The 72,089-nt window shown below is 37.3% G+C and overlaps 3 protein-coding genes, 1 long non-coding RNA gene and 1 pseudogene across 6 annotated transcripts in view; all 5 read right to left on the bottom strand.

Moving 5' to 3' along the window:
* The window catches only part of LOC132641680 (uncharacterized), a 6,997-nt gene extending 180 nt beyond the window's left edge, over positions 1-6,817 (bottom strand). For 2 of the 3 annotated variants that reach the window (XM_060358748.1, XM_060358767.1), the window contains exons 1-4: positions 6,616-6,817; positions 1,424-6,325; positions 1,189-1,358; positions 1-1,113 (exon numbers count right to left, since the gene is read on the bottom strand). The exon at positions 1-1,113 is cut by the window's left edge and continues 180 nt beyond it. In XM_060358748.1, coding sequence (XP_060214731.1) covers positions 1-837 — 837 coding nt within the window. In that variant the 5' untranslated portion in view covers positions 838-1,113; positions 1,189-1,358; positions 1,424-6,325; positions 6,616-6,817. Of the gene's footprint in view, positions 1,114-1,188; positions 1,359-1,423; positions 6,357-6,615 lie in introns of all 3 variants that reach the window. The other variant, XM_060358757.1, reaches the window with a different exon arrangement.
* A 14,558-nt stretch (positions 6,818-21,375) lies between these two features.
* LOC132615600 (acetolactate synthase 2, chloroplastic-like) lies at positions 21,376-24,452 on the bottom strand. The gene is made up of 4 exons (XM_060330215.1): positions 24,189-24,452; positions 23,934-24,078; positions 22,785-23,249; positions 21,376-22,617 (listed from the first exon to the last, which is right to left on the bottom strand). Exons 1-4 carry the CDS (start codon positions 24,450-24,452, stop codon positions 21,578-21,580), a joined length of 1,914 nt encoding a protein of 637 aa, XP_060186198.1. The 3' UTR covers positions 21,376-21,577.
* Positions 24,453-38,378: 13,926 nt separating this feature from the next.
* Positions 38,379-40,633, bottom strand: LOC132612285 (uncharacterized). The gene is made up of 3 exons (XR_009571714.1): positions 40,429-40,633; positions 39,462-39,527; positions 38,379-38,521 (listed from the first exon to the last, which is right to left on the bottom strand). It is a non-coding gene; the product is annotated as an uncharacterized LOC132612285 (long non-coding RNA).
* Positions 40,634-42,684: 2,051 nt separating this feature from the next.
* LOC132615593 (cytochrome P450 71D7-like) lies at positions 42,685-44,521 on the bottom strand (annotated as a pseudogene).
* A 10,014-nt stretch (positions 44,522-54,535) lies between these two features.
* LOC132615584 (protein MAIN-LIKE 2-like) lies at positions 54,536-55,054 on the bottom strand. The gene has a single exon (XM_060330198.1). The coding sequence runs from the start codon at positions 55,052-55,054 to the stop codon at positions 54,536-54,538; it is 519 nt and encodes a 172-aa protein (XP_060186181.1).
* Positions 55,055-72,089: the final 17,035 nt, after the last annotated feature.

Below are 72,089 nucleotides of genomic sequence, written 5' to 3'. Positions count from 1 at the left end.
AGTGCTACCGGGAACATCCCCGACATTTGGATCTTCTCCGATTACGGTACCCTCAGAAAGGGTATCTTTGGCAATATGCACAGGAGTGCTCCCGGAAACATCCCCGACCTTTGGATCTTCTCCGATTACGGTACCTTCATACGCAAGAATTGATGCGTCTCCGGATACAAGGTCCACCTCACCTGAGGTACTAACATCATCTTCCTCTTCACTCATTTCTTCTTTAGCCATAGATTCATCCTCATCATATCCAAGGATTTCTTTGGTTTCTTTCATGTTCTGCTCAACAACGGTGAGAGCTTGAACATTATCAAAAGGTGTAGGGTTGAAAGTTTTCAAAAAATCATGACGAACTTTGATAACAACCCAACTAAGAATCTTTTGTTTTTCATCCTCAAAATCTTTCTCCATACTTTCGATCTGTCGCTTGTACATATCTTTCCGTTCCAGAAGTTGATTTGAGTGATCACACAATTTTTTGGAATGACCCATAAACTCTGAGAATTTTTTATGATTCCCCGCCAAGGCAATACTTTTCTTATTGAGCTCCCGATCTTTATCTGCCAACTCTTTCCGAAGAGCATGGATATCATGTTTACTTTGATGTAGATCAATCAAAGCCTGTGCAAGCTCTCCAGAATCTTTGATATTTTTCAATTCCAAAGCATGAAAATTAGATTCAAGTTTGCTGAATTTGGCACTTTGAACCCACAATTTGTTTTGAAGATCAATTTGAAGCTGATTCGATTCCACTAATTTTTGCTTCAAATCACTGATAACCAACTCTTCTTGTTTTGCTATGCGAAAAGCTTCGGCTTTTTCTTTTTTCGAGCTCATCAATTCATTTCTGAAAATTCCTTTCTTCAGCTCGAAGCTCTACTATCTCACCTTTGGCCCTGTCTAACTTCGCAACAGAAGAGTTGCGTTCTGCCTTGAAAATTTTCACTTCCTGAGCAAGTACGGCGTTCATAGCAGCAGGCTTGCCAACAGCTTTGGGATCCTTAAAATCGGCATTAGACCTCTTACTAGTGAGAGATCTTATTTTTTCCAACGTCGAATCGTCATCACTCGAAAGTGTTAGTCGTTTCTTTACTACTCTCTTTTTTGAAGGACCTGTGAAGAATAAAATGAATATAAGATAAACTTTTTTGCCATTACAAAGTAAGGTATTTCTTCAAATATCCTTACCTCTGCCTTTCGTAGCAACTCCATCCGGTGTCGTCTCTTTAAGAGTACGAATACCTTTAGAAATGGCATACGCCCCCCATGTACGAACATTCACCGAAGCTCGAATCACAGCTTCAGTAAACTCCTTTATATTTGAAGGTTTAACCAATCCAGGATTAAAAGCTGCCGAACTAAGGAGAAGTTTAAAGAGAAGAATTAAACAAATAAAAAATTCTTTTATTAAAAATAATATTACCTCTCACGTTCCATTTCTCCGGGAAGATATCAGCATCCCCGTTCACCAGTTGAGCAGTGGAGATAAATACGAACTCGTCACACCAATGCCGGTCTTGCCCATCTTCGAGGTGATCAAACAATTTACTAGATCCCCGAGCTTTAAACATAATCATAGAGCCCCGGATAAAACGAATTGAATTGAAATATAAAATATGGTCAAGAGTAATATTCACTCCTGCCAGATGAGCAACATGCTCGAGTAATTGAAGCAGTCGCCAGACCCCAGGTGTAATTTGTGCCACACAAATATTCAGGCGACGGCACAATTCTTCTATCAACGGCGGAAGAGGCAAAGAAAAGCCAATATAAAGGGATAGAGATACACCGCCGAAAAATGGAAGATGAGCAGTTGCAGGCCCATCCTTTACCAGAACTATGATATTGAGATCGGAATTTGTCCAGTGACACCTTTCCTGGACAGAACCAAGAGATTCTTCAGTAACCTGAGAAATAATTGAAGAAACTAAAAACATTCTTTCCTCGTCTAGCTCTGAAATATCACGGTTATCGCCTGTCATGCCCTATTTTTAACGGGTTAAAACTAGTTCACAACTTATGACTATGTTTCCTTTGGTTTTTTGAAAATTTTCAGAGTCGCTACCTAATTTTAGAAAATATTAGGAACCATTTGTAAAAAACTAAACTCCAGTTTTTAGTCTTTGAAACCTGTGAGATTCCAGATAAGGGTTTTATTTACTCCGAGGGGAAGGTATTAAGCATCTCTCAGAGTCTATCCGAAGACAGTCTTTAAACATAGTTTAATTAACACTAAAGGGGGATTATTTAATTATTTATTATCACCTATTTAAAGAATTGTGGAAAAGAAAACTACTCTCTCAAAACTATTTGTATAAAAAAGAGGTTTTTAACGTAATTGTAACTGTGAGTAAATGCTTATATATAAAGGAAATAATTAATGCTAATGTATGCATGAGGAAAATATGTATGACATTTATCTCATATGAGAATAGTATATATAGCATAGAATAAGGAGAGGTATATTTTTATAAGAAAATAATGTATATATATGATATATAAAAGAATTAGATAGTATATGTGATATATATGCATATGAAAATGGTACATGGGTATGTTTATTGTAGAGGCAGTAGTTAATATACATGAGATGTAAACATATACATATCTATTCATGTTGTATACAATAGTATAAAATGGGAGGATTAGGAATGCATATTTTTTAGAAAAAAATAATGTATATGTGAGATATTTATATCCTATGAAAAATGGTATAAAATGGTTCAAAAAAAAAAACTATTTTTGTGATATGGAAATAATATATATGCATACACATGATGAAAAAGATGATTAAGGGAATTACCGAAAATAAGATAATATATATTTGTATGTGTGTATATAAAATGGAATATTTACCTTATAGCTCTCGTAAAATAGATTGGATCACTATACTTGGACCATAATATGGAGTTCTTGTATTGAACTTTAGTAATAGGGCCTGCTCATGTTAGTAGTAGAAGAAATAAATTCTGAAAATGTTTGAGCTTATGAAAATCAATTGTTTAAAAGAAGGATTTGTTTGTATTTCTGAAGCATCAATTGGACAGATACCCTTTTCGAAATTTTTCGGGGGCCTGGTCAGTTGAGACCCAAAAACACCAAATGTGCCGCGGTCCAGAGGCCCCAATCCGCTTTTTTAGACGCTGTTTTATCCGATATCTAGCTATTAGACCCCCTTTTTTTTTTTCGTTTAAGCCCTGCGTTTTCAGTAAAAAAATCAGCATCTTAGCTTTGCAAAATCTGTATTGAAGTACCTGGAAAACGTTGTTAGCAACAGCTAAAAAGCTACCCTCCCCCCTTTTAAAAAAAAAAAGAAAAGGATGTCATTATTTCAGTGCTCCCATGTCAAGTGATTATACCGAATTTGATACCTAAAGGGTGAGGGGAGACAAGCAGTTGAACACACTATTCTACTTAATTACTTTAACGAGTCCACACTCGGAACAAGTACACTACAAAACATAAATCCATAAAAGAACGTTAGTCGGAGGGTGTAAAAAACATATAACACAAGTAAGTACATAAGATACAAATGTGTGAAGAGAGGAGGGAGGGCATAGACTCGAGACACGAATGAGGTGGGACTGCTGGACATAAGCATAAACACAGCTGCTACTGATTTCTTCTAATTCTGGGCAAAATCCGGAGTTGCCATAACTCCAAATGCTCCCAAGTGTACATGTAAATAGAAGAGACAAAAGGAAGAATAAGTATGCAATAGTAAAATATAAAGATACTAATATTCATGGCTAGAGATGAAGTCATGTTAAAACGAAGGTAATTATCAAGACAATACAAGTATTAATTCTAAAAGGAGTAATATTCCACTCCTAACATCACATTGCAATACTTTGAAATATGCTTCTGTTATAATGTGTTCATGACCAGCAACAAAACAACTCGAGGACCAAACATATTATTTCCGTTTAAAACCATTACTGGTCCCAATTGATTCAACAGTTAGATTATTGCTAAAGAGATGTAATTAAGATCAGCCACATGCCAATATATTCTATAACTATGCATAGCACTAGTAATTAAATCGGAGCAGCCGAAGCGAGACTTCTACAGCGTGAACAGAGAGTACTCTTCCATAAAAAAGTACATTTCTATTTTTATTTAATTAATACTCTTGAAGAATGAAAACAGTAAGCTAATTTTAACAAATAGGAATGAAGTAATTAATCGTTGAATGCGATGTGTCATGATAAATAACTTAAACTAACAAAGCCTAACTACTTCCAGAAACTTGATTAATCTATAGAGAGATTTCCAATGGTAAAGTACTCCAATATGCCCTCTAAAGAGGTGTTCAACACATAAGCGTATACAACAAACAAGATAGACAACATCACTTTGACTAGTTAGCACGGAAAGAGACAGAAGAAACAGAACCCTAACATTGTATCCAAAATATGACATAAGGCAGCTTTCAATCCAATTTATACATTCTGTAACCATGTTTTCTAAAAGAAGATGCAAACCAGACAAGTATTCTCTAATCCATTCCAACAAGCAGTGATACAAAAATAAAGAAGTTGACGAAGTTCAGACTTTTCATTCAATATCAACAAACATAGCATGCTAGACCAGTCTCATTTTAGCAATAGAACGTTGAACTGTTAGGGTCCTTTAGATGTTATCCTAAATCACCTCTTTTCAAGATTTTTAGTAAAGAAAAGCATACAACAAACTAGTGCCAATAACCTAGCGTGACTAATCAATTCTTGACGTAACTAATGGTTTTAAGCATCTGCCCAGGGGTTCATACATATGTATTAGACAAGCATAATTCAGATTGAGCTGAAGGACTTGTCAATCTCTAAGTTGAAACAGTGTTCTATCCTTCAGAGAAATAAAAGTTAGAAACCAAATAGAGGGACAAATCAGCTGATCCAGCAGTGGCTAAATAATGGAATAACAACATCCAGACAAGTCCTTCCAGTGCAACAAACATTCAATAACATTTGCCTTGAAAATAGGCAACTATTTATGGCCAAAATGCAGCAACAGTGGCAAAAGAAATGCAGTGACAAACCAAGCACAACAACAAAACGCAGTGGCCCAAATACAACAATGATTATGCTCAAAGGAAGTGACAAACTCAAGTGTAATGTCTGCTCTTGACCAGCATCCTCTTTAAAACTGAGCATCACAAGATGATAGTAACAGCTAGCTACAATAGGCAGTTAACCAACACAGCAGCAAACAACAAATGCCAAACTAGTAGCAGCTCAGGGAAGTTTGGGGATTTATGTCACAAGGACAATCATGAACGACAAGGTAGACTTCTTATCCAAAGAAGGTGTTATCACAGCACATGGGACGACCAATCTTAGTCTAAGAAAATATTTTGTTGCAAGACAAAACACCTAGGCAAATCGAACCCGAGCTAGTGTAGATGCAAACAGTGATTGAAGTACCCTATGGGTTTTGCAAGCATGTACATGGTGCTTAAGTTAAGTGTCGTCAAGCCTTTGGTTATGCTAATGAGCCAACCAGCAGCCAACTCAAGAAGAAAGAAAAATCAAACCATGTTCAGATTCCAAATAAGCATGGATGCATACTGATAGTATAAGGACCCTGATTTGGTACAAAACTTAAAGTGTTTTATCAATAATAAGACATGAACAGTATCTGAGCATTAACAGAAAATTTAGAATTCATTACGACTAATCTGCAGCGATACTTAATTAAGACAATTATCTATAGTAGACTATCATTAGCTAATAATGAGCATACTAGGTAAATACAAGTCCAACGATAAACAGATAATCAAACTAAGAACTACTATGAACTAAATGAACACATATACACAGATAATCCAAACTACAAACTAAATATATACATATATGCGAGAAAAAGCAACAAGTAAAGTAGTAAATAAAGCGGGGAAAGGGAAAAGGATTTCTGTTGATATCAACAGAAATTAGAACTAAACTAATCCACACAAACTCGCAAACCAACTGAGCTACGAAAAAGAGCCGAACTAAGGCAAAGAAACAAATAACCTTTTTGTCGAGCAACGATGGGGCGACGGGAGTTAAACACATATTCGACAAAATTAGGCGACGGGAGTTAAACACATATTCGACGAAATTAGTCGTTTCACGCTATTTTATAACAAACGAGCAGAACACATATTCCAGCCAACCAAACCAAACAAACGACGAGAAAACACTTGACGACTACATTTCTACTTTAATAAAATTAAAGACGAAGATAGGACGAATGTGATTACCTTCTCCGTGACAGCGAACTGAGGCTATTGTCGTCGTCGGCGAGTCTCCGAATCCATTCGAAAGCTTGTTGTTTCAGCCGAGAACTTGAAAAGAGATTTTGACGCCAAAGAGAAACTTAAAGTTAAAAGAAGATTTTTCTGAGTATGAAATCTTTGAAAGAGATGTTCTCTCAATGAAAAGCCTTGTTCAAAGGGGAGTTATCAGCCTAAACAAAAAAACCTTATTCAAAACAGCCCACAAGGGTCTGTATTTATAGAAAAATACTGAGGGGTTTTTAAAACTTGAATTTGAAGTTCGAAAATAAAGAAAAGGGGAGGAAATTCTGGGAGATGTTTTCAAGAGATAAGATGATGAAAATGGGGATGGGACTCACCATAAAATCGGCTGAAAATCGCACATGGGCCTGCAAGCTTCGGAGATGGAGTGTGAGGAAGGAGAAGAGGGCGTTGGTAGCGGATTTCGTGGGGTGTTGCTGTGGTGGTGGTGAAGTGATGGAAGTGACGGGGAGTGAGGTGGCAGCGATGTCGTTGGGAGAGGGGAGAGGAGAGAGGATCATTTAGGGCTGTTAGGTGAAGGAGGAAGAGGGACTGAGTAGGGACTTGGGGGGATTTAGTTTAGGGGGATTTGGGCCCGGGTCGGGGGAAGTTGGGCTGGGGCGGTAGGAAGGGGATTTGGGCTGAACGGGTGGAGGGGGATTTTGTAGAATAGGAATAGGATTTGGCCCAATATTTTAGGTAGATAAATTAATTTCTAACCCCCTTTTTACTCTAATAAATTAATTAAAATATGCTTCCTTATCCTAAATATTTCCCACAAGATGTATACCTATATAAATTGCAATACAAGTAATTTAATATACGTATTTAGTTTTAAAATAGAGTAAAAGATGATTAATATAGTAATAAATAGGATTAAAGGAAAAATGCCATATAGAATCACCAACGCTATTTTTAAGTGATTTAATTGTAAAGAATGATGTTTAGTAATTTCTAATATGAAAATATGATGTTTGGTAATTTTTTAAGAAACGATAGAAGTCTTTCTTAGTTTTAGAGAAATAATATCTTAAAAAATAGCGTAATAATTAGTGAAAATATTCCAAACTCATTTTTGGGGAATTTTCATGACTGAGAAGCATAGTGAAATTAATTAAACGAAAAAAGAGGGCCAAAATTGGGTGTCAACATCGCCTTTTGGAAGAGTAAGCTTTAGATTTGAAGTATGTAAAGGATTCTTCGGAATCACACTATCAACGGAAGGCAGGTGTATATTAACCATATCAGCTTCATCGTCACCAACATCAGAAGTTGATGAAGATGAAGGTTTGTTGTCAGCAGCAGCAGCTATAGCGTCACCCATAAATTTCGTAGGAGGCAATCTGCTCTTAGTTTTTTTAGCGCCGACATGAGGGGGAAGAGCGTCAACAATGATGGTCTTTTCTGATGAAATATTTTGAGAAGATAAAGGAGAAGACATGAATAGGAATTGAGGAAATCAAAGAAATCGACGAAGAAGGAAAAGACGCAAAAGAATTTGAAGGCTGAAAGTTTTGGAGTGGAAAATTTGAGATACTGAGAAGGTAAAATTTAATTTTTTGTGGAAAAGGTAAAACCACCATCATTACCTTGGGAAACGGTGAGAAAATGTAGGTCACGCCAACGGCCACGTGGCCCACGTCTGACTTCATCATTTAATGCAAGTCCTTTCAACTTTTGTGATTATGCCACGTATTCATCACGTCAGTGGGCCACGATCTGCAGCCAGTTACAACTTTTCCTATTCCACGGGAAGGAGAATCAAGTATCTAATCAAAAGAAGATTGATGAAAATCGGCAAGACAATTTCTCAAGAACATCTTTGCTATGAACCCGAAAAATTGAGGGACTATATGCATGGGTAAAAATGTACCTGACACGTGGACTTACCTGTAGTCAACACGTGTCAATGACGAATAAATATCATATGGTAATGCCGAGCATGGCATTTACAGAGAGGCAACAGACTGGATCAACGTTAGAACATCAACGGAAACTGCATACGAAATCTTCTTTATTACACATTAAATGGAATTAATGCAGTAACGACAAAACGGTTACTAACAGCCAGAATCAAAGAAATTAAATGACAATCATCAATTTAGCAATTAATGATTGCCGTTACAAACACACAACGGGAAGAACACCAGATAGGACTATATACCTATAAATAGGATTTTCCTTTGTAGAGGATGGGATCCAATTCTGACTGAAAAAAATACACTATTATTATTATTTCTTGCTTATTTTCTCCTTTATTCTTTGATAATCAAGCTTTTATCCATTCTTGAGGATTAAGAACTCTGCTACTATTGTTCATCAAAATTGGAATAAGTTTGCTCTTTTCTCTTTATTTATCTATTCTTTATCAATAACTAATAAGTTGCTTGTCTTAATTTTGTTATCTATATCAAATTACTATCAACTGTAGTTCACCTTATAACAAATTCAACTATTTGAATAAAATACAAATTTTGACTCAAATAGCTTTCTAATAAAAAAAATTCATATTTTCAGAGAGAATGTTTCCTAATAACGTAAAAGTTAGCTCCTTATACATCATACCTATCTAACTAAATTTTTTTATTCAACTTTTCATATTATATCTAATCACTTAGTATACAATAATAAAGTCATTTTCCCTTCAAATTTATCAGTAATGATTATATTGTAATTTTAATGTTACTCATACCATTTATATGTATTAATTAGCATGGAACACACTGCAATGGACGTATCCAGAAACAAATATATATTATAAGCGTATGTGAAAGCATAACTAATGTCCTTATTAGGGAATGTATTCTCTCTGCTTTAAGACGACATGTCATTACATAGATGATCTTAGAACATCAGCCGTTCATCACGTGGTCCTACAAGCTTGGATAGAGTTGTTTGTTTTTAGTAATAGGCTCTGTTAGTACAAAAGGTCATAGTATATATACGTGGAACTAGAAATGATGAAGAATAGAGGTGCTTTATAAACTAATTAACAAATGAAATAAATAATAAGTATTGGGTTATACACATAATAAAAACTACTCCCTCTGTCCCAAAAAAATTGTCTTACTTTCCTTATTAGTTTGTCCAAGAAGATTGACAAACTTCTATATTTAGAAAATAATTTAATTTTATGAGATGATTTAAAGCCACACAAATATCTAAGACTTGTTTTGAACCACACATTTTAAAAGTCTTTCTTTATTTCTTAAACTCTATGTCAAGTCAAACTAAAGCAATTTTTTTGAGACGAAGGGAGTAGTGTTTTTGGTTAGAAAATCCGAATCAATACTTATCAAGAGATTTAGTTTTAATTACCTATTAAATGACCTAATTGTGTAAATATTGTTTTACATCATCAATATATAGAACCTAAACTCATTGTTGCGTGGAAGTGGCGTGTAAATGTGGATACTATATTTCTGTTTTTGTGTTATAATTTACTCTTTTTTTTTTTACCAATATGACTGAGTAATTAAGTGCTAAAAGGTATTGATAAAATAAGTATGTAGCTGATGATACAGATAAAAGTAGCTTTTGATATTAAACTATGATTGCTTATAACTGAAAGTAGTACTATGAGGAGTAGTTATAGAATATAGTCTAATTAGATTAAGGCCAAACCCATAAACGACGAACAGCTGTGGTCGTCCACGTTTTCCACTTGAGCATCTAAAGTGGCCCTTGTTCTATTTAGATTAGACACTTCAGGTGGGTCATTCCTTTTCCACTTAGACACTTTTTGCACCGTTATCGGAGCAAAACCAACACTAGTCGTCTCCTACGTGGATTAAGTGGCCAATTAAATTGTGTCAGCTCATTTAAATTGTGTCAACTCAATTAAATTATGCCAACTCATGTTAATTGTAAATTCACTAATTTGTAAATTTGTGGAGTTTTGACCATTAAAAATTGAGGCTTTTGGGCTGGTTGAATATGCAATGAGGTGACGCCCCTTTTGGTGTTGGTTTTACTCCGATAACGGTATAAATAGTGTCTAAGTGGAATAGAAATAACCCACTTGAAGTGTCTAAATGAAATAAGGATCACTTTAGGTGCTCAAGTGAAAGAAGTGGACGACAACAGATATCTGTCGATGGATTTGGCATTAGGTTAAAGGAATTGGTGTAGGTTTGAATATACATAAGGGTCTTGCGGAAACTCTACAAAAATTAAAGGACATATAGCTAGCTAGTATCGTGGACCCTTAATTGTTTCCTTTAAATTTCCTAATCCCATTGCGACACGTGTACGTAGCTTTTCATTGTTTCGCGTTCATTAGTAGTATTAGCTAATTTGAGCCTTGTATGGTAAGTAAATTGATGTGCGAGTCTCACCCTTCACACATTTTAACACGCGTATCAAGCGGACACATGTAGTGATATGGAGTTACTTTACGAGTGATTTGATTGCGTAAATATTATTCACACATTTAATACAAAGTACTCAATGTTCAAATTCAAATAAATATTGTAATCTTTGATTATATTCTTAAATAATTGACTGAAACCAAATAAACATCAGAAGTACACATGAACAACACATCTCCCTCCCCCCCCAACCCCCAACACACACACACATGCACAGACCATGCAAGAAATGAGCTTGAATTTCCTTTCAACCTTACGTGAGATCACCCAAAAATTTCATGAGAAATCACAAACAAAGCCTTAGCTCCTTCTGTAAAATCTTCACATTTCCTCCATATAATCACAAGGCAAGCAAGCTAAGTAAGCTAGCTCCCTCACAAACAAAGCCTTAGCTTCCTCACAAACATTTCTTCCATATAATCACAAACAAAGCCTTAGCTCCCTCACAAACATATACAGCTTCACATAGAGAGAGAGAAGATGGCTGATAAAGGAAAAGGAAAAGAAATGATAGAGAAAACCAATAATGGAGTATTTCCTGACAAACCCAAGAGTGGAAGTGTATTTCCGAAAAAGCAGAAGCCAGTGAAGGCTATGGCTGTCGAAAAAATGGGGAAAACTGTCTATTCTGCTTTCAAGAATGTCAATAAAAAGATCAATCCTTAGGAAAACTAGCTAAGAGTCTGTCTTTTACTAGTATATATTATGCAATATTTAGGATATGGTTTGTTTCCTATGTAATAGATGTGAAATTTCTTTTACAAATGCAATAACGCTGTGTGGTTTGTTTCCTATTTAAGAGATGTGAAATTTCATTTACAAATGCAATAACTTTACTCTGTACTATGTGATATTAGGATTCTAGATAGGTACTTGCCCTGTTGCTACAGTTTTTTTTTTTTTAAGGAAAAAAAAAATACTTAACCACTTCAAGAGTGGTTGCCTTTCCATTAATCCAAACCAACTGTAAACAAACAGAAGAGTATATAACTCCCTGGACCTCCTTAATTGGAACAGGCTCCATTTAATCCCAAGTGGGATTTCATTTAAGTTCTCAAAAAATTTGAATGGGATTCATATCAAGTTCCCATTCAAGGTACAGCTTCTGTAATCTCAAATGTGATATTGTTATTGAAATGTTTCTCTTTTAATATTGTTATATTCCTTTTCTTCATGTTATTACTATTTTTTCTCACGTACCAAGCTAGATTATAATCTAATAGTATCAGTGAAAGTGTTATTGTATTGCTTATAACTGAAAGTAGTATTATAAGGAGTAGTTATAGAATATATTCTAATTAGATTAACTAAGGAATTGGCATCGTAAGTTTGAATATACATAAAAGTCTTGCTGAAACTCTACAAATAAATTTACTAGGTGTACCTCATGTCCTCTCGGCAACAGCATCTGACGACTCCGCAAGAAATTGTTTCTTCAATTTTCTTTTCTTCAAGTCAAACTTGCCAACAGCTTTGGGATCCTTAAAATCGGCATTAGACCTCTTACTAGTGAGAGATCTTATTTTTTCCAACGCCGAATCGTCATCACTCGGAAGTGTTAGTCGTTTCTTTACTACTCCCTTTTTGAAGGACCTGTGAAGAATAAAATGAATATAAGATAAACTTTTTCGCCATTACAAAGTAAGATATTTCTTCAAATATCCTTACCTATGCCTTTCGTAGCAACTCCATCCGGTGTCGTCTCTTTAAGAGTACGAATACCTTTAGAAATGGCATACGCCCCCCATGTACGAACATTCACCGAAGCTCGAATCACAGCTTCAGTAAACTCCTTTATATTTGAAGGTTTAACCAATTCAGGATTAAAAGCTGCCGAACTAAGGAGAAGTTTAAAGAGAAGAATTAAAGAAATAAAAATTTCTTTTATTAAAAATAATATTACCTCTCACGTTCCATTTCTCCGGGAAGATATCAGCATCCCCGTTCACTAGCTGAGCAGTGGAGATAAATACGAACTCGTCACACCAATGCCGGTCTTGCCCATCTTCGGGGTTATCAAACAATTTACTAGATCCCTGAGCTCTAAACATAATCATAGAGCCCCGGATAAAACCAATTGAATTGAAATATAAAATATGGTCAAGAGTAATATTCACTCCTGCCAGATGAGCAACATGCTCGAGTAATTGAAACAGTCGCCAGACCCCAGGTGTAATTTGTGCCACACAAATATTCAGGCGACGGCACAATTCTTCTATCAACGGCGGAAGAGGCAAAGAAAAGCCAATATAAAGGGATAGAGATACACCGCTGAAAAATCGGGAAGATGAGCAGTTGCAGGCCTATCCTTTACCAGAACTATGATATTGAGAACGGGATTTGTCCAGTGACACCTTTCCTGGACAGAACCAAGAGATTCTTCAGTAACCTGAGAAATAATTGAAGAAACTAAAAACATTCTTTCCTCGTCTAGCTCTGAAATATCACGGTTATCGCCTTTTGGAAGAGTAATCTTTAGATTTGAAGTATGTGAAGGATTCTTCGGAATCACACTATCAACGGAAGGCAGGTGTATATTAACCATATCAGCTTCATCGTCACCAACATCAGAAGTTGATGAAGATGAAGGTTTGTTGTTAGCAACAGCAGCTATAGCGTCACCCATAAATTTCTTAGAAGGCAATCTGCTCGTAGTTATTTTTAGCGCCGACATGAGGGGGAAGAGCGTCAACAATGATGGTCTTTTCTGATGAAATATTTTGAGAAGATAAAGGAGAAGACATGAATAGGAATTGAGGAAACCAAAGAAATCGACGAAGAAGGAAAAGACGCAAAAGGATTTGAAGGCTGAAAGTTTTGGAGCGGAAAATTTGAGATACTGAGAAGGTAAAATTTAAATTTTTGTGGAAAAGGTAAAACCACCATCATTACCTTGGGAAACGGTGAGAAAATGTAGGTCACGCCAACGGCCACGTGGCCCACGTCTAACTTCATCATTTAATGCAAGTCCTTTCAACTTCTGTGATTATGGCACGTATTCATCACATCAGTGGGCCACGATCTGCAGCCAGTTACAACTTTTCCTATTCCACGGGAAGGAGAATCAAGTATCTAATCAAGAGAAGATTGATGAAAATCGGCAAGACAATTTCTCGGGAACATCTTTGCTATGAACCCGAAAAATTGAGGGATTATCTGTATGGGTAAAAATGTACCTGACACGTGGACTTACCTGTAGTCAACACGTGTCAATGACGAATAAATATCAGATGGTAACGCCGAGCATGGCATTTACAGAGAGGCAACAGACTGGATCAACGGATAGAACATCAACGGAAACTGCATACGAAATCTTCTTTATTACACATTAAATGGAATTAATGCAGTAACGACAAACGGTTACTAATGTCCAGAATCAAAGAAATTAAATGACAATCATCAATTTAGTAATTAATGATTGCCGTTACAAACACACAACGGGAAGAGCACCAGATGGGACCATATACCTATAAATAGGATTTTCCTTTGTAGAGGAAGGGATCCAATTCTGATTGAAAAAATACACTCTTATTATTATTTCTTGCTTATTTTCTCCTTTATTCTTTGATAATCAAGCTTTCATTCATTCTTGAGGATTAAGAACTCCGCTACTGTTGTTCATCAAAATTGGAATAAGTTTGCTCTTTTCTCTTTATTTATCTATTCTTTATCAATAACTAATAAATTGCTTGTCTTAATTCTGTTATCTATATCAAATTACTACCAGCTGTAATTAACCTTATAACAAATTCAACTATTTGAATAAAATACAAATTTTGACTCAAATAGCTTTCTAATAAAAAAAATTCATATTTTCAGAGAGAATGTTTCCTAATAACGTAAAAGTTAGCTCCTTCTACATCATACCTATCTAACTAAATTTTTTTTATTCAACTTTTCATATTATATCTAATCACTTTGTATACAATAATAAAGTCATTTTCCCTTCAAATTTATCAGTAATGATTATATTGTAATTTTAATATTACTTATACCATTTATATGTATTAATTAGCATGGAACACACGTTCAATGAACGTATCCAGAAACTAATATATATATATTATAAGCGTATGTGAAAGCATAACTAATGTCCTTATTAGGGAATGTATTCTCTCTGCTTTAACACGACATGTCATTACATAGATGATCTTAGAACATCAGCCGTTCATCACGTGGTCCTACAAGCTTGGATAAAGTTGTTTGTTTTTAGTAATAGGCTCTGTTAGTACAAAAGGTCATAGTATATATATGTGGAACTAGAAATGATGAAGAATAGAGGTTCTTTATAAACTAATTAACAAATGAAATAAATAATAAGTACTGGGTTATACACATAATAAAAACTACTCCGTCTCAAAAAATTTATCTTACTTTTCTTATTAGTTTATCCCAAGAAGATTGACAAACTTCTATATTTAGAAAATAATTTAATTTTATGAGATGATTTAAAGCCACACAAATATCTAAGACTTGTTTTAAACCACACATTTTAAAAGTCAAGATTTATTTCTTAAACTCTATGTCAAGTCAAACTAAAATAATTTTTTTGAGACGAAGGGAGTAATTTTTTTGGTTAGAAAATTCGAATCAATACTTATCAAGAGATTTAGTTTTAATTACCTATTAAATGACCTAATTGTGTAAATATTATTTTACATCATCAATATATAGAACCTAAACTCATTGTTGCGTGGGAGTGGCGTGTAAATGTGGAGACTATATTTCTGTTTTTGTGTTATAATTTACTCTTTTTTTTTTTTTTACCAATATGACTGAGTAATTAAGTGCTAAAAGGTATTGATAAAATAAGTATGTAGCTGATGATATAGATAAAAGTAGCTTTTGATATTAAACTATGATTGTTTATAACTGTAAGTAGTACTATGAGGAGTAGTTATATTCATAGTCTAATTAGATTAAAGGAATTGGTGTAGGTTTGAATATACATAAGGGTCTTCCGGAAACTCTACAAAAATTAAAGGGCATCTAGCTAGCTAGTATCGTGGACCCTTAATTGTTTCCTTTAAATTTCCTAATCCCATTGCGACACGTGTACGTAGCTTTTCATTGTTTTGCGTTCATTAGTAGTATTTAATTTGAGCCTTGTATGGCAAGTAAATTGATGTGCTCCTCTATGAGTCTCACCCTTTACACATTTTAACACGCGTATCAAGCGGACACATGCAGTGATATAGAGTTACTTTAGGAGTGATTTGATTGGATAAATACTTTTCACACATTTAATACAAAGTATTCAATGTTCAAATTCAAATAAATATTGTAATTTTTTATTATATTCTTAAATAACTGACTGAAACCAAATAAACATCAGAAGTACACATGAACAACACATCTCCCCCCCCCCCCCCCACCCCCAACACACACACACATGCATAAACCATGCAAGAAATGAGCTTGAATTTCCTTTCAACCTTACGTGAGATTACCCAGAAATTTCATGAGAAATCACAAACAAAGCCTTAGCTCCCTCTATAAAATCTTCACATTTCCTCCATATAATCACAAAGCAAGCAAGCTAAGTAACCTAGCTCCCTCACAAACAAAGCCTTAGCTTCCTCACAAACATTTCTTCCATATAATCACAAACAAAGCCTTAGCTTCCTCACAAACATTTCTTCCATATAATCACAAACAAAGCCTTAGCTCCCTCACAAACATATACAGCTTCACATAGAGAGAGAGAGAGAGAGAAGATGGCTGATAAAGGAAAAGGAAAAGAAGTGATAGAGAAAACCAATAATGGAGTATTTCCACACAAACCCAAGAGTGGAAGTGTATTTCCGAAAAAGCAGAAGCCAGTGAAGGCTATGGCCGTCGAAAAAATGGGGAAAACTGTCTATTCTGCTTTCAAGAATGTCAATAAAAAAATCAATCCTTAGGAAAACTAGCTAAGAGTCTGTCTTTTCCTAGTATATATTATGCAATATTTAGGATATGGTTTGTTTCCTATGTAAGAGATGTGAAATTTCTTTTACAAATGCAATAACGTTACTCTGTGTACATGGTTTTTTTTCCTATTTAAGAGATGTGAAATTTCTTTTACAAATGCAATAACGTTACGCTGTGTGGTTTGTTTCCTATTTAAGAGATGTGAAATTTCATTTACAAATGCAATAACTTTACTCTGTACTATGTGATATTAGGATTCTAGGTAGGTACTTGCCCTGTTGATACAGTTTAAAAAAAAAAAAAAAAAAAACTTAACCACTTCAAGAGTGGTTGCCTTTCCATTAATCCAAACCAACTGTAAACAAACAGAAGAGTATATAACTCCCTGGACCTACTTAATTGGAACAAGCTCCAATTAATCCCAAGTAGGATTTCATTTAAGTTCTCAAAAATTTGAATGGGATTCATATCAAGTTCCCATTCAAGGTACAGCTTCTGTAATCTCAAATGTGATATTGCTATTGAAATGTTTCTCTTTTAATATTGTTATATTCCTTTTCTTCATGTTATTACTATTTTTTCTCACGTACCAAGCTAGATTATAATCTAATAGTATCAGTGAAAGTGTTATTGTATTGCTTATAACTGAAAGTAGTATTATAAGGAGTAGTTATAGAATATATTCTAATTAGATTAATTAAGGAATTGGCGTCGTAAGTTTGAATATACATAAAAGTCTTGCTGAAACTCTACAAATAATTTAAAGGGCATGCAACTAGCTAGCATCATTGACCCTTGATTGTTTCCTTTAAACTTCCTAATCCCATGACGACCCATGCATTTGTACGTAGCTTTTCATTGTTTTGGGTTCATAGTATTTGCTAATTTCAGCCTTGTATGGCAAGTAATTAAATTGATGTGCTCCATTCTCCCTTTACGCATTCTATCACGCGTACCACGCGGACACATACAGTGATACACTCACTCAAGTTGTAGTCCCTAATAGTATACACTAACACACACTGCAAAAAAGAAAGAATGATAAGTCATATATATTGACAATATAAGGATAACATGATGTAGTAGAATAGTCACCATTTTTATTCAGTCACCAGTTGCTGTTTATCGAGAAAACTGTTACTAATAACTAATTTTACGGAGATTTGATTATGTAAATATTTTTTACATAATGCATAGTACTCAAAGTTTTAAACTCGAATAAACATATACATAAGTCTTTATATTCTTACATGACTGACCGTGACTAAATACACATAAACAACACACCCACGCACACACACATGCACACTATACCATGCAAGAAATGAGCTTGAATTTGCTTTCAACCTTACCTTTAGATCACCCAGAAATTTCATGAGAAACCACAAACAAAGCCTTAGCTCTCCGTCTATAAAATCTTCACATTTCCTCCAAATAATCACAAAGAAAACTAGTAACTAGCTAGCTCTTCTCACAAACATATATAGCTTCACATAAAGATAGGGAAAGAGAGAAGATGGCTGATAAAGGAAAGGAAGTGACAGAGAAAATTAATAATGGAGTATTTCCTCACAAACCCAAGAGTGGAAGTGTTTTTCCGAAAGAGCAAAAGTCGGTGAAGGCCATGACTGTTGCAAAAATGGGGAAAACTGTCTACTCTGCTTTCAAGAATGTCAAGAAAAAGATCAATCTTCAGGACAACTAGCTAAGAGCTTGTCTTGTCCTAGTATATATGATGCAATATTTAGGACATGGTTTGTTTAATTTCCTATTTAAGAGATGTGAAATTTCATTTACAAATGCAATAACTTTACTCTGTACTATGTGGTATTACGATTCTAGGTAGGTACTTGCCCTGTTGCTACAGCTTCTGTAATCTCAAATGTGATATTGTTATTGAAATGTTTCTCTTTGTATATTATGATATTCCTTCCTTCATGTGATTACGTTTTCTCACCAAGCTAGCTTATAATATGGAGTAGGGGTGTCAAATGGGCGGGTTGGGTTGAAATTGACCCAATAAAAATGGGCTGAGGTAATAAATGGGTTGGGCTAACATTGACCCAAAAGTTATTTGGGCTGAATTGGGTTGGGCTGAAATGAACTAAAAATGGGCTGGGTCATGACCCGCCCAACTTGACCCAATTTTTTTGAAGGATCTATAAAAATATTTTCTAGAAATACATTTTCGCGAAAAATATTTTCCTAAAAAAATATTTTTTACGGATTTTTCGTGGAAAATATTTTTTAAGAAAACAATTTTCGTGATAAATATTTTTCGAGAAAAATATTTTATTTCCCTTTATATTGAACAAATCACAAACTTATAAGAAACGTGTATATATTAAACAAATAAACAAAATCTCAAGCAATAAATCCAAATTTAAGTAAATCTTAAAAATGGGCTAGAATTGGGCTAGTATTGGGCTAAGTTGGAGATCACTTTAAAATGAGTTATGTTGGGTTGGGCTGAAATCAGCCTAATATAAAATTATCTTGAGCCCAACTCATAAAAGTTTGGGCGGGTTGGGCGAGTCATGGGCAATTCGCAGAATTGCCCTTCTTTTGGGGTGGTCTTTAAATTTTGCCCATCATATTTGAAATCTTTAAAATTTGCCCTTCGCTAAATCCCATAGGTTTCGGGTTCGAACCCCCACATAGTCAAAAAATTTTTAAAAAAATCGCAAGGCAGAGTTTAAATTTCGCTATGCCCCCATCGACATACATTTGTGAAGGAATTAGCAAAGTTATGTCGGACCCGGCATACTTATGCCTTATGGGCAGACTTGGCATAAGTATGCCGGTTCCGGCATAACTTTGATAATTTCTTCACAAGTTTATGCCGGATCCGGCATAAAAGTTTGTCCATTAAAAGTATGCCCCCATCGGCATAAACTTGTTAAGGAATTAACAAACTTATGCCGATGGGGGCATACTTATGCCTTATGGGCAAGCTTTGCCTTGAAGCATATATATGTATTTTTTTTTTTAACTTTTCAAGGTAAACCTTTAGTAATGCCTTAACTAAAAATGTGCCCATAAAACATAACTAAAAGTATGCCCCATAAGGCGTAAGTTTTCCTTTAAGGCATAACTAAAAGTTTGCCTTATAAGGCAAAGTTTAAATTTTGTATGCCCCCTTCGGCAGACTTTTAGTTGTGTTTAACTAAAAGTCTGCCGGAGGGGGCAGACTTTGCCTTGAGGGGCAGACTTTTAGTTATGCCGGATCCGGCATAACTTTAACTTTTTCTTAAAGATTGTATGCTGGATCCGGCATAACTTTAACTTTTTCTTAAAGATTGTATGCTGGATGCGGCATACAATCCCCCAGTCCTGCCTTGCGAAATTTTTATTTTATTTTATGCCTGAGCGGGGGTTCGAACTCAGAACTTCATGTATTCGCCCATCTTTCTAAGCAAAGGGCAAAATTTAAAGACCACAGATACGAAGGGCAAAATTTAAAGACCACAAATTTGAGGGGCAAAATTTAAAGACCACCCCAAACGAAGGGCAATCCGCGCAAAAAAATGGCGAGTCATCATCTTTTGGGCCAAATTTGACACCCCTAATATGGAGTAATAGTATCAGCAGAAGAGGTGTAATGTGTTTTGAGGCAATTGTGGTTGTTTATTGAGTGACCTGAGATATTATCTCTTAACTTAGCTAATGATTCTTTTTTTTTTTTTTTTTTAAGTTTGAGAAAATTCTAGTCCATAATTTGCCTGAAAACATATTACACCTCTTCTTCACCTCATTCTGCCAATCCATTGTTTGCCTGACCATTCCTTGCCATTGTACCAATCTACTCTAGCTATTTGATGTTATCTCACAGGTTTATAGGAGGTGTAATATGTTTTCATCTCAACACCACACAACGGACAAATAATATTAGTTTCCCTCATTGATCTGCCCCTGCCATAGTGCTAAATGTGTACTCATGTAACCATTAATTCAACAGAATATTTATCTTTTTTCTCACATAAGTTACATTGCATTTGGCATATTGCAGCTTTATTCCAAGTCAAAATATCTAGAATAAAGGCAACCAGCTGAGTAAGGATAACATACTTTGTCCCCAAGTTATCAGTGATCTGTGTGACACTTTTGTCCCACTAGTCCGCAAGAATCTTCTACAAGAATAGCTTCAATTACTTGAAAATCAATCTCTTTAGGTAGAATAAGGATTTGAGCCCAAATTTTAATATATTAGCAGATTACTGAAGACTTTGTATCAGAAGCCTGAAATTAAGCATCATCCTAAGTGTGCAAAAATGAACATCGTTCAATTAGGATTGCTGATTATCTTTGGCTGTTCTGAAGAGGTGATGTGAGCTGAGTTCACATATTGTATACATGTTTTTGAGACTCCTCTAAAGCTTCTGGTTTAATAACTAATATAGACAAAAGCATCGTCTACTTTGGTGGTATAAATTCAAATGTTCAGGTTGAGATGCAAAGTGTACTCTGGCTTCTCAAAAGGGGATCTTCCTATAAGATATTAGGTGTTCTATTGATCTCAAAAAAGAAATTGTCTGTGATTCAATGCAAACCTAAGCTTAATAAATTGATTGGTAAAATCAAAGACATCCTTAACACTTGCCACATACATCCTCAACATTCGTCACATACATCCTCAATACTTGCCACACGACCTAGCAGGCCCAAATGGAATATGTACCTCCGAAGGGTATCCAGTAAATCTCGTTAACCACCCCCTAAGCCGAGGAACAAAACTAGCTACGACGATTATAATGTAATGCAAACATAATACTTAACTACTTAATAGTACAATATGCAGTGAGCAAAGAGACAGTATCAAACAACATCAATCAAACTGATAAAACATATTTTGTTCTCAGTACAGTTCATTTAAAATAATAAAAGTCCTAGAACTAGCTATATTTCGTCTTTCCAAATTCAAAAATTCAATTTATACGATTAATTGGAATGCGCATCTCTTTTATTACTTCTTGGTATCCCTTGCTCTTCCATTACAGTTCACTCGTCGATGGAAAAATTAGTTGGAAGATCTCCCATCACCCTCTGTGATAATATCTTTGAAAGCACCACCACTGGGAATCATAGGTAAGACATTCTCCTGGTGAGGTACTATTACATCCAATAAGTAAGGTCCAGGAGTGTCTAACATCTTTTGTATAGCACCTCTAACATCATTCTTTTTTGTCACTCGAGCAGCAGGTATATCACAAGCCTCCGCGAATTTCAACATATCAGGAAAAATCTCTGCTTCATTAGAAGGATTTCTGAGATAGTTATGTGCTCTGTTCGCCTTATGGAACTGGTCCTCCCACTGGACCACCATTCCCGAGTGTTGATTATTTAGAATCAACATCTTAACAGGAAGATTCTCCACTTTATTTGTTGCTAACTCTTGCACATTCATCATGAAACTTCCATCTCCGTCAACGTCCACTACAATCGCATCTGGTCTTGCAACAGCTGCTCCCATCGCAGCAGGCAATCCAAATCCCATTGCACCTAATCCACCGGATGTCAACCATTGCATTGGATTTTTGTACTTATAATATTGAGCAGACCACATCCGGTGTTGGCCTACACCGGTACTTATAATGGCATTTCCATTAGTTAACTCATCAAGTACCTGGATGGCATATTGTGGTGGAATGGCTTCACCAAAAGTTCTATACTTCAAAGGGTACTTCAATTTTTTCTCTGTCAACTCTTTCCTCCAGGGAGAGAAATCCAGCTTCAGTTTATTTATTTCTCTCTCCAATATTGAATTCAAGCCCTGTAATGCCAACTTAATATCTGCACAAATGGATACATGAGGTTGCTTGTTCTTACCGATCTCCGCAGCGTCAATATCAATGTGAACAATCTTTGCTCTGTTTGCAAAAGCTTCTATTTTACCAGTGACACGGTCATCAAACCTCACTCCAAATGCTAGCAGCAAATCACTACTATCCACAGCGTAATTAGAATAAACAGTACCATGCATTCCTAGCATTTGAAGGGAAAGCTCATCACCTGTCGGAAACGCTCCGAGACCCATCAAAGTACTGGCCACTGGAATACCTGTACAAAAATAACAATAACAACGCCTCAATCCCATGTAAGTTTATACTGGCTATATAAAAACTCACTGATCATGTGCTCCATTTAAACCATCTAAGACCAAAATAATACAAAATTAAGTTTAAAATAATAGAAGTTCTCTATATTTTTACTAGCAACTGGAATACCTGTGAGCTCCACAAAACGCCTTAACTCCTCGCACGATTGTATGCACCCACCGCCAACATATAAAACTGGTTTTTTTGACTCAGAAATTAGTCTAACAATTTGCTCCAAGAGCATCTTTTTTGGTGGTTCAGGGAGTCTGGACATGTAACCTGTCAACTTCATTGGTTGATCCCAATTAGGAATCACCATTTGTTGCTGAATATCTTTAGGAATATCAATTAGAACCGGTCCAGGTCGGCCTGATCGCGCTAGGAAAAATGCCTCTCGCACAATCCTAGGAATATCGTGAACGTCCATAACTAGATAATTATGCTTGGTAATTGATCTATTCACCTCAACAATTGGAGTTTCTTGAAATGAGTCTGTCCCGATCAACCTAAGAGGAACTTGACCTGTAACAGCAACAATTGGAACACTATGAATCAGCAAGACCGCCAACAAGATTAGTAGTACCAAAGCAATGCCTCATACCTCTAATTTGCACGTATGAATATTCAAGAAAAATTAACAACGTTTTTTTGAAGGGAGAATATCTAAAGACCCCATAAACTTAGGTGTGTATTATTCAGATCCCTCTTAAACTATACTTGATCCTAATTACCCCTGTACTTGTTTTTTTTTTTTTTTATGATCGTTACCCTATCAAACAATAACAGGTTCTAATTACCCCCGTACTTGTTTTTTATTTTTTATTTTTTATAATTGTTACCCCCTCAAAAAGAAAAATGGAAAAAAAATGGTAGTTGAATTTTAATGGAGATATAAAAGGAAATGAGATTAATATGACGTGAGTGTTAGTTTACACTTTCACTTGTCAAACGTCATTTGAAATCACTTGGATTGTAAAAAAGCCTGACATCACTTGGATTGTAGAAAAGCCAAGTACAAGGGGTAATTAGGATCCGTTATTGTCCGAGGGGATAACAATTATAAAAAAAAAGTCAAGTACAGAGGTAATTAAGACGAGATATAGTTTAAGGGGATTTAGATAAAACACGTCAATTTTAGGGGATCTTTAGGTATTCTACCCCTTTTTTTTACGATCATTCAACCTACAGTTTTCTCGCGAGAACTAATGAATTATTTTACAAAAGTCGTTAAACTATTTTTTGTTACTTTAAAATCATCCAACTAGGAATTAAGTTGACCTGTAATAGCAACAATTGGAATACTATCCATCATAGCATCAGCAAGACCGCTGACAAGATTAGTAGCTCCAGGGCCAGAGGTGGCCATACAAACACCAGGGAACCCGATGGCGCGTGCATACCCTTCAGCCGCAAAAATGCCACCCTGTTCATGACGTGGCAATACATTCCGGATGGTTGGAGAACGGGTGATAGCCTGGTGAATTTCCATTCAAGTGCCACCAGGGTAAGCAAATACATTGGTGAGGCCTTCACCTCGAGCGCTTCAACGATAACATCGCATCCTTTTCTAGGTTCATCAGGAGCAAAACGGGAAGTGAACGTCTCGATTGGTGGAGCATTTGGTGTGGTGGAAACGGCGTTGTTGTTAGGAAAACGGCGGAGACTGGAGATAATTTTATGTGGAATTGTTGGAGTCTGTGGGAAAGGGAAGAAGGTTCTAGAAAGAAGTTTAGGGGAGTAGGAGGAAGAAGAAGTAATAAAAGCGGAAAATGAAGTAGTTGGAGAAGCTGACGCCATTGTTGAGACATAAACGCATGAAACAGATATCAGGAGTCGAGAAAGTTTATAATGGAATGTTTGATAAATATCAGATAAACAATGTTTATTACTCGATTAAATAATGAAGTACTATATAATACACGAAAAAATTGACTTTGATACATCAGGAAGAAGTTCCAATGAATTTAGGCAGGAAAGTGCATCTATATGTAACTCTAGTAGCTTACCTTTTCAACTCAACCGGAGAACACATCCCTCAAGCCACAGAGTTGTTATTAGCATTAAACAGAATGTTTAATTTTTGGAGCAGCACACTAACACTAAATGACATGGTGGAGGAATTACGTTGTGCTATAATGGGTAGCTGTAAACTGGAGTACTAGCTTATTAATAAAAGGTATTGCTTTGTGCAGCCAACATTTACACTGTTCTGCCTACTTTTAGCTAACTTCTTCCAACATCTAGAAACCAACTAACTCCTAGAGATCATTTTGATTTCGGTTTGATGCACGTTGTAATTAAATTTTGTTAGTGCATCAATCAGGAAAAAGATAGTATTTTTTATTCACTTGATGTGAAAACAATAACTGAATACTCTAGGAGAGGAGAACTAAGTTACACCTATTTATGATATTTCCGCATTCACGTTTTATACAAGTACTTTATTAAATATTATGACGTCTCATGCTCTATTAGGGCTCATCATGTTTCATGTTATATTTGTCACGACCCAACCCCATAGGCCGTGACTAGTGCCCGATCTGGGCACCCAAACACATCTATCAAATGCTATCTCAAATTTTATCAAACGCATTCAAGTATATAGCAGAAGCCGTCAAGGCTATATTTCAAATTTAGATAATTCCCAGAAAAATTTCGGCAGAGTTTCCTTTGTTTTACAGACTATCCAAATTAACCCTGCGCACAGATAATACCAACAAAGGCCACACAGGGCCAACAAAGCAACATTTAAACATATGCGGACCAGCCGCCGCGGCGAATGGGATCGCCCAAACACAACATATACACGCATCCGTACAGAAAGACCCTAACCCACAAACATGTCCACAGACCTCTAAACAGACCGAAAGAATCATATGACGGGACAGGTGTCACGACCCGACTAGGGGCCGCGACGGGTACCCGGGGCTAACTACCGAGCACCAATCGTTCTATGTCTCATCATACTCATTTAATGCTCTTTTATCACTTTTATACTCAAATCGTAGGAAAATTATATTCCATTTAAAACATAAATACTTATATATATGCCTCTTGGCCATCAAAATAACATTTATACTAAATAGCATCTCGTGAGACCATCTAACCCACACTGCGTATCTACGAGCCTCTACTGGAGTGCTAAACATAAGGACGGGACAAGACCCCGTCATGCCCAAAATACATATATACAAAAAGATAATCATAAGCACCTCCGAACAATGGAGTGCTCTCAAATCAGCTGCTAGCTTCTATGAGTCTGGATCAAGCTCACCTCCTTGTCTACCTGTGGGCATGAACACAGCGTCCAAAGAAAACGGACGTCAGTACGAACATTGTACTGAGTATGAGAGGCATAACAATGAAAATACGTCAATGAGATGAATGAAACATCAATAAGGACGCAACTGTATATGACTGTAACTTATAGAAGAAATAGCACATGCTGACTTACTCATAATCATCATCATCTCATGTATGCAATAATGTATAAGCTGCCCGTCCATATAGGTACGGTGTGATAATGTATAAGCTGCCCGTCCATGTAGGAGCGGTGTGATAATCATAGCCTGCGTCCAGGCCTCCCGCGTCCGGGGTATAAGCTGCCCACTATAGTGGTGTGTATGTCTGCCCGTCCATATAGGAGCGGTGTAATATCATCATCATAATATGCTCATCATAATATGCTCATCATTATATACTCATCATAATACATACATAAGAACTCAAGGACAACTATACTTTGTCGGGGTGACGTAGGGTCGTGATCCCCCGACTTTATTATGGACATCTATAAGTATTCTGCCTCACCATGAAGGAAGTAGTGTATAAGGTGAGTGTATGCCATAATAGATATCTGTAACTTAATAGTGTTCTGCCTCACCTTGAAGGGACAATACATAAGGTGAGTGTATACAATACCTGACAAACTTAACTTAATGGTATTCTGCCTCACCTCGGAGGAAGCAATGTATGAGGTGAGTGTATACAACATACGATATCATTAGCGTTATAGGAACGTCATAACATGAACTCTAGAGTCTTTAGGCTCAAGCTTATCATCATTGTACTCATAGCATATCTCTTATCTCATATAGCTATTCATGATCATAGACTCTTGACTTTCTGGGGTATATATAGAGAATTCATGTAGAGAAAGGAGAATCATACCATCGGATTCATGCCATAGAAAGAAAGGACTAGCCTCACATACCTTTTACGTTTACTATTCTTATCGCTTGCTTGCTTCCCCTATGATGCACTCATGTATACCTTCAATAGAATTCATGCCGTCGTTAGCTAAGCAATTATAAGAACGGACTACTATTTTTAGGGAAAATTGGGCAGCATTTCCTTCGTTTATACTACTTTCCGCATGCCATATTTCAACTCCCAAACATCAATAATAGCATTCATAATATCATCGTCATTATTCAATTCCTACAATTTACTCTCATGGTCATCCATAGTCATAATCATACTACAACCTTACCTTCATCCCCATATAATGTTTCTCCTATGTTCTTGATATCATTTATAACATAGCTATACTCGTAACATACGAAGAATCATGATTCATATTAAGCTACAACTCAAAAACGTCACTATTCCCATAATTGTAACCCATTTTCTACACTCTCCTATAATCCAAGTGTTTCAACGTATAAATACTTTAATCATCATGAGAAAGTCATAAAACTTACCTTAGATGGTGTAGGAACAAGCCTTGAGTAGAATTCCTCCTTTTGCACCAAAACCCTTCTTCACCTTCCTTGGGATTTCTTGAAGAGATGAACTTTCAATCAAGTTTTATACACCTTGTTCCATGAATTTTGTGTTGTTGATCTTGATTTACCTTTGATTTTTCGTGTGGATGAATATTGGAGTGGGTTCTAGAGGGTTCTTATAGAGAAGTGGTGTGGAAAATGAAATGAATTTATGAACTTGGGTCCTCTTTTTAATGGCTTGAAATCTGATCCTTCGGGCGATTCTACGCCACTTTTTACGGGCCGTCAAACTGTTTGACGGACCGTCAAAATGGACCGTAAAATTGCCCAGCAAAAAATGGGTTTGTGTGACCGTTTTACGCTGGTCTGGGTCCATTTTACGGACCGTAAAAATGTTTACGGTTCGTCAAAAATTTCTACGGACCGTCAAATGGTCCGTAGAACTTCTCTGCTCAGACAGTCTGTCGTAGAATGCCCATAACTTTTGATCCCGATAAGCTGTGAGGGTCCACGACCTATGGTTAGAAATATATTTCAATTATCTACAACTTTCATCGTGTGGTGGTTTTCCCAAATTCCAACTTTATAATAGCGTTTTGGCCCCTCCAAACCAGATCATCCGAAAATGTTTTCCTTAACTCGCCCTTTTGGATGGCTTATGCCCATATTTGGCTTATGGGTCCTTCTTGACACCTACTTAACACTTTATTATCAATATAAGGGACATTATAACTCTTCTCCAAAATGTCATTAAGCCATCATTAATTCGATACTCGAAATTCTTTCCCGATACACAACATATACCTTGCTTTCCTTAACAACTTTCGTCTCCTACCCCCAATGTCTTTGAAATCTCATTTAGAATCATTAAATATTATTTCTTATTTATCAAAACATCATATGCATCATGCCCTTCGTAAGTCAATTCACTGTGCATGAACGGAAAATTTTCCGAGGTGTAACATTCTTCCCCCCTTGGGAACATTCGTCCTCGAATATTAAACTATTCGGGATTCTACGAATTTTCGCCATATTTTTTTTTCTTTAACTGACTCGGAGTATCATGATCACACTATTCTTTCTTACCTCTTATTCCTCTTTCTGAGTACTCACTTGGTTTCATCGGCGACGCTTAAGCACTTGCAAGTCGCATAATCGTTCTTACGTGATTCGTGTACATACATTTCTATACATGTACAAGTATCCCACATCCGTATTTGTATTCATAATCGTACTCATTTACCCATCATTAGACTTATTTATGCACAACTCTCACTCTTTGTTTTAGAGTCTATATCTGTCACATCTTAGAATCCATCATTTCAATCTCTACACTTATATTACCTTTACTCGCTTCCCCCCTTTTAGGATTTTACTTGCACCATTCTCAAATATCTCACCTTCAAATATTTAATTCATATATCCCTTATGTCCCATGCTCTTTTACTCTTGATTATACCAATCACAAACTACTACGACTTTGCCATATCACTTTTCTCTAATTTCTTTTTCAAGTTGGCTTCCCTTTTTGTCATTGCTTTCTATCATCTCTTGTCATTGAAGAACCTCTATGCTGGACTTTCCTTTAACAAGGTCTTATAAGCTTTCTCATCTACTGCTCCAGGGCTCGCTTGTTGGTTTCACACTTGCATTCACTCATTATTCATATAGAACATGTCACGTCTTTAGTCATTTCCTCCCTATACTTTACTTACCACATAAGTTATCTCACCAATGTATTCACATTCATTATAACCACTCATATTCGTATCTCTATCTCCGTGATGCTGCTACTTTATTTTGCTAATAAACTTATCATATTTTACTCGTGCTTATATATCCAATCGCTACTCCAGTATCGTACTCTATTAGAGTTACACTTTCTCCTCCATGTCATGTTTTAGTGCTACTAATCTCCTTTGTTCACTCTAGCATTTCTCTTTACCGTATCATTGTCGCTCTTATAACTGCCATTACTATCAATTCCATAGTATCTAACTCTACTCTTGTAGTCATTAACGATACTTCTAGCTTAATCTCATTCTGCCATTACTCTTTTGCACATCATCTTTTCTTGTTAGGACATATTACAAGTTTATTTCTTATCTCTTTTGGATTCTAGGAAAATTTCGGCAGAGTTTCCTCTATATTTCTTACTATCCCAAAACCTGCACGCAGCAAACACCAACAATGCCTCACAGGGCCAATATATATATATACGACATATCTCAGCCACACAGGGCTCCTATTTTCAAGTAAAAGCACAAAGATGTCGTAACGTACCTCATGTATCACACTTCGAGATGTACCTAATCCTGTAGCGATCTGCCCTGTTACCTCTTCCCATTTACTTTCCCTTTTTCATCCTTCAGCTTTATATTTCAATCATATCTCAATATTCTTATTTTCTTCGACACATATCTTTCATACCGTCGCTTACCTTTATTCTGATCCATTCAATTTGCTGTGTTCTCAACTTATAACTGAACTTATCATCAAGAGCCACATTTAATCAATTTCTTTACCATATGAACACTGACTTACTTTCTGATAATCAATTCATCATCTTAGTATTACATATTTCGATAATGTAGCCTCGACGAAGGGGCTTACCTCTGTAGCTTTCATTGTCATCAATCAATTTCTTCTATCATTACCATTCTTCTGCTGCAATCAGGGGTTAGTATAAGGAATCTCATTTCCTACGGCTTAGCTCTATCGCACGATCTCATAAGAAGAAAGATGGTCGTTTTTCCTAAATTCCCTGTAGCTTCTTGTTTATTGATGTGGCGCGCAACACACCATAAACAAGACTCTACTAGACACGGCTCGTAGACACTTCCTAGGACTGAACTGCTCTGATACCACTTTTGTCACGACCCGACTAGGGGCCGCGACGGGTACCCGAGGCTAACTACCGAGCACCAATCGTTCTATGTCTCATCATACTCATTTAATGCTCTTTTATCACTTTTATACTCAAATCGTAGGAAAATTATATTCCATTTAAAACATAAATACTTATATATATGCCTCTTGGCCATCAAAATAACATTTATACTAAATAGCATCTCGTGAGACCATCTAACCCACACTGCGTATCTACGAGCCTCTACTGGAGTGCTAAACATAAGGACGGGACAAGACCCCGTCATGCCCAAAATACATATATACAAAAAGATAATCATAAGCACCTCCGAACAATGGAGTGCTCTCAAATCAGCTGCTAACTTCTATGAGTCTGGATCAAGCTCACCTCCTTGTCTACCTGTGGGCATGAACACAGCGTCCAAAGAAAACGGACGTCAGTACGAACATTGTACTGAGTATGAGAGGCATAACAATGAAAATACGTCAATGAGATGAATGAAGCATCAATAAGGACGCAACTGTATATGACTGTAACTTATAGAAGAAATAGCACATGCTGACTTACTCATAATCATCATCATCTCATGTATGCAATAATGTATAAGCTGCCCGTCCATATAGGTACGGTGTGATAATGTATAAGCTACCCGTCCATGTAGGAGCTGTCACGACCCAACCCCGTAGGCCGTGACTAGTGCCCGATCTGGGCACCCAAACCCATCTATCAAATACATTCAAGTAAGTAGCAGAAGCCGACAAGGCTGTATTTACAAATTTAGATAATTTCCAGAAAAATTTCGGCAGAGTCTCCTTTGTTTTTCAGACTATCCAGAGTAACCCTGTACACAGCAAACACCAACAAAGGCCACACAGGGCTAACAAAGCAACGTATAAACATATGCGGACCGGCCGCCTCGGCGTATGGGATCGCCCAAACAACATATACACATAAGCATACAGACTGACCATAACCCACAGACATGTCCACAGACCTCTAAACCGACCGACAGAATCATATGACGGGACAGGGCCCCGCCGTACCCAAATAGTCAGATATGCAGAAATATATACATGGCGAAAGATATATATATATACCAAAAGTGGACTCCGAATCAAAGGAGTACTCCGAAATAGCAGAAGTGGAGCCTACAGTGGTGGATGACCGGCGTCTGTACCTGCGGGCATGAAACGCAGCCCCCGAAGAAAGGGGGTCAGTACGAAAGATGTACTGAGTATGTAAAGCATGGAGTACAAAAATATAGGCCACAACTGAAAGCAAATAGAATACAAAGGAGAGAAATGCCGAACAGTATATCAAATGTTTATCAAAAACATATATACATAATGTAAACAAAATCATGCAAAGCTCAGGAACGTGGTCACCACTCCGACGCTGGTGCCACACACAGCATAACACCAGAAGGTTCAAATCTCCGTACATCCCCGAACATACACATATGAGCGTATCACATCACAGCCATATCACAACATAACTCCAACGGAACCCGGCCCTATGGCGAGGCCTCGGGGAACCGTAACACAGCATACGGCCGAATCATCATAGAGCGCACGAATCATAACCGGCCCGGGAACCGGTGAACGAAGTCATAGTAAGGCACGAGCGGAGTCGTGAGCAAACAATGCACTTTGTATATTAAAATAGCCTTTCAAAACTTGATTACTTCATAAGTTAGTTCATTAACCAAAATAGTCAAATAATTAGTTAGTACGAAAGTTTATTTCACAAAATGTTTCCAAAGTGGTACGTATGGCTCAAAACATAGTTTGTTACATCATAGTGTTCCGAACATTATTTCATAGAGGACAATTTCAAAATCGAAGATTCTTTGTCGAAGCTTATCCAAAAAGAGAGCCTAGTAGAACAAATAGGGCATCTCGGGGTTAGCGGGCCCACCTCGGGTCAAGTCGAGGTGGCGAACATAATTTACGGACATTTAGGGTCTATGGGATCATACATAAAGGTTTCAAAGTAATCCAATTGCATTTGCATAAGTTTCGGACGTTTGATTGCTTTCTAGCCAAAATAGGAACATTAGGCTTCAATTGAATTGAATGAATAGTAGCCATTTTCTAGATCGGATTTCGAGGAGCAGAATTGCTCCCGGGGTTCCGATATCAGCCTAACATACTAAGACATGCCAAAAGAAGAAGTGGGAAGCTTTACATACCTTAGAAACGTCTTATGCTCACCCCAAAATCAAATCCCGATTCGTCCAAAATCTACAAATGGTCAAAGTTACCAATTAGAGATTCTTAAGCTTAAAAATGCCCTTAAATTCATTTTTGCCTACTGAAATTTCGGCAGCACTTCCCCTATATATCTAACACCCCCGAGACTTAGCTAGGCTCAATAAACATCAACAACAACAACCCAAACGTCACAAACAACATAAACCACACTAAATCATTCTAACTTCAATATTCTTCTTTACTATAAAAGTTGGCAACTTTCATTCAAACTTCACAATTCCAAACTTATGTCCACATTATTGTATTCATTCAATCATTCAAGGTTATTCAAGCACATCCCAATTAGGTTCCAAACACTATACATAATTTCAAGAAGTCCTTACTTTCCATATTTCACCCGAAACATCAAAAATTCCGACGAACATTCCAACTTACATTGTTTCATTCCAAATTCATTAACAACAACCATAAGTCACATTTAAAGCCTTAATATCATAATTATACAATGATATACACAAATATACCAAAATCATATACTTTCCCACAATAATCCGCAACCATTTTCAATGCCAATTCAATTCGTTTAACATTCATTTACATCATAAATGCCACAACGACACAACTAACAAACTAAACAAAATCAAATTCACCTCCCCTCCACCACATTATGGCTCACGGCCAAACACACCCTTCTCACACACACACGCCATGCACAAACACAACACCATTCCATAATCTTCATGCAACATCAATCACTATAACATATAAACCCATTTCATAACATAAAAACATAGATTTCTCACCTTTTTCTTGAAATTCCGATTTGCCGCAAACGTCGCTCTTTCGCCAAACTACTTGTATCACGTCGGAGAGCGTCTTGCGTACTCTACGAATACAAGAAGAACAATATTTTTAAGACTAAGATCAAGGCTAGAAAATTTTCTTTTCTCTTCTATGGGGTTTCGGCCGAGAGCCTTTTTTTTGGAGCTCAATGGTTTTAATTTTTGTTTCTTGAACATTCTAATAGCTAAGGATGCTATATACTTGATTAAGGGTCATGTGGTAATCACATGACCACTTAAAATGGGGCTTGGGCCAAGCCTTGGCCGGCCACCCCTTACACTTGGGCTCAAATTTTGTTCCAATTTCTTTTTTGGCCCAATTCGTTGAAGGCTCGTTTTGTAATTCCCGAAACTAATTTCCGAAGTTCCAAACTTACCCTCGGCCTTCCCCAATGTATTTACACCAATAATTTCGCAATCAACAAAGTCATGTTAACTAAAATCAAATTATTTCCTTATAACATACAAGTCTTAATTATTTTCACGATTTCCAATTATGCGAAAACACGGGATATAACATTCTCCCCCCCCTTAAGAACATTCGTCCCCGAATGTTAAATTAGTCTTATAATATAACGGGGGAGTCTCCCTTTATAGCACACACAATTCATTCGCCAATCAATACAACAAATTTGAAGGTTTAAATTACCTGTGGGTGCAGGAAACAAGTGGGGGTATTTCTTCTTCATCTCATCCTCCGCCTCCCAAGTCATCTCTTTCCGATTGTTGTTGCGCCACAGGACTTTAACAGAAGGCACTTCCTTAGTGCGTAGTCTCCTGACCTGCCGATCCAGAATAGTTACAGGCTGCTCTTCATAAGACAAATGCTCCGTTACCTGAATATCATCCACTGGGAATATCCTGGAAGGATCACCAATACATTTTCGCAGCACAGACACATGAAATACCGGGTGTACGGCCTCCAACTCGGATGGTAAGTCTAGCTCATAGGCGACCTCGCCTATCTTCCGAATGATCTGATACGGCCCGATATACCGCGGGCTCAACTTACCCTTTCTACCGAATCTCATGACACCCTTCATGGGCGACACCTTCAGAAACACCCAGTCGCCAATCTGGAACTCTCACGGCCGACGTCGTCTGTCTGCATAAGCTTTCTGTCGGCTCTGAGCAGCCAATAATCGCTCCCGAATAAGCTTTACCTTATCTACTGCTTCCTGGATCACATCTGGCCCGATTAACTTAGTCTCGCCCACGTCGAACCAACCAATAGGAGATCTGCATTTTCTGCCATAAAGGGCTTCATACGGTGCCATCTGAATGCTGGAGTGATAACTGTTATTATAGGCAAACTCAATAAGCGGCAAATGATCATCCCAGCTGCCCCTGAAATCAATAACGCAGGCCCGTAACATATTTTCCAGCGTCTGAATAGTGCGCTCGGCCTGCCCGTCGGACTGAGGATGAAAGGCTGTACTGAGGCTCACCTGAGTCCCAAATCCCTCCTGAAATGACCTCCAGAAATTTGCCGTAAACTGGGCACCTCAGTCAGTAATAATAGATACAGGGACTCCGTGAAGTCTGACTATCTCTCTGATGTACAATCTAGCGTAGTCCTCAGCCGAATAAGTAGTCCGGACTGGGAGAAAGTGGGCTGATTTCGTCAATCTGTCAACAATAACCCAAATAGAATCATACCTGCGTGGAGTGCGCGGTAACCCAACAACGAAATCCATATTAATCATCTCCCATTTCCAGGCTGGAATTTCCATCTCCTGTAATAACCCACCGGGCTTCTGGTGTTCAATTTTAACTTGCTGACAATTCGGGCACTGACTAACGAACTCGGCAATATCTTTCTTCATACCGTCCCACCAATACAAACCCCTGAGATCATGATACATTTTAGTGGAACCAGGATGAACAGAATACCGTGCATTATGCGCCTCGCCCATGATTTGTCGTCGTAAGCCTGCAACATCCGGAACACAGAATCTACCTTCATATAATAATACCCCCTCAGGTGAAATTTCAAACGGAGTCTTGTCTTTATTAAGGGCCACATCTCTGTACTGAACCAGAATAGGATCTTCGAACTGACGCTGCTTTACCTCTGCTATAATAGATGATTCAGCAACTGCACGAACAGAAATCCCAGAATCTCCAGAATCTGCCAGACGAACTCCAAGGCTGGCCAACTGATGAATATCACGAACCAAATCTTTCTTACCAGATGGCACATCAGCCAAGCTGCCCATAGACTTGCGGCTAAGTGCATCCGCTACCACATTGGCTTTCCCCGGATGGTACAGAATATCAACGTCATAATCCTTCAGTAACTCAAGCCATCTTCTCTGCCGCAAATTCAATTCTTTCTGCTTAAAAATATACTGGAGACTCTTATGGTCCGTATAAATATCGACATGGACCCCATATAAATAATGCCGCCAAATCTTCAAAGCATGAATCACCGCGGCCAACTCGAGATCATGAGTGGGATAATTCTTCTCGTGCGGTCTGAGCTGCCGGGAAGCATAGGCTATAACTCGACCGTGCTGCATCAACACACAACCTATCCCAATACCAGAGGCGTCACAATAGACAACATACCCGTCTGATCCCTCGGGAAGAGCTAAAACTGGGGCCGTAACTAGTCTTTCTTTCAATATCTGAAAGCTGCGCTCGCAGGCATCAGTCCACTGAAATTTTGCTGCTTTCTGAGTAAGCTTCGTCAGTGGTGCTGCCATAGAAGAAAAATCCTCCACGAACCTGCGATAATATCCGGCTAATCCCAGAAAACTGCGTACCTCTGTCGGTGTAGTAGGCCTGGGCCAATTCTGTACAACCTCAATCTTCTGCGTATCGACCCGAATACCGTCTGCGCCGACAATATGGCCCAAGAATGCCACAGAAGTTAACCAGAATTCACATTTGGAGAATTTAGCATATAATTTCCGCTGACGGAGAATACCAAGTACCGTCCTCAAATGATCCGAATGCTCCTCGGCTGATCGCGAGTAAATCAGAATATCGTCAATGAACACAATAACAAACATATCCAAGAAAGGCCGAAATACCCGATTCATGAGATCCATAAATACCGCTGGAGCATTAGTCAACCCGAAAGACATAACTCTGAATTCATAATGCCCGTACCGGGTCCTGAAAGCAGTCTTCGGGATATCTGATTATCGCACTCGCACCTGATGATAACCTGAGCGCAAATCTACCTTCAAAAAATATTTAGCACCCTGCAACTGATCAAACAAATCATCAATCCGGGGGAGGGTATATTTATTCTTTATAGTCACCTTATTCAGTTGCCGATAATCAATACACATCCGCAGTGACCCATCTTTCTTTCTCACAAATAATACCGGCGCTCCCCAGGGTGATGTGCTGGGTCTAATAAAGCCCTTATCCAACAAATCTTTCAGCTGCTCCTTCAACTCCTTCAACTCAGCCGGTGCCATTATGTACGGAGGAATAGATATAGGCTGCGTATCCGGCATCAACTCTATAGTAAAATCAATCTCCCGCTCAGGCGGAAGGCCAGGAAGCTCGTCAGGAAATACATCTGGGAATTCATTAACGATCGGAACAGACTGAAGGGTAGGTGTCTTAGCTGCAGTATCGTGCACACGAACCAAATGATAGATATAACCCTTTTGGATCATCTTCTTAGCCTTGAGGTATGAAATAAACTTACCCCTCGGCGATGCTGTAGACCCGAACCACTCTATAACTGGTTCCCCTGGAAACTGAAAACGGACTACCTTTTTCTGGCAGTCAACATTAGCATAACAGGAAGACAACCAGTCCATGCCCATAATAACATCAAACTCGAGCATGTCTAACTCTATCAAATCCGCTTTAGTGCAACGATCATAAATAGTCACATAACAATCCCTATAGATCTGCCTCGCTATAACAAAATCCCCAACCGGCGTAGCTACCTCAAATGGCTCTATAGGCTCAGACACTATCCCAATTTTACTAGCAACAAGCGGGGAAATATACGATAAAGTAGAACCAGGGTCAATCAATGCATATACAGATCTGGAGAAAACCAGTAATGAACCTGTGACGACGTTTGGCGAAGCCTCCTGATCCTGGCGGCTGGCCAAAGCATATATGCGGTTCGAGGGACCGCTAGAACCTGAAACGCCACCGCGGCCTCGACCGCGTCCTGCCGGTGCTGGCATACCTCGCCCTGCAGGGCGTGCAACAGATGGAGCAGATGATGAATCGGCGGCTGACCCTGTCGGCTGAGCCACACTACCAGAACCGCTAGCCAACGGGCAATCTCGCATAAAATGGCCCTGACCACCGCACGAAAAACAAGCTCCAGTGGCTCGATAGCACTCCCCAGGATGAGACTTCCCGCAATGAGAACAACGGGGTCTGGGTGGTCTGGCCTGGCTGGGGCCTCTAGACACCTGTGAACCTGCCTCCCTGGAGCCCTGACCGGCCCAGACGGTCCTGCACTATCAACCCTCCTGCCGCCAGACTGAGTACTCCGGCCGGACGGAGGAAGCTGTCTGTCTGTATGCTGCTGCTGAGGCTGTCCGCCTCGAGAATCTCCAGAATATCCCGCGAACCTAGCCCTCTTGGGCGGCCTCCTGTCCCGATCTCTGCTAGAATAATCAGACCTGTGACGGTCCTCCATACCTATCGCATAAGCCTGAAGTCGGGCAATATCCATATCCGTCTGCAATGACACTGCCATACAGCCGTCGATCAAATAACGATCCAATCCCATAACATATCTGTGCATCCGATCGGACATATCTGCTACTACGGCAGGTGCATACCGGGCCAGGGAATCAAACACCTACTTAACACTTTATTATCAATATAAGGGACATTATAACTCTTCTCCAAAATGTAATTAAGCCATCATTAATTCGATACTCGAAATTCTTTCCCGATACACAACATATACCTTGCTTTCCTTAACAACTTTCGTCTCCTACCCCCAATGTCTTTGAAATCTCATTTAGAATCATTAAATATTATTTCTTACTTATCAAAACATCATATGCATCATGCCCTTCGTAAGTCAATTCACTGTGCATGAACGGAAAATTTTCCGAGGTGTAACAACAAGGCCCCGCCGTACCCATGAACGAATATATATAAATGCACTAACAAATATATATACCAAAAATATAAGCTCCGGAATGAGAGGAGCACTCCGAATAGCAGAAGGGGGTGTCCTAAACAGGTGGATCACCAGGCTGTGCGTCTGTACCTGCGGGCATGAAACGCAGCCCCCGGAGGAGGGGGTCAGTACGAAATATGTACTGAGTATGCAAAGCAGAAGGTACAGAAATAAATCTTGAACAGTAATCGAATCAGAAGTATGGAAAATAATACATATCCAAAAATATTAAAATGTTTATTTCCAAAGTATAAATTATGCATAGGGCACAGGAAAATATGGTCGCCCGCCTGTCGATGGCGCCATAACACAGCATAACACCAGAAAGTTTCAAATCTCCGAATCCCCGGCATACATCACAACACAACATAACGCCAATCACAGCATAACGCCAAACATATATGGAACCCGACCCTCGAGTGAGGAACTCGGTGAACCATAAACACAGCATAACACCGGAATGTATCATAATACGCACGACAACCAAACCGGCCCGGGAACCGGCGAACGATATCATAGGGCACGAGCGGAGTAGTGAGGAATCATATGCATAAAATCATTATCATAAATCCAAAAGATAAGTAAAATAGTCATATTTGAAATCGGAACCATAATTACAACATTTTCTTCCCAAAGTTACCGAAATTACATAAAGGGCGTCGCGGGATCCACGGACGAGTATAGACCCGAACTGAGTCCGCCTATGAAAAACATACTCATTTTATATCATATAAACTCCTACGAAAATTTCAAAGCAATCCGAGCTTTTCTGAGGAAGTTATAGGCGTTTGAACTTTTGGAATCGCTAAAGAACAAGCTTTGAAACCAAAAATCAACTTTCATGAAATCTTTACAAATTATAAACTCCAAGGATATAAGGATCAATGTTATGGCATATGCGCCCAAGAATACCAAAGAAACAAATACGAATCATAGACAAGCTTGGATTTGCGAGAATAGAGTTTCCTAGAGGCTCGTATCATGGCCTACTTTAACTAAGGCATGCCAAAAGAAAGGTTACTTTACATACCTCAAACGCTCTCCAATATGATCCAACTCAAGCTAAGTCCAAACTAGGCTTCGGGCTGCCCACGATCTAAAAATAAGCCAAAAAAATGCCAAACATCAGCTAAAGACTTATTGGGCAATAAATTCCAATTTCGCCCTTAATTCTACAGAAATTCGGGCAGCATTTCCCCTGTAAATAGGCTGTCCCGAGAATTTAACTCGGCCATATCGATCAACACAACCACAACAACCAACCTAACAACATTAATAATTAATCCGAAAGGTAATTCAACAATAATAGCTCTTTTGTCATCATTTATCAACTTTCATAAATTCAATTCGACGACTTACATTCAAGCCACAACATCGCTCACACATTTAATTATCAACCCGAATCTTTACCAACAATATTCTAGGACATTCTAAACAATTCATATAACATTTCCAACAATCCAAAATTTTCCCCAAAGCAGCCGAATTCAGCCCCAAACCGAGACACCCCTATAACCCTTTTCTTCATTTTCGAATCATGATTTGTATCCATAATTCACATTCTAACAATGCTATTTTCATCAATGTACAAAATACATTAAATGTACAATAATCTCCAATTCAGTCCGCAACAATCACAATATCAATTTGAGTCAATAAACATTCATTTCCAACGTAGAATTCACCACGACGACGACTAAAACATTAAGTGATATCAATTCGTTCATTGTCATATAATATGACCCATTTCGAATAACACTACACATATACATATATGGATGATTCTCAATCGTTCTTCACCTTGCAATGATCATAATATACTAACTAGACATTAATTCATCACTCTAATACAACACAACACACACACCCATCCCACGGCCAAGCCTCATACATATAGCCTCAACTTCAACATACTTTATTTCATGATTTTCCTCCATTATAAGATACTACAACAAGCATACAACCTTTATAACATACAAAGCATAATGGATTCTTACCTTTCTTCTTCAACTTTCCAATAGCCTAGGGTTTCCAAAAGATGAAAAATGATGGTTTGATCGCTCCAACGATGCTTCCACGCTACTTAGGGACCTCAAAATAACGGGTTTGCATCAACAAAATAATTTTTGAAGGACAAGAAATGGAAGGTGATTTTTGCTATGGCTGGCTGTGAGCCTCTAACGGGGGTTTCCAGCTTTTGCTCCTTTTCTAAGTGTGGATGAAATGGAAATAAAGGCTAGAAGTCATCTTTTATCACTTAAGTGAAATGTACAATTCCCTTGGCCCACCTTAATGTGTTGTCCCAATTAAAAGATGACACAAAATTGTGTGGGGTCCCTTTCCCATCATACACGACCAACATGAAAATGGTGGATAGTTTTCAACTTCCAATTTTTTTTGAATTGAGGTCCCAATTTTCCTAAGTGTTCAATGCCAACAATTTCATATATAACTTATGTCCCAAAAAAAAAAAAATCAAATGGTCAAAAGTCCCGACTTCAAATCCCGAAATAATCTTGGCCTTAAATTATCATAGTTCATCCGGGTTGTCCCAATCTGTAAAAATACGGGACGTAACAATATTCCGCTCATGTTATGCCTCATGATGATTCAGCAAGCCATGTGGTTAGCTCGGTCACATGCAGTAAGGCACCGAGTGCCGTGTTATGTCCAAGCCATGGTTCGGGCCGTGACACTTACTTGTTGGATGTAATTGTGGCTCACCAGGTGCATGTTTTACCTATGATTCCCAGTGGTGGTGCTTTCAAGGATGTGATCACTGAGGGTGATGGGAGATCTTCCTACTAACTTTACCATCGAAATTTCAAATTTGACAGTAGAAGAATCGAATTGTCTTCAAGAACAAGGGATAAAAAAAAGTACTAGTAATAAGAGAGATGCACAGATAAATTAATGGTATAGGGCGTATTCTTGAATTTGGAAATGAATATATAGCTAGTTCTAGGCCTTTTATTACTTTAGATGAACTTCAATTTAAAAAAATTGATGTTTTGTCAGTTTGGTTGATGTTAGTCTGATGCTATGCTTTCGTTTTGATGTTATTGTATTATGAAGTAGTTACATGTTTGCTTGAAGTTTTACATAATTTTCTTCAATTCTAATCGGAATGATTTCAGCTATGTTTAATTCTCTATATTCTGCCTCTGTTTCCCCTTCAGTTTTTTCTTCTAGTTCTCTTTTATTTTTCTGATAAGTAGATTCGTTTAGCGCTCGTGGTTTAGTTAAATTGTCCAAGATTCTTTTTATTTTCATTTTCAAATGTCTGTTTCAAGGTAGATGGTGATGTTCAGGTAACAACCGTTGATAGTTAGCCTAGTCAGCTTTGAGGTGTATTTTAATATATTAAGTAGTGATAGTTTAGGTAGAAAAAGGAACAAATGATAGTTGGGTGCTAAACTCGCGAAAAAATAATAGTCCAGGTGTGTTTTTTACCAGTATCTCTTATTTATTTTTCATTCTTTTCGCATATAATATCCCATCTTCTTTGTGAGTTAGATTGAAGATGAAGGCGATTGATGATGACTGTGAAGTAGATGCTGGGTTGGCTGGTTGTGATTTGTGTAATGGGTGCACCTCGAGGTCATAGTTTGTGGAGGTATCTGGTTGTCCCAGTGAGTACTAAATGCCTGAAATTTCAAACTTCTATTAAATCAAACTGAGCTAAAATAGCAACACCCCGATGGGAAATCAATCTTTAGATTGTTTACAAATAATCGCCGCTGATGGGAAATTATTCGCCGCATCGGTTTTCCGTGAAATGGGAAAAAGTGATAAGAAAATACTTAAGTACTTGTTGCTTCTAATATCTGACTCATATAGCAACTTCTTTTGTGGTGCACACATCCTGATTAATGTTTTTTTTTTTTTTTTGTGATTTCTCATACAGTAAATACGACGGTTTGTTAAAATTAGATCACTATTTAGTTCATGATGGGAATGAGGAGATATGATTTGATCTTTTTAACTATAAGTGGGTAGTATATAGACCTTAACAATGTTATTGATAAAAAGGAACCGAAGCTCATATTAGAGGAATCGATTATTAATTTGGTCTGACCGATTGAAACAAATTAATCTTGCAACCAATGATAGATCTTATTCGTTGAGCATTTTCATGGTGTTCAGCTTCAAAGATGCAAAGGGATATAAATACATAACCAAGCAGAACTTTAGCAGATGAAGAATTGAGTAGGCCATGGTGACGGTATATAGTTGTTGTATCCAGCCAAACATCAAAATTCTCTATCGTTTCTATGATCTTTAGCAACCAAATACAAATCCTGCTGTTTCGTTGTCGTTAATCCCGGTGTGTTAGTCATATCCAAATCTTGGGGATTAGTTCCATATGGGAGTTCCCATTCAAAGTGGTGAAGTAACTGTGCCAGTGCAAGTTCAATAGCAGCTAAACCAAATAGCATTCCGGGACAACTCCTTCCTGCACCAAATGGAAACTCAAAGTGGTTTCCCAAAACCTCAATAGAAGAGTTCTCAAATCTATCTGTATAAAACTTTCAGGATCATCCCAACTTCGGAGATCTCTCCCAAGTGCCCATACGTTGACCAATACTTTAGTTTTATGAGGTATAGTGTATTCATCAATATCTATTTGCTCCCTACATTCCCTAGGTACTAGAGGAATGGAAGGATATAGTCTTAATGTTTCCTTAATCACCAACTTTAGGTATGTTAATTTTTCAACATCTCCTTCATCATAATTTTTCTTTCCTTGAAAGACTTGTCTCACTTCACGTTGAGCCTTGGCCATAATATTTGGGTTCTTAATCAGTTCTGACAACACCCAAATAATAATTGTCGACGACGTATCAGCTCCACCGGCAATGATGCCCTACATCAACAATCACATAAATGAGGTCAATAAATTCTTATGTAAGATAAAGTATGTAACTCAATAAAATGTTGGGTACTAAAATGTTTAAGGAGGAATCTTCAAAGGGGTCTAGAGTTATAAACTTCCAACTTTGAGATCCATGCACTTGAACATTTGATTTAGCTACGTACATTTGATATTGATCATCTTTGTATTTATTATGTTGAGCTTGCAAGAATAGCCAAATTAGCCTGTGAGAAGTATTGGACTATTAATTACTCCAACACTTAATATATACATCAAGACGAGATCTGTAATTAAGATGTAAAGACTAAAGTAAACATACAAAGAGCACTGCTTTTACGTCGTCATTTATGATTGGACATTGAAGTTGGGCACTGTTCTCCTTAATTCCAAGTAAAACATCAACCAAATGTTCATCTCCAAACTCACTATTTCCATTTGTAGTATGCTTCTTGAAGATGTCCTCAATAAATGCATCAACCTTCCCATGTGCATTTACCAACTTGGATTTCGCACTACTCATTTTATGAAGTAACTTCCAAGAAGCGAATAAATCAGCCACATCAAATCCTCCTGATGACAAGAGTACTTCCTTTAAATTTGCTATAAACTCGTCTTGATCTTCGGATATTAGACCCAACACAGATCTACAAATGATTGAACTGGTAAACCAAATGATTTTTTCTGTTATGTTGATTACTGTAGAAGTACCGGTCATGGACAGAAATACGAATTGATGAAAGAAGCCTTGAAAGCTCATCTTTTCGAATTGCACTAAAGGTCTTGACCATCTTTGCACTAAAAAGCTGTATCATGGAAGTTTTGTGCATTTGTCTCCAGTAATTACAATATGGACTAAATGCAAGGTCCTTATTATTGTAAAATATGATGGTTGTGGATGTCGATTCTGGCCTATTAGCAAAGGCGAGATCATGAGTTTTTAGAACTTGCTTTGCAAGTGCAGGTGATGATATGACCACCATAGGAAGTTGCCCAAGTTGCAAGTACATAAGAGGCCCATATCTTTGTGCTAAATTTCTAAGAGTGCGATGTGGAAGTGCTCCGGTCAAGTGATGCAAGCTTCCAATAAGGGGAAGTCTCCATGGACCTGGAGGCAACCTTGTTTGCCTTTTGTTTCTACTAACTAGAATTATAACGAGGGAGGAGAAGAAGAGAAGCAAATAAATTATGTTAAAAAGACAAGAGTAAGTCTCCATTAAGAAACGGAAGCTTTCTTATGGATATCACTTCAATTAATTTAGTTGCTTTTATAATTGTGATTTTTTGCGTATGTCCATTTGGGTGTTAATATACGGTCAAACTTTTTATAACGTCTTCGTTTTTCTAGATAGTTTTGTTGTTATAGCGGAATGTTATTATATAGAGAACATAAACTATAACATAACTATGAGTATTTTTCTTTTATATAACATAAAACGAAAATTTGGTGATTGTTATAATGAAATGTTATTATAAAGAATGACTGTTATAGAGAGATGTGACTGTACATGCATTCAGCCCATCCCTTCTTACCCGGTATAGTTCACTTTGTATACACTTTATAAAATATTATATTGCCTCCATTCTTGATTGAATTCGAATGTTATTTTTGTAAGAAATATGTAGTAGGTGATGTTTATTAGACTTATCAGAAATAGTTTAAGGATGTCGTCTACAATATTTGTAGTCATTTAATGGAGGATTGGATTTGAAGAACGGTTGCAGTTGAAAATAGAAGTAGAAGTTTGTCACTGTAGCAAATTGGTATGCACTTTTTTACATTATTACCCTTTTACAACAACATATTCAGTGTAATCCACAAGTGAGATCTACGGAAGGTAGAATGTATTTACGCAGACTTACCTTTGTAGGGTAGCCAGGTTGTTTCCACTAGACCCTCGGCTCAAACTTTTACACTTTTATATAAGATAAATATTCTTATACAATATTATATAAGGTAATATACAATATTATATAATTTTGTACAAGGTAGGTATATTGGTTACATACGTATATAAATATCGTATAATAGGATTAATGTATAAGGGTGTATAAATGTTATTGCAATAATATTGACTATATGGTATAAACTGGAAAATATGATTATGTCAAAATAAAATATTGTGTAGGGCTGCAAATTTTTTAAAATTCCCCTTTATTAAATACCCCAAATGACCTAATCATATTATACTAAAAGTGGGAAGTCCTATAGTTGAAAGTTGGATTACTATAATATCCTTCAAACAAAGTTAATCAACTAAATTACCTTCAATATAAAATTAAATTACCCTCATTAAATAATTATTTTGTAGTTTTAATTATTTTGCCTATTAGTTAATGGGAATAATAGACACTTCTCTTTGTTTCGGAGAATTCAGGAGGTTATTCCATTATCTGAAGGGATTGCAATATTTAATGTTTACGTTAAATGGAATGCCCAAAAAATGAAACGTATGTTTATTCATTTTACTGTGTCTATCATTATCGTTTAAAGAAGTTATATATCATTAGTTATCTTCCTATCCTTTTCTGTATTTCCACTACTCCTATCTACTTTTAACCCTTCATCAAGCATGTGAATATAATTCTTTCTATCTTCCACAATTTTTTAAAAATATTTTCTTGGGAAAATACTACTCAATGAACTAGAAGCCAATGGAATTGACACAAGCTGGCCAAAATGCAACCTTGAAGGTTCTTCCGAGATTTTTTTGGTAGAGTTCTTGTGATTTATTATGATTGTTTGCAAGGATGGATGTGGCTCGCCATCTATCCAATCGATCACAGTTTTTAAAACATTCCTATTGTTTTAAAATTTGATTCCGGCTATATTTTTGCATGTGTGCCGCTTATACTGATCAAGACTTAGGAGGTAATTTTGTGGATACTTTCATTTACCATTTCGCTAAAATAAATAGCCTCGTGGAATTAAGAACAATAGAGGATGATGAAATAGTCAAAGTAATAACATGTATAAATCTAAAATTATTTGTCCAGGAAGTTGCTATAATATAGTGTATCTTCTTCAATGTTGAAATCTTTCTCATGTGCCTTGGTTAATATACATTACGCTACTTAATCTCAGTCACTTGACATATCAATTTTATTTTGTTAACTCATATTTTCTATCATGTAGTTTCCACAGTTTATGTAAATTATCTTACTCTTTGCTTATATTATAAGCCTTTTTACTTTTTCAGCTTATTCTTTTTATAAGCATTCCATGGGTATTAGAATTAATTAATGAGAAATATTCATGCTAATATTTTATTTGTCTATATTTGTCTTCTTGATCTGCATTATTTAGTAATTTGAAGCAGCTCAATAAAGGAGTACAAAAATAAAACGGGAACAGTGTTTGTTGGCCGCTAATATTCATTGATGACGAGGTAACACTATTTCTCTTGTATTATATTCATTGGTTGCTATAATACCTTTTTTAATTATTGACTATGGCTTTGTCCCTCTTGATACAAAGGCACAAATACAAATTACTCTTTCTAACAATGACTTTATTCCTTTAGTGACTCTGATGCTTGCACCTGATAAATCAAAATGTTATTTCTCGTTCAACAATCAAGTCAATTAATGGTTTGTTCTACTTGATGGGACACACATACAATGCACGTGTCCAACAACTAGTTATATAAAACAGCCATGACCTTATGTACTTTGGAACTAATACCATTAATGCGGGAACGAAAGAAATTATAGGTTCTCATTTGAATTGAATTTGAAGATAAACAAGTTGGGTGGACTAGTATTGGGTGGTGATCGTTTTATTTATGGATAAACAATGAAGTTTTTAATGGGTTTAATTTTTGAGTGGGTCGGGTGGGTTAAAAGGGTTAAATGGATGAGCAGATTTAATTGATTAAAACTATGCCACGTATGTAATTTTATGTGGGGAGATGGGAATTTAACATATGGAGGATAAATATGACCTGAAAGTTAGACGACAAGAAAAAATATCGAGTCCGGACCAAAATGGCTTGTTTTTGGAGCTAAGAGCCCAAAATAGGATGCGTTTTTTTTATATACCAAAATGGGTATTTCGTTGGTTATCCAACGAAATACCCACAATCAACACTGTTCCAGTTTGGAATTATTTGTTGCATTTCGCTACACTTGTAGCGAAATGTAACAATTTTTTTTTTTTTTTTGCATTTCGTTGGTATATGAACGAAATAGGATTTTTTTTTGTATTTCGTTTATTAAAAAACGAAATATGAAAATATTTGTTTTTATTTCGTTCATATAAAAACGAAATAGGAATTTTTTTTTTGTATTTCGTTGGTATATGAACGAAATAGGATAATTTTTTTTTTGTATTTCGTTTATAGAAAAACGAAATATGAAAATATTTTTTTTATTTCGTTTATATAAAAACGAAGTAGGAAAATATAAACGTTTTTTTTTGTATTTCGTTGGTATATGAACGAAATAGGATAAATCTTTTTTCTTTTTGTATTTTGTTTATTTAAAAACGAAATAGGAAAATAATTTTCTTTTCATTCATATAAAAACGAAATAGGAATATATATATATATATATATATATATATATATATATATATATATATATATATATATATATTGTATTTCATTCATATACCAATGAAATAGGATAAATATTTTTGTATTTCATTTATATAAAAAAGAAATAGGAAAATATTTTTTTTTTGTTTATATACGAACGAAATGTTTTGTTCCATTTTGCAGGTATATAACGAAAACCCCCCTTTTTTTTACCGTTTTTCTGCTCTCCATATCGCTATGGTTTTAATTTTATTTTTTTATTCATTTCTGTTGGTTCAATCAGTTTCAGGCGAACATTGAATAGTTGTCAAAATAATATCTTTTACATTTCGTGACTTAATTTGCGAAATTTTTTACTTTTCTCCGTTTATAAATATTGTCCTATCTTTACCTATGGTATATCCTTCGTCTTTCAATTTTCTTTTATCCATCTCATATCTTTCATCTATTATTTTTCTCTTATCTGTTTCATATCCTTCAACTTTTATTTTTTCTTTCATATATTTCATAAAAGATGACGGAAACTCATGTTAAAGTGTATTTATTTTGGGGTGGTGAAGTTGTGTATGAAGCAGGTTTGGTTAGATACAACCGTGATCCCAAAATAGGGCTAAGGTTTCCAATTTCCCTAAAATATGATCGTCTACAACGCGTCTTAAGGAGTAAAATGTTCGTAAATGATCCTGAACTATCGGTGGTTATAACCGGACGATGTCCAAGTTCATTTACAACCGATGGTTCACCAATTTATGGTGAGATGCCAATTACGGACGATGAATCTTTATTGTCATTTCTTCGTTGTCCTGAGATTTTTAAAAATCACATATGCATAGCGGCACTTGACATGTATGCTATAGTTCAACGCTCTACCCAGGTCGAAGTACCGACCGACAATGAGTTCGATTTTGGAGGTACTACCTATCTCCCAAGTTTGAATATTGGGTTTTCAAGGGGTGTAGTTTAAAAACAAACAATTGTAGGATTTGGTAGTTAGTCAAATGATACAACTAATTACGGTACACAGTATGATGGTATGGCTTCAATGCACAATCATAACTTTGATTGGAGTGGACAGAATCGTGAGACGGGTGGACCAAATAATGCTACTACGCAGTTGCATAATTTGAATTGTAATGTACGACACCCTTCATATCCTGGTCCAAGTGAATTGGACAGTGATAGGTAAATATAATCATATTTTATTCACTTTATTCATGGATTGTATAATTGTGTTTGACTTGTAAATTCTATGATTTTTTCTTATTTATAGGCATAACGTTTTTGAAGATAACCCCACGTTGACTCAGCTCACACAAATTGTGAGCAATAACGATTTAGCTAATGATATAATAAATGAGTCGGATAGCGATAGTCCATTAGATCATGAAGGGACGGACGATGATCAATCGTTTGCCGACAGTGACGATTCTGATGAAGATGTTGCGGCCCCCAGTAATCTTGGTGTTAATTATCATTCAAATGTGATCCCGTATTTGGATAATACAGAAGAAGTAGAACCGGAAGATTTTGCATACATGAAAGATAACGGGTCTGTTCGGGCTGCACTTTGGAATTCCAGTAATCCTAAAGTTATAAAATCAGGTTAGTTTGGTGCGACTAATTTTTTTAATAATATATTATTTTTGAATTTTGTGATTTTAATTGGTGCAATTAGGAGTTGATATTTTTTCTTGTACATGCAAATAGGTATGTTATTTCACAGCAAGAAGCAAATGAAAGGTGCTGTGAGACTCTATAATATAGCTCACAAAAAAGAATTTAAAACAGATCAAGCCAAAGGTACATTTTGGAAGGTTATTTGCAAGCGACATGAGAAAGGTTGTAGTTGGATGATCCGTTTTTCATTGATCGTAAGTGGTATGTGGAAAGTAGGAAAAATGATTGAGCCACATAATTGTGACACGGATGATTATACAGAGGATCATTTCAATTTGAATAGCAACATGATTGCTACTTCGTTGATACCATATGTTATGATCAATGCAAAAATCAGTATTAAGTTTGTTCATGAAACTGTAAAAGGCATCCATCACTATACTCCTAGTTATAGAAAATCGCAAAAAGGGCGTAAGAAAGCTTTTGAGATGGTGTATGGTGATTTCGAAGGTTCTTTTAGGGAATTGCCTCGATACATGGCTGCCCTAGAACATTCAATCCGGGCACTATTGTTGAGTGGACACACGAGTCAATTACAATGCAAGGCGAACACATCTTCAAGTATCTTTTCTGGGCCTTTAAACCAAGTATCGATGGATTCAAAAGTTGCAGGCCGGTCATCTCAATAGATGACATCCATGTCTATGGTAAGTATGAGATGAAATTGTTGATTGTTGTTGGCATTGATGCAAACGAAAATATTTTTCCACTTGCATATGCTATAGTTGCACGTGAGAGCTATGAGTCATGGACTTGGTTTCTCAGTTTATTATGGAGACATGTTGTTTGTGATAGAAAAGGCATTGGACTAATTTCTGACCGTCACCAAGGGATCTTGTAATGTGTAATGACACATGAATGGTTATAGCCACCCACCACACATCATAGATTTTGTGTTCGACATTTAAAAAGCAACTTTAACAAAACGTTTCTTAACTCTGATCTTGAGAAACTAATGTGGTTAGCTGCTACAGAGCACCAGAATAAGAAATACTAAATGAGGATGCAACAAATCAAAACTTTGTCACCTGCAGCGCATATGTGGTTAAGCGAGCTTTCGAAGGAAAAATGGACATTGTATAAGGACAGTGGTTATAGGTGGGGGGGGGGGGGGGGGGGGCTATGACGACAAATGTCTCTGAGTCTTACAACAGTTTATTGAAGAAAGCCCGTGGATTTCCTATTACTGCTATGGTTCGCTTGACCTTTAAAAATCTTGTTGATCATTTTGTTAAAAGAAGCGTCCTTGCTGCTCTGCTAATGGTAAATAAGAAGACTTGGCCTTTCGGTGTTGATAAGAAGTTCCATGAATATTGGGATAGGGCCGCCATGCACACTGATATGATGAACTACAACATTGTGACTGGGGTCTTTGAGATTCTGACATTTGCACATGAAGGTAAGGGTGGAAATGTTCATAAAGTCTCTGCCAATGAAAAAAAATGTTCGTGTGGGAAGTGGAAAAACTACCACATGCCATGTTCCGATGCAATTAAATTCTGTCGGATTAGTAAAATTCAGCATAAGGACTATGTTAGCAAGTAGTACAGTTGTAGGTATTACAAGCAAACATACAATGGAAAGTTTTCTCCCTTGGGTGGTGAGACATATTGGCCTGCAAGTCCCTTCTGTTTAATTGCAAACACTGCATACGAGCGAACTTCTGGAGCCCAGAGAACAACTAGAAGGAGGAATAAAACGGATATTGCTCCTGCTCTCATGGATAGGAGGTGTGGAACTTGCAGGCAAACCAAACCAGTCATAACAAAAATCGTTGCCCCAATCGTACTCAGTAGTTGTTGTTACTTGTTTACTATTAAGTTTATTCATGAGTTCTATGTTGTTGTTATCTTATGTAATCTTTGTTATCTTATGTAATCTTCAATAATATGTTGTCGTCCTTACTTTAAAATATAAACGGTTCGTATTGTAGAGTTTAATTTTGTCTTTAATTTAACAATTATTATTGGATAGAACTTACACAACACTTTATTGAATGAACATAAAATTACATTATAATTGAAAATTAAAACACATAACACATAGTTGGTCTAAGGGCTCGACGTGGCTTGGGTGCCCCCAGTTGCTCAAGCTCATTCATGAGCATATTTGACTCATGGTACCTATGCTCCCATTCACGGCGTAATCCGCAGTAGTACTCACATGGATTTGATTTTTTCAGCATCCGAAAATCATCCTCTCGTTCGTCAAGCATGTGCGGGTTGTACATGTCCATTTCAAAATCATATGGATCCCATGTTCCCTAGTCGCTGTTGGGTGACTCTGAACTTGAGCTATCATTTCTGTTTTTCGGGAATGCCCAAGCAAAAGGTGAGGAAGAGCTTCCAGGAGTGTTCTCTTTATTCTTCGACATTTTTTGGATAGTAAATGGATTGTAAATGCTCAGTCGAAGATTTTGGATAATTTGCGAAATGCAAAATAAAAAAAATTGGCTTTTGCTTGTAAATGCTCACCCAAAGATAACAATGACCGGTTAGAGTTCTTTATAATGTAAATTTAGTTGCATTTCGTTACATATGCACCGAAATGTAAAATAAAAAATTGGAGTAATCCAAGTTTATGAATAGCTTTTCGTCATGGACTTGCCAAATCTAAGTTTTTTATATTTTGTTGTTGACCTTGCGAAATGCAAAGCTAAAAAATTGTCAGAAGTTTGTCAATAGATTTCAATTTTTTTTTTTTGACTTGGAAATGAATTCCTTTTCTTTTTACATGGACAAGTCAAATCCAATTTTTTTTTTAAGAATCTTATCAGTAGCTTTCATTTTTTTTTTTTTTTGGAATAGGAAATGAATTCCTTTTCTTTTTACATGGACAAGTCAGAAGCTACAAAAGAAGCTAGTCAATAGCTTTCATTTTTTTTCACTTGGAAACAAATTCCTTTTCTTTTTACATGGACAAGTCAGAAGCTAAAAAAGAAGCTAGTCAATATGTTTCAATTGGTTTTTTTGTTTTGGAAACAGATTCCTTTTCTTTTTATATGGACAAGTCAGAAGCTAAAAAAGTGGCTTGTCAATAGCTTTCAATTTATTTTTTCAGAATCTTGTCAGCGGGTTCTTAAACTTTTTACATGGACAAATCAGAAGCTAAAAAAAGAAGCTAGTCAATAGCTTTCAAAATTTTTTTTCACTTGGAAACGGATTCCTTTTCTTTTTACATGGACAAATTAGAAGCTAAAAAAGAAGCTAGTCAATAATTTTCAATTGCTTTTTGTTTTGGAAACGGAATCCTTTTCTTTTTATATGGACAAGTCAAAAGCTAAAAAATTGGCTTGTCAATAGCTTTCGATTTTTTTTTAGAATCTTGTTAGCGGGTTATTAAACTGTTTACATGGACAAGTCAGAAGCTAAAAAAGAAGCTAATCAATAGCTTTCAATTTTTTTCACTTGGAAACGGATTCCTTTTCTTTTTACATGGACAAGTCAGAAGCTAAAAAAAAAGCTAGTCAATAGGTTTCAATTTTTTTTGTTTTGGAAACGGATTCCTTTTCTTTTTATATGGATAAGTCAGAAGCTAAAAAATTGGCTTGTCAATAGCTTTCAATTTTTTTTTAGAATCTTGTCAGAAGCTAAAAAAGAAGCTAGTCAATAGATTTCAAAATCTAAGTTTTATATTTTGTTGCTGACCTTGCAAAATGCAAAGATAAAAAATTGTCAGAAGCTAGTCAATAGCTTTCAATTTTTTTTTTTTAGAATCTTGTCAGCGGGTTCTTAGACTTTTTACATGGACAAGTCAGAAGCTAAAAAAGAAGCTAGTCAATAGCTTTCAATTTTTTTTTTAAGACTCTTGTTAGAAGCATTGTTGCACTTACTTTTTCCAAGCTTTTATATTTCGTTGCATACTTTGCGAAATGCAGGGACAATTCAAATCCATTTTTTTTGGCATGGACAAGTCAAATCCCAATTTTTTTTACACGGATTCCTTGGTCAGGTTGTTGAAAGAGCTAACATTTTCTTACAATTGCATTCATCCAATTTATAAATAATCGGACTACTTCAACCAAAAATACTCAATAGTAGAAAGCGTATCATGACAAAATCCTTGGTAGGAGCACTTTCTTTTTTATTCAGTTCCAAAGCATAACAAGAACAGACTAACTTGAAAATTCCATAATGGATTTTGATGGAAATAAAAACAAAATAAAATAGTTTAGTAACCTTCTAGCCATTAAAACAAACCTAGACAAAATATAATTATGCTAAAAGAAGAAAAGCTTATAAAAAATATCACTACCAGTAGCAAGTTGTAGCAAATTAGCTATAACAAATTAAAACAAAATCAACCCATTATCACAGTACGAGTTAGAAAAAAAAGAACAAATCTATAAAAACTCTATTGTTGTTATATTTTTCACATTTTTTATCAAAAAAATTTAAAAGGAAAAATACCTGATCATCAGTTAGGTTGTCTAAAACATCCCTACAAACTACTAGCACAGCTCGTGCCTCGCTTTCACGAACTCCACGACGAGTCCACTTCTACACAAATACAATATCTCGTTCATTTACTCTTGGAGGACGAAGTAATGGCTGCATCGGGATTATTCGCTCCCAAGCCAAACCTGTATAAGTAAATTTAACTATGTAAATATTTTTTGAATTAAATAAAATAACCCGAAAATACACATGAAAATTGTGTTGTTATGGTTGGGTTCCGATAATGCGCTAATATTGTCATGCAAGCCATTCGACAATATTATAATTTTTAATTATTTATTATACAAATTTTAACACTAGGAAATCTAAAATATTATTTAAAAGATAGCAGAGAAGTTGACTATTTAAACGTGTATCAAGCAATACTTTTAAATTGTTAGCGTCATAACTCAAGGAAATATGGTTAGCTGACATTTAGATATATACACAATTATTAATAATCCATATTGCATTATATATAGTGGTGCATTTAGTGTTTATAATAAAGCTCAACTTTCGGTTCCTAATTTCATTTTTTCAAAATTGGGTAATGGTGGTTATAAGAATGCTGCTTGATCTCTTAATAATATTGAAATTCACGTATCTGTAACAAAGCAATAAATCCACAAACATCACGGCTATTAGCCATCGAAGCACGACATAGACAATTGTACAAGTATGATAATGCTGCTGCTCCCCTAGCTTTCCCGCCTATTGCATCAAGGTCTATTATGTCAAGCAAAAACTGTAAACTAAGATTTGAAACAGTATTATCAGGGAATATAGTGCCACCAATCAACCAAAGCAGGTACAACCTGACCCTCTTTTGTACCTCAGCCTCATCAGTGTGTTCATCAATAATATTATTCTTGGAAATCAAAGTTTCTAAATGATTAGATAATTGTGTTATTACCAACAAGCTGTTACCTATAATTTCTTCTTCTCTGGGCAACCAACCAATAAGGTCGTACATCAATTCTCGCCACGTTGATTTAGTTATATTTTTAACATTTCTCTGCACCAATGGGTGGCCATCCACGGGAATGTCATATAACACCTCGACATCCTGCAGTGTGATGGCACATTCGCCAGTCCACATATGGAATGTATGCGTCTCTGGACGCCATCTCTCAATAAGTGCATTAATGATTCTTTCATCATACTGCACATTACCTACTGCTAAAACTCCCCCAAATCCACACCCCTCAAAGTAATTAAGGATGCGATTATGTAAAGGGTATTTCCTCACGTGATTCCAGAATTCATGATTCGCACAACGTATAGTTAAACGCGCGTTCTGTCCAGTCAATTTTCCATCCCACACAGCCTAGGATCGATGCTGTTGATGGAGTATTAATAAATCATAGTTTTCTGGACCTGGATGTACAGTGACTTTGGGGCAATTGATGTGCCGTGAATTTCGGCACATTTTATGCCTTTGTAACTAGAAGTGTTGCTTGTTTTTAAGTGTTTTTACACCGTTTCTTATGTTATTTTTGTGTTTTATAAGGTTGGTCGAATAAGGATCGGAAATGATAAGAAATGCTGAAAAAACGGACAACTTGGAGCTAAATGAGTTACGGACTGTAACTTGATCCGTACCAGAGAGGATACGTGCCGCTATAAAGGACGGGCCATAACTCATGTTACGGACCGTAGCTCATGATTACGGACCGTAACACATGTTACGGACCGTAACTCTCACCGTAACGTCTCTCAATTTTTCAGAAAGTTGCCAAGTAATTTCACAGGTTACACCCCAGAAGGACGGTCCGTAACCTGAGTTACGGTTCGTCGCGTAATGACCGTGACATCATGTTGACAAAGGGGCGAACCAAAGGACGGATTGTAACCTGTGTTACGGTCCGTAACGACGCCGCGTAAGGGTGTTTTTGTCCAGAAACTTGGCGCGATTTTTGTCCCTATAAATACTTAAAGTAGGATTTTTATTTCAGAAGTCAGATTTCTTTTGGGAGCATTAACTTTAGGTCTTCAATATTAGAAGTGGTTGGAGAATTCAAGGCAACAACTTCACTTTCATTCCATATTGTATTTGCATCGCAAGTATATTATGTTAACTTGTAAGCTTTCTTTGTTAGTCAAAATTATGAGTAGCTAATTTTAACGCTAAGGTTGTGGGTCCCATGATGGATATTATGTGAATGGGTTTCTACTATTGATATATGCATAATGGTTGTTATTATTTATTCTATCTTTGTGCGTTAGCGTTGGGTAATGATTGCAAGCATTAACCGAAGCCATTATATTAACTTTTCTTGGGAAAGAGAGCTAAAATTGGTAAGATTGAATAACAATGACTCGAGGCGTTAACCCTCGTTTAATAGACTAACTTAGGAATAAGAACAAGTCTAAATTGGCATTATTGGTCGCTCTTCGATTGCAACTCTTTTATATTCGGAAGAATCATAAAGAGGAAATACTGCTTAACTGTTGGGAAACATTATGAAGTCCTTAAGAGATCAAGTGCATATTCATAGAACAACCATTAGAAATATATCACATTGAAACCTGAAACATAATATGTAATCAAGTTGGGGAACACAACCTTAGTCTCTCTCTAGCATTAATTACATTTCAAGTCAAAGTATTCAATTACATTATTCAACAAACATTTCAAACTATCAGGAATAGGATTAAAGTCTTTAAAGACTAGTATCGAATACGATTAGTAACCTTTTCTCTCCATATTCCTTGTGGGATTCGACCCCAACCTTGCTTGGGTTACTATATTTGACAACGTCCGCTTAACGCCATTAATAGGTGTAATTTGAGCGTATCAAATTTTGACGCCGTTGCCGGGGAATACGGTTTAGAAATTACTAATTGTTGTGTACTCTTCTTTAAAACTTTTTCTATTCCATCACACTACGGTTTAGAAATTACTAATTGTTGTGTACTCTTCTTTAAATTTTTTTCTATTCCATCACACCTTGTTTGCTGTTGTAGTGAACCAGGTGAACATGGCAGGAAGACCCAATCGCAATCAAGGAAACCAAGAGGGACTCGAAGTGAACCCTCCTGCACCAAAAAGGCTGAGCTTCGGGACAAGATCTTCGAGTTCAAACAACTTCCGGGGGAACAATTATATGCAGCATGGTAGCATTTCAAATACTATCTAGCTCAATCACCGACTCATGGATTTCCGGATGCTATCCTCACCGAGAAGTTCTACAAGGGGTTAGATACCATGAATCAAATTACTGTCAATACTGCAGCAGGGGGATGCTTCATGGACAAATCATTTGTCAACATCACCAGGTTGCTCGATAAGCTTAATACCTACAATCAAGCTTAGCACTCGAGTGACAGTGAAGTCTTGTCATATGGTAGTCCCTCTGCTGCCGCGGTGGCCAAAGAAAATTATGAGCGAGATCATGCCTTTGCTCAATTTCAAACCACCGTGGATTTATTATCGAAGAGGCTTACGGAGAAAGAAGCCAAAGGTGTTAATGTTGTCGAGGAGATGTCATCTCATGCTCCCGGAATGTACCAAGTCTCTGTAGAAGCTTATCCAGAGGGGCAGCCACAATATGAAGATGCTAATTATGTCAACAACTCGCAAGGGAGTTATCAACGACAAATTATCAAGGTCCAGGTAATCACCCATGGCAAAAGCCTCAACAACAATTTCAAGGGAACAATTATAGCAGAAATGATCAGGGCAATACAAATCAAGGGAATTACAACTATAATAATTATGGCAACAAGAGCTCGAACCCCTACATTCCACCCAGGGGGCAAGCCTCCAATTCCCAACAGTGGAGACTCTGCTGGCAACACGTCTAATGATTCTGCGGAGCTGAAAAGTTTGATGCAGAAAATGTTAATGAATCAAGACAGAACAGAGAGCACAATCAAGGGAATGTCTCAGGTCCAACTATCTCATTTCGCTTCCATTCAGAAGCTTGAATCGCAATTCAGAGACCTTTCCCGAGAAGTGCATAGTCCTCAACAAGGACAACTACCGAGTGATACAGTTCCAAATCCAAAAGGTAATGGAGCAAAACTCTGTGGAGCATGCAGCTGCTATTAGCACCAGAAGTGGAAAAATACTTCAAGGTGCTAATAAAAAGGTGATTGATCTTGCGCCAATTGTTGAAGAAGAAGCACAACCTGATGTATCTGATGATATTGTAGAGGAAGAAGCAGAGGAGGAAGTCCCTATTATAGCGGAAGAGGAGGAGAACCTTGATAATCTCAAGACACAAGGAGAAAAATAGGAAAAGGGGAAGGCAAAACTTTCTGGCGCTCTCCGCCCTTTGAGCCAAATGTTCAAATCTTTACCGCCCTTTCCTCAAAGGCTAGTGAGAAACACAGAAGATGACAAGTGCTTGCGATTCTATGATCAACTCAAGCAGTTGACGATGAACATTCCGTTCATGGACGCTGTCCAAGAAATGCCTGGCTTTGCTAAGTATTTGAAGGATCTCTTGACAAAGAAGAAGAAGCCATTGAAATACGACACTGTGGGTATCACTCACCGCGTCAGTGCTATTCTTTCAAAGACCACAGTGCAAAAGAGGAAAGATCCTGGAGCATTCACAATTCCATGCACCATAGGGCAGCAAGATTTCGCCAGGGCTTTGTGTGATAACGGGGCTAGCATAAATCTTATGCCCCTAGAAATTTTCAAGAGATCGAGATTAGCGATGCCAAGCCTAACTACCATGAGGTTGCAGATGGCTGACAGATCGATAAAATGGCTAGTGGGTGTAGTTGATGATGTGCTTGTTCAAATCGGGGAATTCCTACTGCTGGTAGATTTCGTGATTCTTGATTGTGCTATTGATCAGGAAATTCCTATTATTCTGGGAAGACCTTTCCTTGCGACAGGGAGGGCTCTTATGGATTCCGAGAAGCACGAGATCAAGTTCCGGGTGAACGATGAGGAGGTGACTTTTCACGCTAGCAAAGGCATGAAATTACCTATTCCTTATCAAAGTATTTCAGTCATAAATTTTGTTGATGAGGTGGATGAAGTAGTGGAATTTAAAATGGAGGAAGAATGCTTGAGTGAAGCATTATTAGCCATCTTGGTGAATTTTGATGCCGAACAAATGGAGAGATATATTAAGACAGTGAATTCACTGACCGGTCTAAGGTCTTACTCTTATGAGCCCAAGAAACCGTCTCTTTATTTAGAGAAACGAACAACTCCTCTAGCAAAACCATCAATTATTGAGCCACCGAAGTTGGAACTCAAGCAACTTCTATCCCATCTTAAATATGTGTTTCTTGGAGCAAATGCTACCCTTCCAGTTATTCTGTCATCACTTCTGAATGAGGGCCAAATTCAAAGACTCATCGCAGTCTTGAGGAAGCATTTAAGAGCTTTGGGTTGGACTATTGCAGACATCTGGGGGATTCCCTCCGGAATTTGTGAACACCGAAGATTAAATCCACCGATGCAAGAGGTGGTGAAGAAGGAGATTATTAAGTGGCTAGATGCGGGGGTGGTTTACCATATTGCCAAAAGTCCATGGGTAAGCCCGGTCCAGTGTGTGCCGAAGAAAGGGGGCATCACTGTTGTCCCTAACTCTAAAAATGAGTTGATTCCAACAAGAATTGTCACCGGTTGGAGAGTGTGTATGGATTACCGGAAGCTGAATACCGCATCTTGCAAGGATCACTTCCCTATGCCTTTTATTGATCAAATTCTTGATCGGCTAGCTGGAAGGTCTTATTATTGTTTTTTGGATGGGTACTCAGGGTACAACCAAATCAACATTGCATTGGAAGACCAAGAAAAGACTACTTTCACTTGTCCATATGGGACATTCGCTTTCAGCCGGATGCCATTTGGTCTTTGCAATGCCCCGACTACGTTCCAACGATGCATGATGTCCATATTCTCCGACATGGTGGAAAATTTTCTTGAAGTATTCATGGATGACTTCTCTGTGGTGGGAGATTCATTTGATGAATGTTTAGACCATATTGATCGGGTGCTACAAAGGTGTGAGGAGACAAACCTTGTCCTCAACTGGGAGAAGTGTCATTTTATGGTAAAGGAGGGAATTATCCTTGGCCATAAGATTTCAAAAAGAGGGATTGAGGTTGATCAAGCCAAAATCGATGTGATTTCACAACTCCCTCCACCCATTTCAGTAAAAGGAGTTCAGAGTTTCTTGGGACACGCCGGATTCTATAGAAGGTTTATCAAAGACTTCTCCAAAATTGCAAACCCAATGTGCAAACTCTTGGAAAAAGAGTCCAAATTCAATTTTGATGAGAAGTGCATCAAGGCTTTCAACGAGTTGAAGCTGAAGTTAACCTCCACACCTATTGTTGTGTCGCCGGATTGGTCACTGCCCTTTGAATTAATGTGTGATGCCAGTGGTCTTGCAATTGGCGCTGTTCTTGGTTAGCGGCTAAACAAAATCCTGCACCCAATTTATTATGCCAGCAAAACATTACATGGAGCTCAACTGAACTATACAGTAACGGAACAGGAACTACTTGCTATTGTTTATGCCTTTAAAAAGTTCTGGTCTTATTTATTGGGTGCCAAGGTACTGGTTCACACTAACCATGCTGTCTTGCGTTACTTGATGGCTACAGGAATTTGACTTTGAAGTCAAAGACCGAAAAGGGTCAAAAAATCAAGTAGCTGACCATCTCTCCAGACTTGAAGCACCAGACAGACCGATTGATGTACTGGATATTGATGACACTTTTCCGGATGAAAGAGTCTTGGTCATCTCCAATGATGTGGCACCATGGTATGCCAATATTGCCAATTATTTGGTAACTGGCATCATTCCTGAAGAATTGAAGACATATCAAAAGAAGAAGTTCTTGAGAGATTTCCGCCAGTATTATTGGGATGAGCCTTACTTATTCAGGACTTGTGCTGACAATATGATCAGAAGATGTGTGGCTGATTCTGAGGTGATGGATATTTTGAAGGCGTGTCATGATTCTCCGGTTGGTGGGCATCACAGTGGAAATAGAACCGCAACCAAGGTGCTAGAGTGTGGCTACTACTGGCCCGCCATTTATCGTGATGCAAATATGTTGGCACGCTCGTGTGATAAATGCCGACGCCAGGGCACGATAGGTCGGAAGCATAAAACTCCGATGAATTCTATTCTTGAGGTGGAGCTCTTTGATGTATGGGGGATTGATTTTATGGGGCCCTTCGCGAGCTCCTACGGCCTGAAGTACATTCTTGTTGCGGTGGATTATGTCTCTAAATGGGTGGAGGCGGTGGCCTTGTCTAACAATAATGGTAGGAGAGACAATGCCTTTCTAAAAAAGAACATCTTTACTAGATTTGGCACTCATAGAGCTATTATTAGTGATGGTGGCTCTCATTTCTACAACAAACCATTTGCTGATATTCTTGAAAAATATGGTGTGCATCACAGGGTTGCCACTCCATATCATCCTCAGACGAGTGGTCAGGTTGAGGTCTCAAGCAGAGAAATAAAAAGCATCCTGGCGAAGACGGTCAATGTGAATCGCACTGACCGGTCCAAAAAGTTGGATGATGCTTTATGGGCATATCGCACGGCGTTCAAAACGCCTATTGGGGCTTCACCGTATAAGTTGGTATTTGGGAAGGTATGTCATTTGCCTATTGAGCTTGAGCATAAAGCCCTTTGGGCATTGAAAAAGCTGAATATGGATTGGCATGAAGCAACAAAGCTGCGGTTGTTTCAAATCAACGAGATGGATGAATTTAGGTACAATGCCTATGAAAGTACAACACTGTACAAGGAGAAGATGAAATACTATCATGACTCCAAGATCCTAAAAAGGGATTTTCAGCCAAAGGACTTGGTCATGTTACACAATTCACGCCTAAAGTTCTTTCCAGGCAAGTTAAAGTCTCGGTGGTCTGGTCCTTTTGAAATTGTAAATGTTTCCCCAAATGGAAGCGTCATTGAGGTGAAATCCGAGGATGGCACTCGGACTTTTAAGGTGAATGCACAAAGAGTGAAGCATTACCATTGGTGTATTGATGATGGTAAGGTCGTTGATAGGTATCGCTTGAAATACGGTTCCTGAACTCGAATATGAGGTACCACGTCGAGCTGTGACGTTAAACCAAGCGCTGTGTGGGAGGCAACCCACATTTACCGCTTTGTAATTAGTTTAAATTTTGTAGTTCCTTTGTGTTCTGTTGTGTTTTTGATGTGCTAATGTGGTAGGATTTTGAGAACTAAAGAAGCTAAATAACTGTTGAGTTTTCCCAGACGAGACGCTCCACGTTACGGCCCGTAACTCATGTTACGGTCCGTATCATATAGCGTAACAGGCGAAAAGAAAAGCAGAAATCATTGAAGGATGGAGGAAGAGTGTTACGGTATGAGTTGCGGATCGTCATACATGTTACGGACCGTAACACATGATCGTAACTTTGACAAAGATCGGGGCATTCACTGGACATTTTGTACACGTTACGCCAGGTAATACGGATCGTAACATGAGTTACGGTCCGTCGGCTTTAATGCTAGATCATTAATGAAAAAGGGAAACGGTGTCGTTTGGTTGACCGTAACACGTGATACGTCGCGTATCTCATGTTACGGTGCGTAACAAGGAACGTAACCGTTAGGCATGTTTAAATACATGACTCGACGGTTACAAAATTTTAAAAAAGGAACTGGTGCCCTTAAATTTTTTTTTAAACTCCCTCTCCCCATACTTTCCCTCTTCTCTTCTCCATCTCCCCCTCTCTTCATATCCTACTCTCCCTCATCTTTCTTACACCATAGTTGTTGCGTTATTGTTCAAAAATCCTTTCGTTGCATTTCGAGTTTCGTCTAATCATTGCCAACGATCAGATATTACCATGTCTTGACTCTCTTCTTTTAACTATCGACGCGATTACTATGATCTTCATGAGTAAATTTGTATGTCATGCATTGAAATTAGTACATTGATTGCCTTGAATGAGTTTCAACTTCCATTGATAAATTGTGCGGGATTTGACAATGGTTGGGGGTTAGGATTGGTATGTGTGCTGTTTGTGAGACTCGTGGGCATAAGCGCATTGTTTTCCACTAAGTCGGAGGGCATGCCGATTGAAGGTTTCATTCGTGAAATTCCTAAATTGGTTTTCCCACCAACTGTTCGATAAAAGGTCCCAATGAAAACTTTGGTAAAACCGAGTGAAGTCTGAGTAACCCGAGGTATGTGAGGGGATAAAATGTTGTTTTACACCATACCCAAGAAGCATAAAGTCGAAAATCTTGGCCTCGTGCTTAAAATAAAAAAACATTGGCCAAGCAAATTGCCTGTTAACTTCTTGTCCGTCGTTCAATGTTACGGGCCGTAACGTGTGTTACGGACCGTAACATCACATCGTAACACCGAGGATTTCCATGAAAACTTTCTGTAAATTTGAAAGATGTTACATGAGATGTTACGGATCGTAACCCTTGTGACGGACCGTAACACCAAATCGTAACACTGAGTATTTCCAGAAAACATTCTGGAAATTTGACTGATGTTACGGTGAGGTGTTACGGACCGTAACACGTGCGACGGTCCGTAACTCCTATGATTTCCAGAAAACTTTCTGGAAATTTTGGTTACGTTACGGTACCATGTTACGGACCGTAACACGTATGACGGACCATCGAATGTGTTACGTTCCCTGTGTTAGAAATGAACAAACTGTGTTACGGTTGGAAGATACGGCCCGTAACACTATCGACGGTCCGTCGACTGTGTTACGATGCCTGAGCTAATTGAAGTCATAACTTGAACCCATAAACTGTAGCATTGAACGACTTCTCGTGTATTATATCTAACTTTACCTTCCACAGGTATGGGTAAACCACGACAAGCAAAGAAGGTTTCCCCTAAGGTTGCAGGAAAAGGAACAGGTCGTGCTCCAAGCAAAGTAACTTCACGGCTACGCGACGACGATCTAATCAAAGACGTCAGGGCTACAAAGCGGCCAATCGCACCCAGCAGGTCAGCCCCATCATCAGAAAGTTCCTCCTCGGCTGAGGAGGAGAGTTCGTCTAGTTCGTCGAGCCAAAGTGAACCCAAGCAGGCTGTCACCCCACCACACCGACCTCAACCATCCATTAGACAGCCTACTGCGGAGGACCGCAAAAAAGAGCGCGAGCAGGAAAGGAGAGAAACTGACATTCGGATGCAGGCTATATATGAGTAGGACCTCCGGTTTTCTGTGGAGGGATCTGAAGACTTATACAATAAGGGGTGTGAGCTGGTAAAGAATGAGGGAAAGGACCCAAGGTGGAGTATTTTCGAGGAGAGGAACGTCAGTTTCGATAGTCTCGATGGTTATCCAGGCATTCGTGACACTATCCGCTTCCATAAGCTAGAGTTTCTGAAAAACTCTGTGGCGTCCTACATCCCGATTCTTGTTCGAGAATTCTACGCTTCTTATGGGGCTGCTGTATTCAAAGCACTAAAAAAGGGGCAGTGCGCAACTCAAGTGTCGGCCATGACCGAGGTAGTAGTGCGGAAAAAAAAGATCAACATCTCTCCGACGGCCATCAATAGAATACTATTCGGGGAGGATTATATAGAGCCTACAGCAGCGGAAGAAGGGGAGTTTGTATACAAAATTGAACAGAAGGATACAATCTCCGTCCGAAAATGGGTGGCTTCAGTTATTGCACGGACAACAGATCCTGAATGGGCCATAGTGCTAAAGTTGAAAGCCACCACGCGGATTTGGAAAAAACCCTCACGCCAGAGGAAAAGTTTTGGTGGCAGATTGTTCTGTTCCGCATCCGTCCTACCCAGTCAGATAATTATTTGACTCCAGACAGGGCTGTTCTTGTGGCTGCCATTATGTCAAGGTATAAGATCAACTTCGGATAACTGGTAGCAGCAGATCTCCGGGAGAGAGCCACACCATCCAACCATTTCCCTCATTCATCCATGTCTGCTTACGCTATTATGCTTGCGTAAAGAAACAGAACCCCTCCCCCTTATCAATCACAGTGTGATCGCCAGGAGTATCTATGACATTACAAAGGGGAGGGATGATATGTTGAGCCAGGGTTCAATGCCATCAGTCTCGTCTTCTGAGGTACCAGAGGGGCCAACAGGATCAGATGTCTTGCCCTTGGCTATCATGGGTGCTGAGGAAGCTGCTGCGGGTCAGCCCAAAGAATCTGAGGCTCCACCGGCTGCTTATGCTACACAGCCCATGCCAGCTCCAGCCGCACCTACTTCGGGTGGTCCTACCTCTTCCACTGGAGCGAGCCCCGCACCAGCTCAACCAATACCGGGAGTCCCACCAGAGCTTGCGAGAAAAATGATGTTCAACCGGGAGAATTTTGGGGCAGTGGTCCTGCAAGCAGATCGAACAGATAGGCAGGTAAAGCAGCTCATGACTGAGCTGAAATTGTACACGAAAAGAGCTATTGATGCAGTGCTGCGGCCCATAAAAGAACAGATGGATGATGACCACCTACGGATCCACTCTCGGATAGATGGTATTGAGAATAGAATGACTGAGCTGACTAGGACACACCCTGCTATGGAGTTGGGCGCTATTCGAAGTGAGTTGTGGTCTGTCAAGGATGATGTGCAGAAATTGCAGGCACAGGACGTGGTTGTTGTGACGGACCAGCTTCCGAAAGTACACACAGAGTTGGTACAAAGCTTCTACCATCCGGTTCAGAATCTACTTGGGGATGATGAGATCGAGGACACGGTTTAGGAGGAGCACGATGAGGAGTTGGAAGAGAATACCCACTTTTTGGCAAAAGGGAAGCGCAGGAGAGCATCGCCAGATGATGAAAACCTCGAGCCCATTCTCCAGAGTCTTGATCCATTTGCTGATTTGCGCCCATAGAATGAGGAGGAGGAGCGGCGTACTTTGAAGAAGATCCGCCATGAGTCCCAGCTGAGTTCTGACACCACATGAGATACTTCTAGCTCAGCCCATCCCATTGAGCTGGCTCACCATACTTCTCCCCCACCCACTGTGACTGGGACTTCTAGTGTTAGCCAGCCTGCAGCCACCACTGCTCCACCTCATGATGCTGCTGCAGATCCGAGCGCCTAGTGCGCTCCAGGGAGGCCCTCTATTATTTTGATGCATTATATTGATGCCTTGAGGGCAATGCATGTTTTTAAGTTGGGGGTGTGGGTAATTGCAGTTTTTTTTGTTGGGATTGTTGTTTTGGTATACTGGATATTATTTTTATTGTTTTTGTTTTTTGGTGGGTATTTTATCCCAAATTGTGATAGTAAGTATGTTTTTAGGACAATTGTTATTGTTTCTTTTTGTTTTTGTTGGTACTGTTTTTATTATGAAGAATGTCATTTTTATGTTAAATCTGGCATGCTTATATCTTTGTGATAGTTAGGAATAAAGTAATAATGACTTAAGTGGTGGTGGTCCGTGTTTCTAGCATAGATAAAAGTAGTTTACAGTTCAATGATATCCCTCCGAAAAATAATTTGTGATGTACATCAAGAATGAGTTGTTGATATTGACATGTATGGCTCTTTTAATGACATTGCAAAGAAAGGGTGTTTATGCATGTGAAATCTTCAAACGGAAATGAAGTCAGAGTATTTAAACAATCCTTATGCCATTGTGTTGTGAGTTCTTAGTTTCTATTTGCATATGATGCTTGTAATATAGAACTTGCCCAGTTGGTCGTGCGTGAATTCTAAGGAGAGTTTGATTGTGAAGTGATCTTAGGCTTTCTTTGTATTAACCCCAAAGCTTGTTTATCTTAAATGAGCCTAGCCCGTACAGAAAATGATCCCTAGTCTCCCATTTTGAGCCTATAGACTTTTTCTTCGATTAACCGTGAACTAACCTCTTTTCCTTCTGTGAATAAACCCATTTGGCACCAAGTCCCTCCTTGAAACTGAAGAATGGCAAATGAGGCTAAAAGCCTAAGTTGGGGGTGACAAGTGAAAAATGCAGAAAATGAGGCTAAAAGCCTAAGTTGGGGGTGATAAGTAAAAGATACGGAAAATGAGGCCAAAGGCCTGTTGGGGGTGATCGCGAATATTAAGGGGCACGATTCAGCGTGGATATATATATATATATATATATATATATATATATATATATATATATATATATATATATATATATATATATATATATATATATATATATTTAATCCTACTACTATTAATCCTATATGCATTAAACTTCTTCCAGTATTTTTTATTTGTCTTACGGCTACTGGGTCTATTAAATTTATGGTAGTATAGAAGACTTTTGACTTTGGACTTTGTAATTTTTCAAGACACGTTGGAGCAATAATGTTGACAGTTCAGAAAAAAGACCAGATTTTATTAAAGTAGCTGTAATAAAGTAGTAGTTTTATCTGGAAATGGGACAACTCAGCAAACGGACAAAATTATAAAGTATCTTTTGAAAAGTTTCATGTGACGATGGGGCCCAAAGAGTACCCGACTGAACTCAAAAGATTCTTCACAAATTTGAAGTCCGCATTTGAGGTCCGCCAAGACTCCTATAAATAGCAGTGTTTAGAAGCAGAGCAAGCATCAGAAAATTAGCATCGATCAAGAAGCAAGACACAATCACCAAAAAGGCCTTCAACAAAAAATTCTCTCACCAACCACTCCATATTCCTCTTCCCTTCCAAAAATGCCCCAACTCCTTTTCTCAATAAAATCCTTTGTAATATAACTTCCCTGTAAAATAGTTTAATCTTTCCAGTAATTTTCTTTTAGTGTGAAGTAGTTTTTTGGGTTACCCGAAAGGGAAACCTCTCTCCATCTTCAGACATGTAAGTTTTATCTACATTTTCTGTACTAATATCCCTACTATGTAAATTATTTTATGTTCAATATTATGTTGAATTAAAATATTATGTTGATAATATTTGAGTAATTACTTACCTGTTGTTATGAATCTATTACTCTTAGTATATGGTTATTCTCTTAATTTCTTAATAAACTCGATGGATTAACCTGTAAATTCCTAGGTGTTTGAAAGGCCGTTTTAATGTCCAAATGATAAAAGGACGATGTTGGCCATGCTAACCGGGGTGTGGTTAAAGAAGACGGATATTAAGAATCAAGATTAAGAGAAAGAGATGAACAGTGTAATAAAGATTCATAACTAAAACAGATTTAAAAAAAAAAAAAACGAAAATTATAAAAATTGGGAGAATAGGCAGAAAATAAGAAAAACACCTACATGATAAGAAGATTCAACAAAATCCCCCAGTACAATGTACAAAAAGACACAGACAAAATAATCTTTTGCGACCATTGTTCTACCATGACTGATGTAGTCAAAAGATTAAACCAGCAGAAAGAGACATTGGTTCAAGAAAAAATGCAACTCTTGGATCAGGTGAAGACATTAGAACAAAGACTACAAGCAGTAAAGTTCGAATTGATACAGTCTCAGAGTTCTCCATCTTAGACAAAAATGGATGAGACGGGTGTGCATTCCCCAATGAATGCAATTAGACCCACTGTATCGGGTAAGGATACAGCTAGTCCGGTTCAAACGGTAGCCGGTAAAGACTTATCAAATCCGTTAATGGCTGTCACTTTGCCAAAAAGTGAAGACGAGGGATGTTCATCTCTCCAAACCAGACGGAGACTACCAAAGACACTTACGCAAGGAGCGAATTCTACAAGGAAAAGCACACTTGCAAAAAAGAAGGAAAATGAAAAAATAGAAAATATAGTAAAAGAGACACTAGAAAGATTTTTTCAGACAAAAGAAAAAGATAAATATATAGTCAAAGATCCTAGTCCAAAATTATCTCCAAGACAAGAGATGTCACCAGTCCATTCAGATTTTGAAAGAGAAGATATTAATTTTCAAGACTCGCAAGATCCAAATGATGTAGATTCAGGCATGAGTTTTGACTCAATTGCCCTACACAATTTAGACACTTAGATCAGTTAAAAAAAAAAAGATTTGAAAAGACATGGTTCAGAAAAAGATGAAAGAAAAAGACAAAGGTGAAGTAAAGAAAAAGTCATGAAAGGAAAAGACAAAGTGAAGTAGAAAGAAAGTCATGACTTGGAAGATTTAGTTCGGTGGATTATGAGGACAAAGACATAGAAAAGAGAAACAATGACATTAAAAAAATGACAAAAGCATCAATAATTAAAGACAAAGGTATGGAAAAGAGAGAGACAAGGACATTAGTCATCTTTTAGAAAAATGAGATGAGACAAGCTCAATAATAGAGGTAGAAGACTTTTGACTTTGGACTTTGTAATTTTTCAAGACACGTTGGAGCAATAATGTTGACAGTTCAGAAAAAAGACCAGATTTTATTAAAGTAGTAGTTTTATCTGGAAATGGGACAACTCAGCAAACGGACAAAATTATAAAGTATCTTTTGAAAAGTTTCATGTGACGATGGGGCCCAAAGAGTACCCGACTGAACTCAAAAGATTCTTCACAAATTTGAAGTTCGCATTTGAGGTCCGCCAAGACTCCTATAAATAGCAGTGTTTAGAAGCAGAGCAAGCATCAGAAAATTAGCATCGATCAAGAAGCAAGACACAATCACCAAAAAAGCCTTCAACGAAAAATTCTCTCACCAACCACTCCATATTCCTCTTCCCTTCCAAAAATGCCCCAACTCCTTTTCTCAATAAAATCCTTTGTAATATAACTTCCCTGTAAAATAGTTTTAATCTTTCCAGTAATTTTCTTTTAGTGTGAAGTAGTTTTTCGGGTTACCCGAAAGGGAAACCTCTCTCCATCTTCAGACATGTAAGTTTTATCTACATTTTCTGTACTAATCTCCCTACTATGTAAATTATTTTATGTTCAATATTATGTTGAATTAAAATATTATGTTGATAATATTTGAGTAATTACTTACCTGTTGTTATGAATCTATTACTCTTAGTATATGGTTATTCTCTTAATTTCTTAATAAACTCGATGGATTAACCTGTAAATTCCTAGGTGTTTGAAAGGCCGTTTTAATGTCCAAATGATAAAAGGACGATGTTGGCCATGGTAATCGGGGTGTGGTTAAAGAAGACGGATATTAAGAATCAAGATTAAGAGAAAGAGATGAACAGTGTAATAAAGATTCATAACTAAAACAGATTTAAAAAAGATCTTTGACTATATATTTATCTTTTTCTTTTGTCTGAAAAAATCTTTCTAGTGTCTCTTTTACTATATTTTCTATTTTTTCATTTTTCTTCTTTTTTGCAAGTGTGCTTTTCCTTGTAGAATTCGCTCCTTGCGTAAGTGTCTTTGGTAGTCTCCGTCTGGTTTGGAGAGATGAACATCCCTCGTCTTCACTTTTTGGCAAAGTGACAGCCATTAACGGATTTGATAAGTCTTTACCGGCTACCGTTTGAACCGGACTAGCTGTATCCTTACCCGATACAGTGGGTCTAATTGCATTCATTGGGGAATGCACACCCGTCTCATCCATTTTTGTCTGAGATGGAGAACTCTGAGACTGTATCAATTCAAACTTTACTGCTTGTAGTCTTTGTTCTAATGTCTTCACCTGATCCAAGAGTTGCATTTTTTCTTGAACCAATGTCTCTTTCTGCTGGTTTAATCTTTTGACTACATCAGTCATGGTAGAACAATGGTCGCAAAAGATTATTTTGTCTGTGTCTTTTTGTACATTGTACTGGGGGATTTTGTCTGGGTTTTGTCTGAGAGCTGGAGAAATATAATAATTTGGACCCAATGTTCCTCTAGCATAGTCTAATGCTTCAGTAAAATTATTAAATCCCTTAAAAAGAGGTTTTCTTATGTCTTTAATAGAGTCTACAACTTCTATCCAAGTCTGAAAAATACCATTAGTTTTACTGTGAATTACAACATAAAATTTAAATTTTTTGTCTAAATTTCGGTCTGTAAAATATTGACAAAGTGCATTTATAGTGGCTACAAAATGTTTAGCTCCGTCTTTTTTATTACCCGAAATCCATAAATTATCCACTAAGCATCTTTGTTGTCTATCTATTACATATTCTGGTAATACTTTAAAAGTCCAATTTGATGGCTGATAGACTACTAAATTATTGGCTCCGAATTGCATTCTTTCTTCCATAGCATTTCTTTCTAATAAAGATGTAGGTCTAAAATGAAGGTTACCTAATACTGTCTGTCTGTATGTGTCTTGGGTTGAGGCTATGCCTTTCCCCTTGTCTGCTGTCTGAGAACTGAAAGGTCTCATGCTGTTCAAATAAAAAATTTAGTTAGCAGTAATATTTAATCTACTTAATTGATCTGCTAAATTATTATCTTTTCCTTTTATATGTTCAAATTTTAAATTATAAATTGAAATGGTATCTAAAAAATTTAGCCATCGCCTTCTACTGCTATTTTTATCATTTATCTTTTGATAGAATTTAACTATAGCTTCACAGTCTGTTCTAATATTTCTGGTTTATTTAGAATATATAGTCTGAAACTATTTAATCCATATATTACGGCTAAAATTTCTGCATCTATACTACTCATATTTCCTTTTTCTTTATACTTACCACTTTGATAAGCACATATCTTTTCTTCATTTTTATTACTATATTTACTAGGTTTTGCTTTTAATACTGCTCCCCATCCTTCAAAACTACAGTCTGTTTCTAGTGGCATATTTAAATCTGGAATGTTTTTTATTTTTTCTTTTATTTTTTGTACTAATTTAATGTCTTCAGTATTAAAGTGTTTTTGACCATTTGATCCAGTCTTTGAATATAATGGTCTTGCTATTTTTCCTAAATCTTTTATAAAATTTCTAGCATAATTGACTATTCCTAAGATTTTTTGTAATTCTTTAACATTGTCTAACTTGTCTGGCATTTCTAAAGCTTTTTTGGCTATATGAGGTTGTAATTTTATCTTACCTTCTCCTAGTACTACTCCTAAAAAGTTTATATAATTTTTACATAGTTCATTTTCTTTTTACTAATTATTATCCCATTTTCTATAAATAATCTAAATACCGTTTGTAGGTGTCCTAAATGTTCTTTAATATCTCTACTAAATAACCATTATACTTTAATAGATATAGAGACAGAGTTATATAATTTTAAAACAGGAATAGAAAGAATAGGAATAATAAAAAATCAAAAAGACCTAGATAATATAATAAAAATACTAGATGAAATAGAAATTATAGGAGAAAAACCATTAAAACATTGGAAAAATAACAGGATTGTATGTA

This window comes from Lycium barbarum, chromosome 1 (genome assembly GCF_019175385.1).
Source record: "Lycium barbarum isolate Lr01 chromosome 1, ASM1917538v2, whole genome shotgun sequence".
NCBI classification, from domain to species: Eukaryota; Viridiplantae; Streptophyta; class Magnoliopsida; order Solanales; family Solanaceae; genus Lycium; species Lycium barbarum.
The sequence above is the reverse complement of the archived record's forward strand: the minus strand, read 5'-3'. Positions and strand labels throughout refer to the sequence as shown.

Excerpts from the sequence above, each read along its gene's own strand:
- LOC132615600 (XM_060330215.1), bottom strand. The coding sequence starts at position 24,452 with ATGGCGTCAGCTTCTCCAACTACTTCATTTTCCGCTTTTATTACTTCT. Across the intron at positions 24,079-24,188 it reads TTATCGTTGAAGCGCTCGAG|GGTGGCATTTTTGCGGCTGA; the intron begins GTGAAGGCCTCA and ends CGTCATGAACAG. Across the intron at positions 22,618-22,784 it reads GCGTTTTGTGGAGCTCACAG|GTATTCCAGTGGCCAGTACT; the intron begins GTATTCCAGTTG and ends ATTTTTGTACAG.
- LOC132615584 (XM_060330198.1), bottom strand. The coding sequence starts at position 55,054 with ATGTGGACTGGCGAATGTGCCATCACACTGCAGGATGTCGAGGTGTTA.